The sequence below is a fragment of the Schistocerca nitens genome, chromosome 10 (genome assembly GCF_023898315.1).
Source record: "Schistocerca nitens isolate TAMUIC-IGC-003100 chromosome 10, iqSchNite1.1, whole genome shotgun sequence".
Lineage (NCBI taxonomy): Eukaryota > Metazoa > Arthropoda > Insecta > Orthoptera > Acrididae > Schistocerca > Schistocerca nitens.
The window spans coordinates 5660473-5731998 of NC_064623.1; the positions used below are offsets into that span (position 1 = coordinate 5660473).

Consider the following 71526-nt stretch of genomic DNA (forward strand, 5'->3'; position numbering starts at 1 on the left):
TCTCCTCCCTTCTCCTCCCTTCTCCTCCCTTCTCCTCCCTTCTCCTCCCTCCTCCTCCCTCCTCCTCCCTCCTCCTCCCTCCTCCTCCCTCCTCCTCCCTCCTCCTCCCTCCTCACTGCCTGCAAAAAAGCCGCGCTACCTTGCCTAGTGCGATCCTGCCAAAGCGACCTGAAAGCACTACCCGCTGTGCCCTTCTCCCTTCTCCTCCCTTCTCCTCCCTTCTCCTCCCTTCTCCTCCCTTCTCCTCCCTTCTCCTCCCTTCTCCTCCCTTCTCCTCCCTTCTCCTCCCTTCTCCTCCCTTCTCCTCCCTTCTCCTCCCTTCTCCTCCCTTCTCCTCCCTTCTCCTCCCTTCTCCTCCCTTCTCCTCCCTTCTCCTCCCTTCTCCTCCCTTCTCCTCCCTTCTCCTCCCTTCTCCTCCCTTCTCCTCCCTTCTCCTCCCTTCTCCTCCCTTCTCCTCCCTTCTCCTCCCTTCTCCTCCCTTCTCCTCCCTTCTCCTCCCTTCTCCTCCCTTCTCCTCCCTCCTCCTCCCTCCTCCTCCCTCCTCCTCCCTCCTCCTCCCTCCTCCTCCCTCCTCCTCCCTCCTCCTCCCTCCTCCTCCCTCCTCCTCCCTCCCTCCTTCTCCCTCCCTCCTCACTGCCTGCAAAAAAGCCGCGCTACCTTGCCTAGTGCGATCCTGCCAAAGCAACCTGAAAGCACTACCCGCTGTGCCCGTCACCATCCGCTCAGCCTGTGAACCTCTGTGCCCTCACACGGAAGTGTGCCACAAATCGCTTCTAGATTTAGTAACTGTATCCACTTAGATCTACCACAGTTTCAAAACTGAAATAACACAATAAGTAAAGAAAGCAAAAATACAAAAGTGGCAACAAAGGTTTTCGTCAGCTTGAAGGCAGAGAACCAATGAAACGAGTATGTGTTCACCCAGATGTACAAAATGAGGTGAGGTGTCTCTGGCACCCTGTAAGAAGTTGAGAGATTCACACCGGGTAGACAAGTATGGAGAGATTCTACAGACTGAACTGCAATACAGCTTAGCTTTAATGTATTATTGCTTGACATTCAGGTACATACTTTAAATGAAGCAGATATCCCTAAAATCTGTAATGAAGCTTTCTTACTCTCATGAATAACCGGTAAATTTGTGTGTTGTGTGTTGACAGAGGCAGCAGCAACAGCGATGGCTAGGACGGCTGGGATGGACGACATACTGCTCTCCAGCTTTTCCTTGAGGCCGGTCCCAGAGATGGCCCGGTACGCTGCAGCGTCCAGCCACTGGCACGGGATTGTGACGAGCTTCACACACGTGTGGAAGGGCAAGACGTACACCACCTACACGAGACCGAGCGAATCTGCAGAGATCCGTGCCATCCTGCGCATCCTGCCGCCACTGCAGCACCTCACCGTCGAGCTGGCTGACCAGTTTGGAATCTATTTTTTCTACCCACAAATGACGCTGGCACTGACTGACGCGCGAGGCTTAGAGGAGTTTCCGAAACTGACGTGTGACTTTTTGTTGGCGAGAGCAGACATCGTGAGTAACATCCTGTCCTCTGAGTCTGTAGACTTCGCGGCACTACGGAACCTGCAGATCCTCAGGGTGCCGCCAGTCAATGTAGCATACCCTCAAGTCTTCAGAGCTGAGCACGTGGTCAGGTCTGCTCTGCAGCAGTGCCCGAATCTCAGAGGGCTGTTCATCTGCGCAGACCTCCTGTCGGCGGACTACCTCGACACACTGGAGGGATTCGACCGGTTGCAGACTCTTGAAATTGTGTGCCCTGGACTGGATAAACTGGCGTTCTTGTGGCGTTGCTCAAATTCGCTGGAGGTGCTGCATCTCTGTAAGTTGTGTTTTTGTGTGTGTCTACTTTTTGTATTAGCACGTGCACGTACGTGCGTGTGCGTGTGAGACACAGTTTACATGGCTATAGGGGTAATCTAACCTACACTCCTCTACACAAAGCAAGACAACCTCATTGAGTATGTAGTCTAGAATCATCAGAACAGGAGTAATTTTAAATCCTATGAACGGTTAACAAAGAAGAGATGACAAACTGAAATGAAGTTAAAAGTATGCAGTAAGCAACTTCAGATTTAGCAACCTCCTCGCACCTATTCCACTGAATGGAGGCATCCAACTGAATACTCAGATGCACAGTGACACTAAGAAACCACCTGAGGTAACCAGAGACAGAAGCTGTGTTGATCCTAGTAGATGTAATTTCCTCTCATCAGCATGGCTTCCCATCAAACAATGGTTACTTCATCAGAGCAGTGCACAACCCTGAAAGTACAAGTCACAACTTCAGAATAAGCTTTTCTCCCATTTATTTTTTTTCGGTCACTTCATATATCTGGCAATTTAAACAAAACCAATCAGTTACAAGCTAATTAATATACATACAATAATTTTTGTAAAAATGCACATCTTTTTTCTAATTATGTCACATGCATTGAAAATATACGTCCTTAGTTACCGATATTGCATAAAAAATAAAGTTGTAATGCTTTTGAGTTTAAACAAATTTTACTAAAAATTTTTGAAATTTATTCCCAATTGTGGAACCTTTCTACCTTTAGGTGCGTAAGATAAGATTTTACCTGTTGCTGACACAAGAAGAATTGTTGTAGGTGGGGTCTCAGATTTCCCACTTGTCATGAGTGAGAACTCCTGGTTTGAGTCCTGTCTGGCACAAATTTAAATGTCACCAATAGATAATATCTCAACATTTAATGTCAGATTCCACAACCGTGAATCAATTTCACAAATTTAGTAAAGCTCCAAGATCGTAATGAATTTCGTCCTTCAGAAATTGTTAAAAATGTCTCTGTAAAACCCAAATTACTAAGTATTTACGAGGGGGTTTCCAATAAGTAATGCAACACATCTTTTTCTGTGCCAATTTGGGTGGAAAAAATGAGTTTGTGGGACATCAAGGAATATTCCCGTTTCATCCCCTAGAGTTTGGCTCTATACGAAGTCTTAGAAATGGTAACGGAGTTGCTATCCAAGGAGAGAGCTGTCACATTTTTTTGGGAACAGACCGTAGCTGTTTTTTCTGTACCCTCTAAAATGTTTTGTGGTCCTGACTGGATGAGGAGAGGGTGGTGAGATAGGTGAGTATTCAGTTCGCTCTACCTACAACAGAATACGCACAAATGGTTGATCCCCCTGCGGGTCCGTGGGTTAGAATAGGCCTGTGGTATTCCTGCCTGTCGTAAAGGGTGACTAGAAGGATCCTCATACGTTTCGGCCTTTATGTAATGGCCCTCAATGGGGTTTGACCTCCACATTTCCAAATTATTCCGTAGAGTGAGCCAATTAGGGAAGGTCGCCTCAAATGGTGTCGTGTGTCCATAGTGCTTTGAGATCTTTGGCCCCCTTTCTCGTCGTCGCAATGCATCCCTGCTCATTCTCCATCTCTTGGGCGAGGATACATTCCTGGATGCGATTTCCCCCATGCACTATGGAGTGTCGCTTTCGGCGCCGACGACGACCGTTGACTTCTTTGCGCCTGATATCCAGCACGGTAGCCAGCCCGGTGTGATGGTGCTCCCATGTACCCTGTTGGTTGTAGCCCCCCAACATCACAGGGATGGCTCTGCTGATGCCTGTGCCATTAACTCCCCACGTATGCCAAGGAGTAGATGCCCATCCCCCTGGGGCATTGGGACTCCCAGCAATGGCCATCCCGCCAGGTGGCCCATGCTGAGGGTGGGCGGCGCCCGTGGGGAAGGCCCTCGGTCGGAGTGAGTGGCATCAGGGTGGATGACCTACAATGAAGTGTGGTAGATCATATCTTGCTGGTGGCCAGCCACCAGCAGTCTCTAAGTGCTCAATTCAACACACATAAGTATATATACTAAGATGGTATCTGTTCTTTCGGACATGTCCAAAAGAACCGATACCATCAGTGACCATGCAGCTTGTTAGAATGAAATTACAATTAAATGAACACCCTTAGCTGCTTACAGGCGTTGACATACGTCAATGGGGACAGATGAAAATGTGCGCCCCGACCGGGACACTAACCTGGGATCTCCTGCTTACATGGCAGACGCTCTATCCATCTGAGCCACTGAGGACACAGAGGATAGTGCGACTGCAGGGATTTATCTTTGGCACGCCTCCCACGAAACCCACATTCTCAACGTACTGCCCCGCATTTCATTCGTAGTGCCCCCACCCATTATACTCATTACTCGCGGCGCGTTGCTGAATCCCGTAAGAGTTCGGACACTGTTTGTGCATTCGCTCAGGAGGAGATGGTAAAGTGGCCGGTGAGCCGTAACTATATATATACTAAGATGGTATCTGTTCTTTCGGACATGTTGACGTATGTCAACGCCTGTAAGCAGCTAAGGGTGTTCATTTCATTGTAATTACACAGAAGTATGACTGCAAATCAGTCCCCTCCCTGCCCACAACATGGGAAGAGCGAAAGACTAAGGATGGCAGTGGGACTTATTCGCCCTGATACCTGGTTTGTATGAGGGTTGATGGGGACTCTTTCATGACGATCAAGCCTCAGTTCTTTGTAGAGCATTTAGAGGACATTTGGAGGTGGAGCGCTTGTACAAAATGCGCTCTGGGTCAGTCTTGATCAAAACAGCATGCCCTATCACAGGCGCTCGTCACCTCTTACAAGCCAGGGGATGTTTCTACTTCCATCACGCTCCATAACAGCTTGAATATGGTCGAGGGTTTTATATTCCACAGGGATCTTCTTTCATAGTCTGATGATGAACTGGGTGCAAATCTAGAATGACGAGGTGTTAACTTTGTCAGACGCATCCATCGGGGTCTGAGGGATAATCAGGTTGCCACTGGTGTCTTCATCTTGCCCTTTGGGGATGACCCATTACCCGAAAAGGTAAAGGTGATGGTTTACTGCTGTACTGTAAAGCTATATATCCCTCCCCCATTCGGTGTTTTAAATGCTGAAAGTTTGGCCATTTGTCTTACTGGTGTACTTCCAGCCTCACATATCGAGATTGCGGACACCCATCACATCCCCATAGTCCATGTGCCCCACCTCCAATCTATGAGAGCATCATTGACTTTGCTCACCAGACTGCAGATTTTGAGAAAAAAAAGAGAATCATGGAATTTAAGACCCTGGACCGACTGACCTACACTAAGGCTAAGCATAAGTTTGAATGCCTCCATCCTGTTCATCTGACCACCTCTTATGCCGTTGCTACAACTGTTCTAGCCCCATCAGCTCCACCTACCCCAGTCACCTGAGAGCTGGAAGACTACACCTGCCCCCCCTCCCCCCTTGGCAGTGGGGGCAATTCCCACCTACTTCAGGAGCAACACCCCCCCCCCCTACCATCGGGGAAGTCCGTCCCCAGTTCTAACCTGGAGAAGCGTTCCCCTTCTTAGGCTCCTCTCGCTTGGAAGGGGTCCCTTGGGTCCCTCCCTTCCCAGGTTTCCACCTGTGGGAAAGGTGACGCATGCTAGTGGCTGAAGTGCCCAAAAGCACCTGGTCATACGGTTCACTATCCTCCTGTTATGGAGACTGACCCAGTGAAGCCCTCCCAGCCAGAGAAACCAAGGGAGCAGCGAGACAAGTCCAAGAAGAAGACCTCTGAGACTAAGGTACTTGCCATGGCACCCATCTCTTGGGCGAGGATACATTCCTGGATGCGGTTTCCCCCATGCACTATGGAGTGTCGCTTCCGGCGCCGACGACGACTGTGGACTTCTTTGCGCCCACCACTACCAACAAGCTCTGCATCTGAGGATGAGGTGGAGATTCTGGTGTCCGCTGAGGACCTAGATCTCTCCAGGCCCTCAAACACAATGGATGTGGATTGCACAGGTACTGAATTGATGGCATCAGGTTACCCAGCAGTGTAACATCCCTCCTCGGTCCCTTCACGCCTTTTTCGGCTGCAGACAGTGTCATTCTCCAGTGGAATTGGGGCAGTTTTTTCCACCACCTTGCTGAGCTCCGACGACTTCTCAGCCTTCAGCCTTTCTTCTTGGTTTCCAGCGAAGCAAATCCCCACCCTCTGTGGCTGTTTTATAATAAGAATTGGGCACCTTATGAGAGGGTATATGGGTCTGTGTCTACGTCCTTAACTCTCTTGACAGCAAGAGTGTCCCTCTTCAAAAACCTGTAGAAGCTGTCGCTGTTAGGATGTGGGCGCCTCAGGTTGTTACTGTCTGCAGTCTCTACCTTCCACCGGATGGTGATGTCCCACAGCATGTATTGCGTGAGCTGATAGCCCAACTGCCACCACCTTTTACATTACTGGGCGACTTTAATGCCCATGACCCTTTGTGGCGTGGATTGGTGGCAACAGGCTGAGGCACTGTTGTTGAGTAATTGTTTGCACAGCTCGACCTTCCCTCTTAAATAATGGTGTGTCCACCTATTTCAGTGTGTCACATGGCATGTACTCAGGCAACGACCTTTCAGTCTGCAGCCCCAGTCTTCTACCATCTGTCCAAAGGAGTGTGCATGACGACTTGTGTGATAGTGACCACTTTCCAATCTTTCTGTCATTGCCACAGCGTCCCTCTTCTGGGCGCCACCCCAGATGGGCTGTGACTAAGGCTGTCTGGGACTCATTCGCCTCCATTGCTAGTAGTGAGCCTCTTTCTCACAATACTACTGATGTGGTGGTTCACACGTTAACCACTGGGATTGTTTCTGCAGTGGAATGTGCAATTATCTGTTCTTCCGGGTCCCCTCGGCAGAGGACTGTGCCTTGATGGTCACTGGAGATGGCTGAGACGATTAGAGATGGCAGGTGGGCCCCCCAACATCATAAGGGGCACCCAACACTGGAACACTTCCTTACCTGTAAGCGGCTCCATGCCCAAGCCCGATGCCATATTCACCAATGGAAGCAGGTGTGCTGGGAATGGTATGTCTCCACCATTAGCATCAGTACATGCACCACCCTGAATCGTACAATACTACATTCAGTGAGAGGGAATTCCAAAGTGCCCAAGCTGCTTGCCCTGATATCACTCCCAGGTCGGATCGCATCCACTATCAGATACTCAAACACCTCTTGGTGGACTGGCAGCGACACTTCCTAGACCTTTTCGACTGTATCAGGTTTGAGGTTGAGTTCCTGTCTCAATGGCGGGAAAGCATTTTCATCCCACTGTTGAAGCCTGGCAAGAACCTACTGGAGGTGGACAGCTACTGCCCCATTAGCATCACAAACGTTATGTGCAAGTTGCTCGAATGTATGGTGAACTGGAGGTTGAGTTGGCTACACGAGTCTCGGGGTCTTCTGGTTCTGTCTCAGGGTGGGTTCCGTAAGGACCGCTCTGCCACGGATAATCTGGTCTGCCTGGAGTCTGCCACCCATACGGCATTTGCCCGCCATCAGCATCTAGTTGCTGTCTTTCTTGACATGCGGAAGGCATATGATACAACGTGGCCTCTTTTTAGTTGCTATCAACGAGCTAGCTGCAGCTGTGGAAATGTCTGTATCGGCTTCTTTGTATGCTGATGACTTTTGCCTGTACTATAGCTCCACTGGCATTGTGGTTGCTGAATGGCAGCTAGAGAGTGCTACCCGCAAGGCGCAGTCTTGGGCCGTATCACGCAGCTTCAGTCTTCGGCCGCCAAGACTTGCGTCATGCACATCTACTGGCGTCGCGCTGTTCACCCTGAACCTCGGCTTTATCTTGACAGGGAAGCTCTTTCTGTGATGGAGATGCATCGGTGTTTGGGATTGCTTTTTGATGCACACTTGACTTGGCTCCCTCATATTTGGCAGCTTAAACAAATGTGCTGGCGCCATCTTAACGCTGTTCATTGCTTGAGTCACACCAGCTAGGGTGCCGATCTGTCTGTGGCATATACACTGGAGCAGCAAAGAAAGTGGCATAGACATGAGTATTCAAATACAGAGAAACGTAAACAGGCAGAATATGGCGCTGCGGTCAGCATAGCCTATAAAAGACAAAAATTGTCCGTCGCAGTTGTTAGATCGGTTACTGCTGCTACAACAGCACATTATCAAGATCTAAACGAGTTTGAACATGGTGTTGTAGTCGGAGCGCGAGAGATGGGACACAGCATCTCAGAGGTAACGATGAAATGGGGGATTTTACCGTATGACCATTTCACGAGTGTACCGTGAATATCAGGAACCCGGTGTAACGTCAAATTTCTGATATCATTGCGGGAGGAAAAAATCCTGCAAGAACATGAGCAACGATGGTTGAAGACAATCGTTCAACGTGACAGAAGTGCAACCCTTCCACAAATTGATGCAGATTTCAATGTTGGGCCATCAACAAGTGTCAGCTTGTGAACCATCCAATGAAACATCGTCGATATGGGCTGAAGGCCCGTTCGTGTACTCTTGATGACTGCACGAAACAAAGCTTTATGCCTCCTCTGCGCATGTCAACACTGACACTGGACTGTTGACTGGAAACATTTCGCCTGGTTAGACAAGTCTCGTTTGAAATTGTATCAAGTGGATGGACATGTGTGGGTAGGGAGACAACCTCATGACTCCATGACTTCCACATGTCAGCAGGGGACTGTTCGAACTGGTGGAGACTCAGTAATGGTGTGGGGCATGTACAGTAAGAGTGATATGGGACCCCTGATACGTCTAGATACGACTCTGACAGGTGACACGTACGTAAGCATCGTGGCCGATCCCCTGCATGCGTTCGTGTCCGTTGTGCATTGTGACCAACTTGGTAAACAGGAAAATGCGTCGCCGCACAGTCCAGAATTGCTACACAGTGGCTCCAGAACCAGTCTTCTGAGTTCAAACACTTCTGCAGGCCACTAAACTCTCTTGATATGAATATATTGAGCATACCTGGGATGCCTTGCAGTGTGCTGTTCAGAAGAGAACTGAACCCGTTTGTACTCTCACGCATTTATGGACAGCCCTGCAGGATTCATGGTGTCAGTTCCCCCCACCATTGCTTCAGACATCAGTAGAATCCATGTTGGAGCACTTCTGTGTGCTCATGGGGGCACTACACGATATTAGGCAGGGGTTTCTTTGGGTCTTCTGTGTATTTGATGGCTTCGGTATTTAAATGATGGAGGTATTTGAATTGAGCGAAAAACTGAAAGGTGAAGAAATCACCATAAGATGATTCGTACCAGTGACAGTCAAAAGCAAGACATAAAATCGCCTTACCTTTTGTGAATTGAAATTCTTCAGGCAGCAGTTTTTTCAAGAATGTGAGAGTTGCAGTGAACTGGTTCAGCGGGTGGATGGGGAGGGGTTTTTAATTACAAATATTCGATTGCAGGGTGTTCTTGTCAGCAAAGAGTTTTTGAAGCAGATCATGTTCACATAAATTGAAAGTAGTTAGTGCAATATCTCTAAGATAGTGGTGAAATGAGTATTACCGAGTACTGTGAGGAGACGACAGCCGACTACCGGTCGCCTCTCGACCTGCAGGTTGCATTGGCGTGCCGCGACAGGAGTATACAGAGCTGCGGCGACTGACGAACCTGCGGAGGCTGCAGCTACACGAGTGCCAGGTGACGGAGGGCGAGCTGCGGCTGGCTCTGGAGGCCATGGGCTCGCTGGAGGTGCTCCTGCTGGACCGCTGCTGCCTGGTCCGCGACCTGTCCGTGCTGCGGCGCAGCGCCAGCCTGCGCCAGCTGTGCCTCACGCTGCCGCCCGTCCCGGGCGCCCCTCTGGTGCTGATGGACCCTCGCCTGCAGTGGCTGCAGGTCAACCTGCGCATGCGCGTGTTGCTGGACACCGACCCGCTATCGCTGCGCCTGCGCACAATCAGCGTGTACGCGGACGGGCTGCCGGATGCGCTGCCGCTGCTTCAGGCCCTGGGCGTCGACGCCGGCAGCCTGGGCCAGCTGGCCACCCTGCCGCGCTGCCCGCACCTCAGCCAGCTCTGCCTCAATCTGCTGGTCGGTACCGACGGGCCCCAACACTCGGTCGTGTGGGTCCATATAAAGTTGACGAGTTCTACGTAAAGATGACGGACAAAGTAAAGCATTGAAGCCTGACGCTCTCTACTTGGGATAAGAGCTGACTTGGAAGCTGTTAGCGGCTCTAACTACGACTGCAACAAGAAGAATAAAAGGTAGGTAAATGTCTGTAGCCCTGGTGGAAAATGGAAAAAACCCCACAGGAAACCATACCACTAGACAGTCCAAAACAGACATCGACCTTGAAGTCTAATGTTTTTGAGGTGCAATAATTACAATAAATTTATCAGCAATTCCATGGGACCAGTGATAATTTGCAGATCAGCTGCACCACTGTGGTCTGCCTCCTCTAGTGCCGCCCTTTGGGACCGGGGTTACAATAGGCCTGAGGTATTCCTGCCTGTCGTACAAGGCGACTAATAGTACACACGTTTCAGTCTTTGTGATTGTCCCCTGTAGCATTTGACCTCCACTCTTCAAAATTTTCCCGAAGAGTGAGCCAGTTTGGGAAGGGCGCCTTACAAGGCGCATCATGTCCATTGTGAATTGAGATCTTTAGCCCACTTTCTCGTCGTCGCATTGCAGTCCTGCCCATTCTCCATCTCTTGGGTGAGGACACCTTCCTGGGTACATTTTCCACCATGCACTATGCAGTGTCGATTTCTGCGCCGACGATGACCATGAACTTGTTTGCACCTGATATCCAGCACTGTAGCCAGTCCGTTGTGCTGGGTCTGCCATGTACCCTGTTGGTTGTAGCCCCTGACTACACAGGGATCGCTCTGCTGATGCCTGCTCCGCTAACTCCCCATGTATGTCAAAGGTTAGATGCCCATCCCCCTGGGGCATCAATACTCCCGGCAATGGCCATCCTGCCAGGTGGCAATTGCTGTGGCTGGGTGGCACCCATTGGGTGGGCCCCTGGTCAGAGTGGGTGGCATCAGGATGGATGACACGCGATGAAGTGTTGTCCATCTCTTGCTGGTGGTGAAACACCAGTAGTCTCTAAGCGATCACGAGCTCAGTTCAACTACAAAAGTACAACCCTGAGTCGTTCCCCTCTGGCCAGACCATGGGAGGAATGTCAGGCTAAGGATGGCAGTGGGATCTTATGCCCAGTCACGGGAGTTACTCGCTTGTGACAAGCTGGGGGATGTTCCTATAACCATCACGCACCATAAGAGCTTAAATATATTCCAGGGTAACATATTTCACAGATACCTTCTTTTGCAGTCCGATGATGAGCTGCACGCCAATTTAGTATCGATGTGTAAATTTCGTCCCGCATCTTCACCAAGGTCCGTGGGATAATAACGTTGCCACCAGTACCTTCATCTTGCCCCTTGAGGGTGATACATTGCCCGAGAAGGTCGAGGTGATGGTCTACCAATGTGGTGCTTTAATGCTGGAAGTTCGGCCATATGTCTTCCCACTGTACTTTCAGCATCACATGCTGAGATTGCGGACGCCTATCACACCCCAATACTCCATGTGCCCCACCTCCCATCTGTGTCAACTGCAGATAGCACCATTCGCCTTGCTCGCCTGACTGTAGGATTCTCCAGAAAGAAAGGAGAATCATGGAGTACAGGGCTCTGGACAGATTGACCGAAACTGAGTCTAAGAGAAAATTTGAATGCCTCCAATTTGTGCGTATGACATCGTCTTACGCTGCTGCTACAACAGTTGTGGCACCATCAGCTCCGCCAACCCAGGTAACCTCTCAGAGCTAGAAGCCTACACCTGCCCCCTTGGTGGTGGTGGGTATTCCGTGTTGCTCCTGCACCACCTACTTCAGGAGCAACGCCCCTCCAACCATTGGGGACGTCTGCCCCACTTCTAAGCCAGAGAAGCGTAAGTCGTCTTCTCCTTCTCTCGCTAGGAATGGTTCCCTTTGGTGACTCCCTTCCCAGGTTCCTTCTAGTGGGAAAGAAGACACCTGCCAGTGGCTGAAGAGCCCAAAAGCAGCTGGTTGTAGGGCTTCACGCTCATCCTCAGTCCCAGAGACTGAGGCAGTTAAGTCCTCCCAGCCAGGAAAACCCAAGGAGCAGCGAGAGAGAGCCAAAAGAAAACCCCTAAGACCAAGGAAATTGCGGTGGCACCCACACCACCGCTACCTACAAGCTCTGCAGCTGAGGATGGGGTGGAGATATTGGCATCTGCTGTTGACCTAGATCTCCCCAGATCTTCAGACACAATGGATACAGACTGCTCGGGCAATAAATCGGTGGCAGCAGGTGACTGTTAAGGTTTACACCTGCTATCTGCATTGCCCTCCAGGAAACCTGGTTCCCAGCAATGCGGACCCCTGCGCTCTGTGGCTATGGGGGATATTACAGGAACTTTTGCGACTATAATCGAGTGTCAGGTGGAGATTGCGTTTATGTCCTAAACTCGGTCTGTAGTGAACATGTGCCCCTTCAAAGCCTTCTTGAAGCTGTGGCTGTCAGAATAAGGACGACGTAGGAAATAACTATCTGCAATGTATATCTTCCTCCAGATGGTGCAGTACTCCTGAATGTATTAGCTGCACTGACTGATCAGCTCCCTAAACCTTTCCTATGTCTGGGAGATTTTAATGCCCACTAACCCTTGTGGTGTGACACTGTGGTTACTGGCTGAGGCAGAGATGTTAAATATTTACTGTCTCAGTTGGACCTCTGCCTCTTAAATACTGGGGCCACCACACATTTGAGTGTGGCTCTCGGTGATTACTCGGCCATTTATTTATCAATTTGCAGCCCAGGACTTCTCTGAACTATCCACTGGAGACCACATGACGATCTATGTGGTAGTGACTACTTCCCCATCTTCCTGTCACTACCTCAGCGTCAGGTTCACATACGCCTGCCCAGATTGGCTTTGAACAAGGCGTACTGGGAACTTTGGCCTCTGCTCTCATCGCTGAATCTCCTCCACACAGTAACAGCGATGAGATGGTTGAGCAGGTAACTAGCACAATTATTTCTGCGGCAGAAAACGCGATCCCTCGCTCTTTAGGGTGCCTGAGCCGTAAGGCAGTCCCTTGGTGGTCGCCGGAAGTCGCTGAAGCAATTAAGAAGTGTCAGCGATCTCTACAGAAGCTTAAGCAGCACCCTTCCCTGGAGCACCTCATAGCCTTTAAATGGCTCTGTGCCCATGTTTGCTACCTTATCAAACAAGGGAAGGAGTAGTGTTGGGAGAGATAAATCTCCACCACTGGGTGCCAAACGTCACCTTCCCAAGTCTGGGCAAAGATCAAACGTCTTTTCGGGTACCAGGCCCCAATAGCTGTCCCTGGTGTTACTATAAATGGCGAGTAAGGTATTGACACAAATGCGCTTTGCCGAGCGCTTTGCCGAGCGCTTTGCCGAGCGCTTTGCCGAGCGCTTTGCCGAGCGCTTTGCCGAGCGCTTTGCCGAGCGCTTTGCCGAGCGCTTTGCCGAGCGCTTTGCCGAGCGCTTTGCCGAGCGCTTTGCCGAGCGCTTTGCCGAGCGCTTTGCCGAGCGCTTTGCCGAGCGCTTTGCCGAGCGCTTTGCCCAGCGCTTTGCCCAGCGCTTTGCCCAGCGCTTTGCCCAGCGCTTTGCCCAGCGCTTTGCCCAGCGCTTTGCCCAGCGCTTTGCCCAGCGCTTTGCCCAGCGCTTTGCCCAGCGCTTTGCCCAGCGCTTTGCCCAGCGCTTTGCCCAGCGCTTTGCCCAGCGCTTTGCCCAGCGCTTTGCCCAGCGCTTTGCCCAGCGCTTTGCCCAGCGCTTTGCCCAGCGCTTTGCCCAGCGCTTTGCCCAGCGCTTTGCCCAGCGCTTTGCCCAGCGCTTTGCCCAGCGCTTTGCCCAGCGCTTTGCCCAGCGCTTTGCCCAGCGCTTTGCCCAGCGCTTTGCCCAGCGCTTTGCCCAGCGCTTTGCCCAGCGCTTTGCCCAGCGCTTTGCCCAGCGCTTTGCCCAGCGCTTTGCCCAGCGCTTTGCCCAGCGCTTTGCCCAGCGCTTTGCCCAGCGCTTTGCCCAGCGCTTTGCCCAGCGCTCTGCCCAGCGCTCTGCCCAGCGCTTTGCCCAGCGCTCTGCCCAGCGCTCTGCCCAGCGCTCTGCCCAGCGCTCTGCCCAGCGCTCTGCCCAGCGCTCTGCCCAGCGCTCTGCCCAGCGCTCTGCCCAGCGCTCTGCCCAGCGCTTTGCCCAGCGCTTTGCCCAGCGCTTTGCCCAGCGCTTTGCCCAGCGCTTTGCCCAGCGCTTTGCCCAGCGCTTTGCCCAGCGCTTTGCCCAGCGCTTTGCCCAGCGCTTTGCCCAGCGCTTTGCCCAGCGCTTTGCCCAGCGCTTTGCCCAGCGCTTTGCCCAGCGCTTTGCCCAGCGCTTTGCCCAGCGCTTTGCCCAGCGCTTTGCCCAGCGCTTTGCCCAGCGCTTTGCCCAGCGCTTTGCCCAGCGCTTTGCCCAGCACTCTGCATCGGAGATTTACCCCAGCCTTTCGCACACTCAAACGTCGGCTGGAAGAGAACGTCCTGTCGTTCACTACACGCTGCAGCGAATCCTATAACACCCTGTTCACAGAGTGGGATCTCCTCAGTGCCCTTGCATATTGCCCCGACACAGCTCCTGGACCTAATCGCATCCACAGCCAGATGATTAAACATTTCTCGTCTGACTACAAGCGACATCTTCTCGTCATCTTCAACCAGATCTGGTGCGATGGCGTCTGTCCATCGCAATGGCGGGAGAGCATAATCATTCCAGTGCTCAAAACCGGTAAAACCCGCTTGATGTGGATAGCTATAGGCCCATCAACCTCACCAACGTTCTTTGTAAGCTGCTGGAATGTATGTTACGTCGGCGGTTGGGTTGGGTCCTGGAGTCACGTGGCTTGCTGGCTCAATGTCCGGGCGGCTTCCGCCTGGGGCGCTCTACCACTGATAATCTTGTGTCCATTGAGTCTGCCATTTGAACAGCCTTTTCCAGATGGCAGCACCTGATTGCCGTCTTTTTGTACTTACTTAAACCATATGACACGACTTGATGTCATATCCTTGTCACATTGTATGAGTGGGGTCTCCGGGGACCACTCCTAATTTTTATCCAAAACTTCCTGTCGATTCGTACTTTCAGTGTCAAAGTTGGTGACTCCCGTAGTTCCATCCATACGCGGTAGAATGTAGTCCTGCATTACTCCGTATTGAATATCTCTCAATTTTTTCTGGCCATTAATGGTCTAGCAGCAGCTGTCAGGCCCTCCGTCTCACCTTCTCTGTTTGCAGACTACTTCTGCATTTCGTACTGCTGCTTCAGTACTGCTGTTGCTGAGCGGGGCCTCCAGGGAGTAATCTACAGGGCGCAGTCATGGGCTCTAGCCCACAGCTTCCAGTTTTCAGCTACAGAGTCGTGTGTCATGCACTTCTGTCGCTGTCGTACCGTTCATCTGGAACCCGCACTTTACCTATATTACGATCCACTCACTGTAGTGGAAACATATCAGTTCCTAGGACTGGTTTTCGATGCTCGATTGACTTGGCTCCCTCACCTTCGTCAGCTTAAGCAGAAGTGCTGGCAGCACCTCAACGCCCTCCATTGGCTGAGCAACACCAATTGGGGTGCAGATCGCTCTACGCTGCTGCAGCTCTACAGAACCCTTGTCGAATCCCGAATTGACTAAGGGAGTGTGGTTTATGGTCCGGCAGAGCGTTCAGCATTGCATTTACTCGACCCTGTGCACCGATGTGGGGTTCAGTGACCAGCGTACTGGTGGAGGCTGGTGTCCCTCCACTGCAGATCAGGCGTGAGGAACTGCTCGCCAGTTACGCAGCACATATTCATAGTTCCCCTGACATCCGATTACGTTCTTCTTTTCGTGCCCACAGCAGTCCATCTCCCGCATCGGCGGCCCAGATTGGGGCTAAAGATTGCGGTTTGCGTGCGGTCCCTTCTATCCGAACTGGAGTCCTTCCCTTCACCACCTCTACTTGTGGTCCGTTCACATACGCCTCCAAGGTGTATGCCTCTGCCGCAGCTTCGCCTGGACCTTTTTCATGGCCATAAGGACTCCTATAATCCCGCCACTCTCCGCTGTTACTGCCTCTCGATTCTTGTCGTGTTTCGGCGTTCTGAAGTGGTTTACACCGGCGGCTCAATGGCTGATGGTCGCTTAGGCTTCACGTATGTTCATGGAGGACATACTGAGCAGCACTCCTTGCTAGTTGGCTGCAGTGTCTTCACTACAGAGCTGGCTGCCATATCTCGTGCTCTTCAGTACGTCCGCTCATGCTGTGGTGAGTCATTTCTCCTGTGTACTGATTCATTGAGCAGCTATTGACCAGTGCTACACTCGCCACCCTCTGGTAGCGTCCATTCAGGAGTCCATCTATGCCGTAGAACAGTCACGCCATTCCGTGGTGTTTGTGTGGACCCCAGGACACGTCGGAAACCCCGGAAATGAACTTGTCAGGCTGGCCAAACAGGCGACGCCGAAGCTGACCCTTGTTCTCTTATACCGCAGGGTATTCTGGCTTTGGGAGACTGAATGCCATAACAGTACGCATAACACTCTGTGTGTCATTAAGGTGTCTTCCATGTAGGCCTTTCGCGGGAAATCAGTTGTCCTCTGCTGGCTCTGCATTGGCCATATGTGGCTAACACATGGTTACCTACTCCGTCTTGAACCACCTCAGTGTCGTTGTGGCTCCCAAATGACAGGCGTCCACCTCTTGCTGGACTGCCCACTTTCAGCCCCCTGCGGGTCCGGAGTAAGAATAGGCCCGAGGTATTCGTGCCTGTCGTAAGAGGCGACTAAAAGGAGTTTCAACCGTTTCGACCTTCCATGTGATGGTCCCTCTTGGGGTTCATTTTTCAAAATTATACAGAAGTACAAGCCTTTTGGGGAAGGACGCCTTACATGCTGTGCCACTGGTCCTCAGTGCACTAAGACCTTGGCACTCAGTATTGCACCGGCGTTCTAACCATACCCACTATTCCTCAAATTGGGCCTAAACGCCTGATGGGTTGTACAAGTTACACCCATAGTGCGTCCCCATCTGCACCTACGATCATGATGGACTTTCCATGGCACCCGAAATCCAGCACAGTAGCCAGCCCATTGTGGTGGGGTCGTCATGTACCCTCTAGGTTGTAGCCTCCTGACAACACAGGGATCGTACTGCCGATACCTGAGCTGCACCCTCCCCACGTCGGCCAAGGAGTAGATGCCCGTCTATTTGGGGCATCAGGACTCCCGGCAACGGTCATCCTGCCAGGTGGCCCTTGCTGAGGCTGGGTGGCGCCCGTGGGGAGAGCCGCTGGTCGGAGTGGGTGGTATCGGGGCGGACGTTTCGCAGATGAAACGTCAACATGCTCTGCGGGCGAGTCTTTTAAAAAGAAAGGTACTGTCTCTGGTTCTCCTGCCCTTTCCCCCTTGGCCTCTCCCTGGGAGGAAGGACAGGCCCGCCAGCTTGGGGCGAAGTACTTCCCCCGCTATTTAGTCTGTTCTCGGACGGATGGGGGGACGTTCGCCACCTCCAAGCCCATGTTCTTTGTTCAGCACATCGAGGACATCTTCGGGGAAATCGAGGCTCTTAGTAAAATGCGTTCGGGGTCCGTTCTTATAAAGACCACCTCCGCTACGCAGTCGGCGGCGCTCCAGGCGTGCGACCGACTAGGGGACATCCCAGTGTCCATTGTCCCGCATCTGGCACTGAATAGGACGCAGGGGGTTATTTTTCATCGGGACCTCCTGCTGCAATCTGATGAGGAGCTCAGGTCCAACCTGGAGCGCCGAGGCGTGCATTTCGTCCGGCGAGTCCAGCGCGGCCCCAAAGACCGTCGCACCGACACCGGGGCCTTTATCCTCGCCTTCGAGGGGGACGTTCTCCCAGAGAAGGTAAAGGTGATGTGCTACCGGTGCGACGTGCGACCTTACGTCCCGCCTCCTATGCGCTGTTTTCAGTGTTTGCGCTTTGGGCACATGTCGTCACGGTGTGAGGCTGAGCCCCTTTGTGGCGATTGTGGACGTCCTCTTCGTGAGGAACATATATGCACCCCACCACCTCGGTGCGTTAATTGTCCTGGCATCCACTCGCCTAGATCCTGAGACTGCCCTGCATATCAGAAGGAGAAGAAGATTCAAGAACTCAAAACTTTGGATCGTCTCTCTTATTCTGAGGCCAGGACGAAGTATGACCGCCTCCATCCCGTGACTTTGACCACTTCGTTTGCCTCAGTCGTGTCCACTCCTTCAACAGTATCCTCACCCCTATCCTGTTCCCCCTCCACCTCCTCCCCCCATCCGGGGTCTATGCCTCCGCCTCCCAAATCCCTCCCTTCCAACTCCTCTTACCCCGCGGCCCCGCCCTCTCTGCCCCAGGGGCCACCCTTCCTCCTCACCCCCGCCGCCTGAGAAGCGATCCTCTTCTCAGGCGTCCATCGGGGAAACGTTCCGGACCCCAGCTTCCGAGGTCCGGCGTTCCAAAATGGACCCCGCGCGTGAGGACCTTCTTCGGGTCCAGCCCACCATCCCTGTGCCTCCTCGGACTTCCAAGAAGTAGTCTCTATCCCCCTCTCCACCCCGGCGCGTTTCGCCTGACGCTCCATCCGTGAGCCGCTGCTCCCTGCCGTCCTCAGTTTCGCCGGGACGCTCTGCTGCCAGGCGCTCAGCTGGCCTCTCGTCGGCAAATAATGCTGCCCCTGCTACACAACCAGGGACAGCGGCCGCAGCTGGCGACGACTCGATGGAACAGGATCCGCCTCCCGCAAGTTGTAGCGTTGTTCCCTCGAAACCTGGCCCTCCGTGGCCGTCGAGATAACCAGCTCTTCCCACCCCCCCCCCCCCATCTCGTTTCCCCTCTTTTTTGACTAGCGATGGCCTTGTTACATTGGAACATAAGAGGTATTCGATCTAATCGGGAGGAAACTGCTCCTCCGCCTGCACTGTCCGCTCGTCCTTGGTCTCCAGGAAACCAGGGTTGCGCCCAACTGACCGTATTGCCTTTACCCACTATACCTCGGAACGGTATGACCTCACCCCTGTGGACGGTATCCCAGCTCATGGTGGGGTCATGTTGCTCGTTCGGGACGATGTCTATTACCATCCCATTCCATTGACAATCCCACTCCAAGCAATAGCTGTCCGTATTACTCTTTCTGCTTTTACTTTTTCAGTTACCTCACGGCTGTTATCGTCAATGCTGCCGAACGTTCCAATCCTCATACTACCTCTTCTTCACGTCGCGTTTCCGTCCCCTGGTGGAATGAGGCTTGTAGAGACGCTATCCGTGCTCGACGACGTACTTTACGCACCTTTCGCCGCCATCCTACGTTGGCGAATTGTATTGGATACAAACGACTCCGAGCGCAATGCTGTAGAGTCATCAAAGACAGCAAAAAAGTTTGTTGGGCCTCTTTCACCAGCTTCTTTAACAGTTTTACTCCCTCTTCTGTCGTATGGGGGGGTCTGCGCCGGCTGTCGGGCATTAAGGCCCACTCCTCGGTACCTGGCCTGACCTCAGGTAATGATGTCCTTGTTTATCCTGTGGCTGTCTCCAACGCCTTCGGCCGGTTTTTCGCGGAGGTTTCAAGCTCCGCCCATTACCACCCTGCCTTCCTTCCCAGGAAAGAGGCAGAAGAGGCTCGGCGATCTTCCTTCCACTCGCTGAATCTGGAAACTTATAATGCCCCCTTTACTATGCGGGAACTCGAACGTGCGCTTGCACTGTCCCGGTCCTCTGCTCCGGGGCCAGATGCCATTCACGTTCAGATGCTGGCACACCTTTCTCCGGCGGGCAAAAGCTTCCTTCTTCGTACCTACAATCGCATCTGGATCGAAGGTCAGGTCCCCATGCATTGGCGTGCCCGCATCTCGAGGTCGTGCGGTAGCGTTCTCGCTTCCCACGCCCGGGTTCCCGGGTTCGATTCCCGGCGGGGTCAGGGATTTTCTCTGCCTCGTGGTGGCTGGGTGTTGTGTGCTGTTCTTAGGTTAGTTAGGTTTAAGTAGTTCTAAGTTATAGGGGACTTATGACCACAGCAGTTGAGTCCCATAGTGCTCAGAGCCATGCATTGGCGTGACGCCGTCGTTGTTCCTATACCCAAACCCGGGAAGGATAGACACCTTCCTTCTAGTTACCACCCCATTTCTCTTACAAGCTGTGTCTGTAAGGTGATGGAGCGCATGGTTAATGCTCGGTTAGTCTGGATTCTTGAATCTCGACGGCTACTTATCAATGTCCAATGCGGCTTTCGTCGCCGCCGCTCCGCTGTTGACCACCTTGTGACCTTGTCGACATCCATCATGAACAACTTTTTGCGAAGGCGCCAAACGGTAGCCGTGTTCTTAGATTTGGAGAAGGCTTATGATACCTGTTGGAGAGGAGGTATCCTCCGCACTATGCACAGGTGGGGCCTACGCGGTCGCCTGCCCCTTTTGTTGATTCCTTTTTAACGGATCGAAAGTTTAGGGTACGTGTGGGTTCCGTATTGTCCGACGTCTTCCTCCAGGAGAACGGAGTGCCTCAGGGCTCCGTCTTGAGCGTAGCCCTTTTTGCCATCGCGATCAATCCAATTATGGATTGCGTTCCACCTAATGTCTCAGGCTCTCTCGTTGTCGATGACTTCGCGATCTACTGCAGTGCCCAGAGAACATGCCTCCTGGAGCGCTGCCTTCAGCGTTGTCTAGACAGCCTATACTCATGGTGCGTGGCAAATGGCTTCCGGTTCTCTGAAGAGAAGATGGTTTGTATCAACTTTTGGCGATATAAAGCGTTCCTTCCGCCATCCTTACATCTCGGTCCCGTTGTTCTCCCATTCGTGGAAACAACTAAGTTTCTAGGGCTCACATTGGACAGGAAACTTTGTTGGTCTCTGCATGTCTCTTATTTGGCGGCCCGTTGTACTCGTTCCCTTAATGTCCTCAGAGTTCTTAGTGGTTCATCTTGGGGAGCGGATTGCACTGTCCTGATTCGCTTGTATCGGTCCATACTCCGATCGAAGCTGGATTATGGGAGCATCGTCTACTCGTCTGCTCGGCCATCCCCCTTACGTCGGCTCAACTCCATCCACCATCGGGGGTTACGTCTTGCGACCGGAGCCTTCTACACTAGTCCTGTCGAGAGTCTTTATGCTGAAGCTGCCGAATTACCATTGATCTACCGGCGCGACGTAGTGCTGTGTCGGTATGCCTGCCGGCTGTTGTCTATGCCCGACCACCCTTCTTATCAGTCCCTCTTCGCCGATTCTCTCGACCGTCAGTATGGGTTGTATGTGTCTGCTCTGCTGCCCCTGGAGTCCGCTTCCGTCGCCTGCTTCGACAATTGGATTTTGCCCTCCCTACCACCTTAAGAGAGGGTGAGAGCCTGACACCACCTTGGCTCCAAGCTCCGGTTCATATTTATCTCGACCTCAGCTCAGTCCCGAAGGAGGGTACTCCGGCTGCAATGTTTGTCGAACTTCGTGCTCGACTTGCCGGTCACACCTTTATTTACACCGATGGCTCCAAAACTGACGATGGTGTCGGCTGTGCCTTTGTCGTCGGGGCCGCCACCTTTAAATACCGGCTCCTCGACCAATGTTCGAGCTTTACGGCCGAGCTTTTTGCTCTCCATCAGGCCGTTCAGTATGCCCGCCGCCACCGCCATTCATCGTATGTACTCTGCTCTGACTCACTCAGTGCTCTTCAGAGCCTTGGAGCTCCCTATCCGGTCCATCCCTTGATTCAACGGATACAGCAGTCCCTCCATTCTTTCGCTGATAATGGTTCTCCTGTCAGCTTTCTGTGGGTTCCCGGACATGTAGGAGTGCCTGGGAATGAGGCTGCAGATGCTGCAGCCAAGGCTGCAGTCGTCCTGCCTCGGCCAGCATCCCATTGTGTCCCGTCATCTGACGTTCGTGGAGATGTTTGTAAGAGGCTTGTGTCGTAGTGGTGGGATGCTTGGTCATCCAAGCTCCGGGCAGTAAAACCGCTCCCAACTGCTTGGACATCCTCCTCCCGACCATCTCGGCGAGAAGAGGTCCTTCTGACCAGGTTGCGGATTGGGCATTGCCGGTTTAGCCACCGCTACCTGCTCTCCGGTGACCCAGCCCCGCAGTGCCCTTGTGGTCAAGCATTAACAGTGCGCCATGTTTTATTGTCGTGTCCCCGCTTTAGTCAATCTCGTGTTGTCCTGTCCCTGCCATCTACTTTACCGGATATTTTATCTGATGACACTCGAGCAGCTGCTTGTGTTCTGCGTTTTATAACTTGGACTGGCTTGTCCAAAGACGTCTAACTTTTTTACGTCTTTTATCTGCATCTTTGTCAGGACTTTCGGGTGTCCCCCCCCCCTCCCCTTGAGTTTTACGAGATTCCATGTGCTCTAACAACTGTGACTGGGCGCTAATGACCTCAGTAGTTGAGCGCCCTTAAACCCCACAAAAAAAAGTAACTACTGCCTACTTTCAGCCGCTCTGCGGCATACTTTTAACATTACCAGCAGGCACCGTGCCTTTGGTGCTGGGCGACAACTCCTCCACAGCAGCTTTAGATCTACGGTTTATCCATGAGAGTGGTTTTATACTTCTATGTAGGTTTTAGGGCTTGTCCTTTGTGCCTGTGTGTCCTCCACCCTTGTGCTTTTAAGGTGGAGGTTTTAAAGTACTGCAGAATGGCTGGCTTTCCCTTTTTATTCTCGTGGTTGGCCATCCACTGTAATCTTTCATGTTTTACTCTTCTGTTTCTGGTGTCTCTGTTGTTTCCTTGGCTTTTGTTCCTTTAAGTGTTCGTTGCCTTCCCTTCCCATCTTGTGGCTTTTCCTTCCTTTCCGTTTTGTGTTATATGTTTCGTCCATTAATTCTCACACTTATGGCATAGTTTTATTAGGAACAACGGACCGATGATCTCATAGTTTGGTACCTTTGCCCACCTCTAAACCTCTTAAACAAACCAACCAACCAACCTCCTGTAGTGGCGTGCTCTGGTAGTGTGGCCGTGTGTGTGTCTGTCTGTGTGTCTGTCTGTGTGTCTGTCTGTGTGTCTGTCTGTGTGTCTGTCTGTGTGTCTGTCTGTGTGTCTGTCTGTGTGTCTGTCTGTGTGTGTGTGTGTCTGTGTGTGTGTGTGTCTGTCTGTGTGTGTGTGTGTCTGTGTGTGTGTGTGTGTGTCTGTGTGTGTGTGTGTGTGTGTGTGTCTGTGTGTGTGTCTGTGTGTGTGTCTGTGTGTGTGTCTGTGTGTGTGTCTGTGTGTGTGTCTGTGTGTGTGTGTCTGTGTGTGTGTGTCTGTGTGTGTGTGTCTGTGTGTGTGTCTGTGTGTGTGTGTCTGTGTGTGTGTGTCTGTGTGTGTGTCTGTGTGTGTGTCTGTGTGTGTGTCTGTGTGTGTGTCTGTGTGTGTGTCTGTGTGTGTGTCTGTGTGTGTGTCTGTGTGTGTGTGTCTGTGTGTGTGTCTGTGTGTGTGTGTCTGTGTGTGTGTCTGTGTGTGTGTCTGTGTGTGTGTGTCTGTGTGTGTGTGTCTGTGTGTGTGTGTCTGTGTGTGTGTCTGTGTGTGTGTCTGTGTGTGTGTCTGTGTGTGTGTCTGTGTGTGTGTCTGTGTGTGTGTGTGTCTGTGTGTGTGTGTGTCTGTGTGTGTGTGTGTCTGTGTGTGTGTGTGTCTGTGTGTGTGTGTGTCTGTGTGTGTGTGTGTCTGTGTGTGTGTGTGTCTGTGTGTGTGTGTGTGTCTGTGTGTGTGTGTGTGTGTGTCTGTGTGTGTGTGTGTGTGTGTCTGTGTGTGTGTGTGTCTGTGTGTGTGTGTGTGTGTCTGTGTGTGTGTGTGTGTGTCTGTGTGTGTGTGTGTGTGTCTGTGTGTGTGTGTGTGTGTGTCTGTGTGTGTGTGTGTGTGTGTCTGTGTGTGTGTGTGTGTGTCTGTGTGTGTGTCTGTGTGTGTGTCTGTGTGTGTGTCTGTGTGTGTGTCTGTGTGTGTGTGTGTGTGTGTGTGTGTCTGTGTGTGTGTGTGTGTGTCTGTGTGTGTGTGTGTGTCTGTGTGTGTGTGTGTGTGTGTGTGTGTGTGTGTGTCTGTGTGTGTGTGTGTGTCTGTGTGTGTGTGTCTGTGTGTGTGTGTCTGTGTGTGTGTGTACGCAAGAATTGCAAATGTGTAGCTCCAAACAAAACATTTTCTGTGTGGGTTTTTGACTATCCCTCATTGACATTGCACTGGAAAAGTGACCCAATAGTCAGTTCCAGAAGGAAGTGTTCACTGTAATTTGAAATGTAACGACATCGCTGGTAATGGTCTCGAATCTGTAATCGGTGCTCTTTCCCACATGTATCGATAAAGTGTCAGTGCTGAATGTTTTATTTTGTTAGTTGCAGTTTTGCATATTTCCAAGTGTTTACAGCCAATTTAAACACTGAAAAATATGCAGTATTTATCAAAAATGGCTTCTGAGGTCCATTAGGAAGCTATTTGGTTCCAGCGAGGCATACTGGGTGTCCCAAGAGGATTACGATCCGGAAAATCGCAGCCGTCTCTGTACAGCGTGGAAACGAGACAATGGGGTGTCCGCGATGGACTGGTCTGCAACGTCTGCGGATGCGAATCCGATCAAAAATTTTGGGTGGTAAGAAAGCTTAAAGGAAAGGCAATATATACTTCAAAGCAGCTGTCGTACAAAATCAGGACCATATGGAGAAGAGCATGCCAGAAAGGTGCGAGGCTATAATCCATAATTGCGGTGATTGGATTAACTATTATTGCAATTAGTAATAACATGTATTTTCAGCTAAACACACATTTATAATAGTCTCTTTTATTTCATACAGATAAGACGTGTACTTTCCTGTGGAACTGATGGCACAGATTTGACACGAATACAGATCTAGTTCGTGTGCTTAGATGATGACGACGATGATTGGATAGTGGGGCGCTCAACTACGCGGTTGTCAGCGCCTGTAAGAGTTCCCAACCTTTGCTCAGTCCAGTATCTCCACTTTCATGAATGATGATGAAATGATGGCAACACACACCCAGTCATCTCGAGGAAGGTGAAAATGCCTGACTCCGCCGGGAGTTGCGTTGCGTTGAGGCCAGACCAATTGCAGTAGATCACGACTGAAGGAACATACACAGGGTTCTTCTCAGGCTCTGCAACCAACGTCTGTAGGTGACACGTTACATCGCTGGGAACGGCTTCTGCTAAAGACAAAATGCCCAGTGACCCCCGGCAGACACGCTGTCCTTTCGTATCGGTTACGCCACTAAGAGGCGGCAGGACACAGGTGCTTTGAGGCATTTCTGTGCAGTGAGTGCTGACTGTCGTTCAGCCGTCTACTGTGTGAAAGGTGCTGAGCAAAGCAGAACTGAATAAGCGGGTTGGATCCTGAAAAGCCTTCTGTTCGCTTCGAGACACTGGGTTTCGTTGTTGAAAATTACTGGGTAGCTAGGATGCAGCCCACGTTACGTAGACCATGTTAGTTAGGTAAAATTTCGTCGTTGCAGGAGCGGCGAATACAAAGGAAGGTCTAAAGACACTAGGAAGTGTAAAGGAACATACCACCTCCAAAACAAAGTTGTCGCCCATGGCGTGGTTTATGATACCTACACGTTTGTTACGAAAACTTACATATGTATTTATTTATATATAAGTGTAGCTAATCGATTGTTTCGTGATATTTACATACGATATTTGCGTGCGAAATTTTCAGAAATGAAATAGCTGTAAGCGTGTCGGCCCATTATCTTTAAAAAAAGGGGATGACAGTCATTTAAGATTGTTACGACAGACAGTGTTGGTGGTGGGGCGAAGTTATTTAGGCTAATGAGAGAAAATATGAAACTGATGGTCACCCTGTTATTGCAAAACAGCTGTTAACAAATTAGTCTACTACATGCGCACGCAAAATCCGCAATCCACTGCCTGGTGGGTGGCGGAGGTTACTTTGTGCCATTAGTAGCCGTCTCCCTACCTGTTCTACTCGCAAATAGAGCGAATGAAAAATGACTGCCTATACACCACTGTACGAGCCATAATTTCTCGTGTCTCATCTTTTTTGCAGTCCTCAAGCGAGATGTACTTTGGGGGGAGCAGAATCGTTGCGCTCTCAGCTTCACATGCCGGTTCTCTAAATTTACTCAGGAGTGTTCCGCAGAAAGAACGTCGCCTTCAGTCAAGTGAGTCGCATTTGAGTTCACGAAGCATTTCCGTAACGCTCGTTATTGATCGAACCTAACAGTAAGAAATCTAGCAGACTACGTCTGACTTTATGTGATGTATTCCTTTAATCCGACCAGGTGGGACACACACTACCGAACAGTGTCCAAGAATTGGTTGCACAAGTGTTCTTCCCCCTGCGGGTTCGGGGGTAAGAATAGGCCCGCGGTATTCCTGCCTGTCGTAAGAGGCGACTAAAGGGAGTTTCAACTGTTTCGGCCTTTCATGTGTTCGTCCCCATTAGGGTTTGACCTCCATTCTTCCAAATTACACAGAAGTAAGAGCCTTTTGGGGAAGGACACCTTATGTGGTGCACCATAAGTCCTCTGTGCCCTACGACCTTGGCGGTCTTCATCGTCTTGGCGTCGTAACTGCTCCCACCATCCATCATTTTGGGCATACACACCTGGTGGGTTGCGTAAATTACACGCACGATAATTATGGCACCCGACATCCAGCACGGTAGCCAGCCCGTTGTGGTGGGGTCGTCATGTACCCTCTAGGTTGTGGCCCCCCTGACAACACAGGGATCGTATTGCCGATGCCTGAGCTGCCACCTCCCCACGTAAGCCTTTGGTGTGGCTGGGTGGCACCCGTGGGGAGAGCCCCTGGTCGGAGTGGGTGGCATCGGGGCGGATGATCCGCACTGAAGCGGATGAAGTCTCAATCCGTTGGTCGAATAACCACCAACGTCTCAAAGCGTGGTAAAGTAGACTTTAACGCTGTGGCATATAACCCCAAATCGTCCCCTTCCCTAGCCACGCCCTGGGAGGGACGTAGGGCTGCGGACAAACATGAGCCGTATTCACCGCGATACCTTGTGTGCAGCAGAACTGATGGGGATTCATTTTTGGGGACTAAGCCTCTCTTCGAAGTGGCGTCTCTTTCCAAAATGCGGAGTGGTGCCACTCTGATACAAGCAGCTTTATCTGCACAGTCAAGGGCATTACTCGCCTGTGAGAAGCTCGGTGACATACCCGTTAACATCAGTCCCCATAAGTCCCTAAATTTGGTTCAGGGGATTATCTTTCATAAAGATCTTCTGCTACAGTCTGATGAGCTAGGGGAGAACCTGGCACGACGAGGTGTACACGTTGTTCGTCGTGTCTTTAGGGGACCCAAGGATAGTAGGATCGCTACCGGTGCTTTCATCCTGGCCTTTGAGGGCGACTGCTTGCCTGAGAAGGTCAAGGTCATGATCTACCGGTGCGATGTCAAGCCCTATGTCCCGCCCCCTATGCGATGCTTCCAGTGCTGGATGTTCGGACACATGTCCTCCAGTTGCACTGCCAGCCCCACGTGTCGACATTGTCGATGACCTTCGCATCCCAATGCTCCATGTGCTCCGCCTCCCACCTGCGTTAACTGTGGGGAGCATAATTCTCCCTGCTCGCCAGACTGTGCAGTCTACCAACGAGAGCGGAAGATACAAGAAATTAAGACCCTGGACCGTTTTCCTTACCAAGAGGCAAGGAAGAAACTAGAACGGCTCAACCCCACACCTATGTTGAGGAGTTATGCTGCTGTAACACTGCCGCCACCAGTTCCTGCAAAGACTCCTTTCTCAGTTGGCCCACAGAACAGTCAAGTTACTCCTGCCCCACCACTGGTAGGGGCCACTCTATCTTCCACTACTCCCAAAACACCCAGTTTGGGAGCAGTGCGCCCCGAACAACCGGGGACGTCAGTCCCTACCTCTCAGCCAGACAGGCGACAGCCCTCTCCGGCTGCTCAGCCGGAGACGCAACAGCCTCCTCCGGCCTCACTTGTTCGGAAGGGGTCCCTTGGGGAGTCCTTCCAAGGACTTCCCCAGTGTCTCACAAGACACTAGCCAGTGGCTGAAGAAGCCACCAGCTGCTGGTCGAAAGGCTTCACGCTCTTCCTCTGTTCCTGATAATGCGTCAGGAAAGCCCTCCCAGCATGCAAACCCTCCTCCCAAAGACAAGAGAGAGAAGAGGAAGCTCTCTATGAAGAATAAGGACCCAGTGGTTCCAGCACCAATGCTTCCTGTCAGCTCAGCGTCTGAGAATGAGGTCGAGCTCTTTGTGTCCCCTGATGACCTGGATCTCGCCGTCTGCTCAGAAAGAATGGACGTTGCGACGTCCGTCACTGTCGGTGGCAGCATGTGACCCGCGAAGTAATTTGACTTTTCAGCGCCTTCATGCCCCTCCAGGACAAGCTTTGTACAGTCCTCCAGTGGAATTGTGGCGTTTACTTTTGCCATCTACCTGAGCTACATCATGCTTCTAAGCATGACACCTGCTTTATGCGTTACCCTCCAGGAAACCTGGTTCCCGGCAATGCGGACCCCTGTCCTTCGTGGATACAGGGGTTATTACTGCAACTGTAGCACTTTCAATAGTGTGTCAAGTGGAGCCTGCGTGTATGTCCTTACCTCTGTATATACTGCTCCTGTGCCCCTTAAAACATCATTGGAAGCTGTAGCTGTCCGCGTAAGGACTACCCAGGACATAACCATCTGCAGTGTCTATCTCCCTCCAGGAGGTACGGTCCCCCTGACCGAATTAGCTGCACTTGTCACCCAACTTCACACGCCTTTTCTTCTCCTGGGGATTTTAACGCCCACAATCCCCTGTGCAGTGGAACGAAGATTACTGGCCGAGGCAGAGATGTCGAGAATCTCATCTCCGAACTCGACCTCTGCCTCTTAAACACTGGCGCCGCCACACACTTCACTGTGGCGCATGGCACGTTCTCGGCCATAGATCTGTCGTTGTGCAGCCCAGGGCTTGTACCATAGGTCCACTGGAGAGTCCATGACGACTTGTGTGGTAGTGACCATTTTCCCATCTTCCTTTCACTACCCCAGCGTTGCTCCCATGAACGCTTGCCCAGATGGGCATTTCGCAAGGCAAACTGGGAAATGTTCTCCTCTGCTGCCACTGTTGAATCTCTCCCCCACGGTACCATCGATGTGACGGTTGAGACACTGACTGCAGCGATTGTTTCCGCTGTGGAACGTACCATTCCTTGTTCGTTAGGGTGCCCCCGGCGAAGGTCAGTGCCTTGGTGGTCTCCAGAGGTCGCTGAAGCCATTAAAGAACGTCGGCGGGCTCTTCAGTGACATAAGCGGCACCCGCCTTTATTCAAACGTCTCCGTGGTCAGGTCCGGCGGCTCATCAAAAGGCGGAAACAGGAGTACTGGGAGAGGTACATTTCCACCATTGGTTCCTGTACTTCACCCTCCCAGGTATGGATGAAGATTCGGCGCATCTTTGGATTGCAGCACTCTACAGGTGTCCCAGGGCTTCCCATCAACGGGCGCTATCCACCGATGCAATCCCCGAGCATTTCGCTCATCACTTTATTCGGGCCTCTGCGTCGGGGAATTAGCCGCCTGCGTTTTGCGCGCTAAAACGCCGGGAGGAAGGCAAACGGCTTTCTTTTGCTTCTCGCCACCCTGAGGCGTATAACGCCCCATTTAGATCGTGGGAGCTCCAAAACGTCCTGCCACAGTGCCCCAATATGACCTCTGGCCCAGATGGCATCCACAATCAGATGCTCAAACACCTGTCCCCGGACTGTCAGCGATGTGTTCTTGCCATCATCAACCGCATATGGGGCGATGATGTCTTTCTGTCGCAGTGGCGAGAAAGTACCATCATTCCGGCGCTGAAGCGTGGTAAGGACCCGCTTAATATGGATAGCTATCGGCCCATCAGCTCAACAAACACTCTGTGCAAGCTACTGGAACGTATGGTGAGTCGACGGCTGTGTTGGCTGCTCTCTCGGGGTCTCGGGGTCTTCTGGCTCCGTGCCAGAACGGCTTCCGTCAGGGCCAATCCACCGACGATACTTTGGTCTTTCTTGAGTCTGCAATTCGCACTGCTTTTTCCAGGCGCCAACACCTCGTCTCCGTCTTCTTCGACCTCTCCAGAGCTTATGACATGACGTGGTGGCACCATATTCTCGCCATGTTGCACGGGTGGGGTCTCCGGGGCTCTCTACCCATTTCTATTCAGAACTTTTTATCTGTTAGGACATTCGCGTGTTACTTGGCACATCCCATAGTTCACTTCATGTCCAGGAGAACGGCGTTCCAGTGCTCTGTATTGAGCGTGCCACTTTTCCTTGTGGTCATCAATGGCCTTGCAGCAGCAGTAGGGTCGTCTGTCTCACCCACGTTATATGCAGACGATTTCACATCTTTTTCAGCTCCTCCACCATTAGTGTTGCAGAACGTAGGTTGCAGGGAGCTATGCACAAGGCGCAGGCGTGGGCCCTAGCCCATGGGTTTCACGTTTCTCCTGCGAAGACTTGTGTTCTGCAATTTTGTCGGCGTGGAACTGTCCATCCCCACCCTGAGCTTTATCTTCAGGATGCCATGCTCAGGGTTGTTGACACTTACCGTTTTCTGGGATTGCTGTTCAATGCCCGGCTTACTTGGCTTCCACATATTTGTCAGCTCAAGCGTCAGTGCTGGCAGCATCTGAATGCCCTCCGCTGCCTCAGCAACACAACTTGGGGTGCAGATCGTGATACGCTGCTGCGGCTCTACAAAGCCCTCGTGCTGTCCAAACTGGATTATGGGAGTGTGGCGTATGGCTCAGCGTCGCCCTCAGCGTTGCAGCTGCTGGAGCCCGTTCACCACTGTGGGGTTCGACGGGCGACAGCAGCATTCCGCACCGGCCCTGCTGAGGCTGCAGTTCCTCCACTTCGCGTCCGGCGTCAACTCCTCTTAGCCAACTATGCTGCCCACGTCCGTTGTTCGCCCCGTCACCCTAACTACCGTCTCCTTTTCGCTGATGCGGCAGTCCATATCCCACACCGGCGGCCGCGATCAGGCCATACAATTGGGATCCGTGTTCGGTCACTCCTTAGTGAACTCGAGTCTTTGCATCTTCCCTCTGCTTTTCAGGTCCACCCACATACACCGCCTTGGTGTATTCGTCGGCCGCAGCTTCGGCTGGACCTCTCACGATGGCGAAAAGATTAAGTTCCTCCTGCAGTCTTGCACCGCCAATTTCTTGCTCCCCTCGACGCATCCCGTGACACGGAGGTTATCTATACAGATGGCTCGATGGTTGATGGCCGTGTAGGGTACGCTTATGCTCATGCGGACTATGTAGACCAGCGCTCCTTGCCGGAAGGCTGCAGTGTTTACACTGCAGAGCTAACAGCCATTTTTCGTGCCCTTGAGCATATTCGTACCAGCACTGGAGAGTCCTTCGTCATTTGCAGTGACTCTCTCAGTAGTCTACAGGCTCTTGACCAGTGCTACCCACGCCATCCCATTGTTGTTGCCATCCAGGAGTCCGTTCATGCTCTTCAACAGCGTGGACGTTCGGTGATGTTCATATGGACCCCGGGACACGTTGGGATAGCGGGAAACGAACTCGCCGACAAGTTAGCCAAAGAGGCTACCCGCAAACTGCCGTTGGAAATCGGCCTCCCGGCAACTGATCTCCGATCGGTATTGCGCCGTCAGGTCTTTGGGATGTGGGCAGAGGAATGGCGCACTCTGTCTGCACTCAACAGGCTGCGGCGAGTAAAGGAGACCACGACTGTGTGGAGTTACTCCATGCGGGCCTCTCGCAGGGATTGTGTTGTTCTCTGTAGGCTCCGCATTGGTCACTCTTCGCTGACGTATGGCCATCTGCTGCGTCGATAGGACCCCCCTCATTGACGCTGGGGTGCAAACATGACGGTGGCCCATATGTTGTTGGAATGTCCTATTTTAACCGCCCTCAGGCGAACTTTTAATCTCCAGGGTGATTTATCATCTCTTTTAGGTGACAATGTCTCTCTGGCAGATCGGGTTTTAAGTTTTATTCGCGCAAGCGGCTTTTATAGATCCATATAATTTTATTGCATCACCCTCTTTTGTGCTGTACCTTTTACTTAGTTTTGTGTTGTCATTCGGCCCCACCCTAATCTTTTACGCTGGAGGTTTTAACGTGTTGCAGAGTGGCTGGCTCATCCTTTTATTTTCGTGATCAGACAACCACGATTCTCTGCTGTACAGTTAATTCTTTCTGCCTTTCTTCTGTTTTTGTTGCTGGGCTCTGTTTTCCATGTTTCTTTATTATTGACCTCGGGGCTTTTCTTCCCCTGGAATTTTTCTTTTGTGCTTCGAATGACTAATGGATGGTTTCACTGTGCTCTGTATGTTTATGAAACAAGGGACAGATGACCTATGCAGTTTGGTCCCTTTAATCTTTAAACCAACCAACCACAACTGTTCTAGACGCCATCCCCGCCACAGATTAACCACACTTTTCTGAAACTCTCCAAATGAACTGAATTAAAGCATTCGCCTTCCCTCCCAATCTCTACATGCTCGTTTCATTTCGTACCGCTTTGCAACGTTACGCTCAGATATTTGATCGACGGGCTGGTCTCAAACAGGACGCTACCAATGCAATATATGAACGTTATGATATTCCATTTGATATTCATCTGCATTTACAGCCAGATATCATTCATCAAACAAACTTCGACGTCCTCTATCCTCCTACCGTCATTGAACGATGACGCCTCCCTCAACACCACGGCGTCATCAGCAGACAGCCGCTTCCCCTGTCGGTCAGATCATTTGTGTGTGTGTGTGTGTGTGTGTGTGTGTGTGTGTGTGTGTGTGTGTGTGTGTGTGTGTGTGTGTGTGTGTGTGTGTGTAGAATAACAGCGGTCCTGTCACACTCCAGGGGCATTCCTGAAACCTTGTCTGGAGAACACCCGCCATCGAGATCAACGCAATAGGGTGTTACATAAGAACCTTTTGAGTATGCTCGTGCCTTCATTAAGTCTGCAGTGGCCCACTGTGCCAAACGCTTTTCGGAATTCTAGGAATATGGAACCTGCGTGTTGCTCTTCATCTTTGGTACACAGGATATCACGAGACTCGAGGAAAAGGTCATTCTAGCAGCACCAGTGATTTTACTGCTTCACCATCTCAGCTGTGTTCAGGTGAGAGATGAATTACCTGGGTATCGAATGTACAGAAATACGGTAGACAAAATACAAGTGGTAGTTTTAAGAACATTGAAATTGTGGGGAAGACAGCCACAAAAGTAAGGAATTGGATGTTAGGCGAAACGTGTTCTGGATTCGGCTGGAGATCGTCTGAGGATTAAACAGGCTGGCTAGACATGCAGTGGATTAGCTGGAGCTGGTTTGGCTGTCTGGCGAGAACTGTCGAGGAAAAGGAAATATCTATTAGTTCCTCGGCAACAATTTTTTTTTCTGGAATTTAACTGTACTAGCAGTCTGAACAAATAAATCTACAAAAGTGAGATTGTGTAAAAACGACAAATATCAAATTATCGGCATCTAAAAGCAATTATGCCTCCTGAACTCCATACACGAATGAAACTGGGAGGAGTCCTAACAAGAGCTACAACAAAGAAACGAAGGTGTTACGGAAGTACCCTCTGACATCGTTTACGGTTGGGGTGAAAAATGCGAATGGAATCTTAGGAGTCGCCAAAAATGTGTGGAAGGACGTTATAAAGTTTATGCTCCTGTCTCTACTCAAAGATTGGGTGGGAAGGCCCACGTTAATAAGTTGAATTCTGCCAGGCGTCGACAAACTGTACGCAAATGCACTCTCCAAAAGTGTGCTGGGAAAAGTTACGAACATGACGTGAAAATAGTTGTAATGACTTTGCTCCAGTGGAAACCTGTGGGGACTTTAACCAGATAAAATCCCCCTTGCGGGTCCGGGGATTAGAATAGGCCTGAGGTATTCCTGCCTGTCGTAAGAGGCGACTAAAAGGAGTCCCTCCCCCTCAAGGGGGCAGTTAGCGCCTGCGTCCGGAGACGGACGGTTCCACGACCTCTATTTGCGGTCATTTTGCTTTTTCACTTCTCGTTTCTTCCTTCCTTTGGTCCATTCCTTTCTTTGCTCTTCTCCACCTCACTGTCCTCCTTACACTTTCCCCTGCAAAATCTCCTTGCCCTCTCATTGCCTTCTTCTCATTGCCTTCTTCTCATTGCCTTCTTCTCATTGCCTTCTTCTCATTGCCTTCTTCTCATTGCCTTCTTCTCATTGCCTTCTTCTCATTGCCTTCTTCTCATTGCCTTCTTCTCATTGCCTTCTTCTCATTGCCTTCTTCTACTTGCCTTCTTCTACTTGCCTTCTTCTACTTGCCTTCTTCTCATTGCCTTCTTCTCATTGCCTTCTTCTCATTGCCTTCTTCTCATTGCCTTCTTCTCATTGCCTTCTTCTCATTGCCTTCTTCTCATTGCCTTCTTCTCATTGCCTTCTTCTCATTGCCTTCTTCTCATTGCCTTCTTCTCATTGCCTTCTTCTCATTGCCTTCTTCTCATTGCCTTCTTCTCATTGCCTTCTTCTCATTGCCTTCTTCTCATTGCCTTCTTCTCATTGCCTTCTTCTCATTGCCTTCTTCTCATTGCCTTCTTCTCATTGCCTTCTTCTCATTGCCTTCTTCTCATTGCCTTCTTCTCATTGCCTTCTTCTCATTGCCTTCTTCTCATTGCCTTCTTCTCATTGCCTTCTTCTCATTGCCTTCTTCTCATTGCCTTCTTCTCATTGCCTTCTTCTCATTGCCTTCTTCTCATTGCCTTCTTCTCATTGCCTTCTTCTCATTGCCTTCTTCTCATTGCCTTCTTCTCATTGCCTTCTTCTCATTGCCTTCTTCTCATTGCCTTCTTCTCATTGCCTTCTTCTCATTGCCTTCTTCTCATTGCCTTCTTCTCATTGCCTTCTTCTCATTGCCTTCTTCTCATTGCCTTCTTCTCATTGCCTTCTTCTCATTGCCTTCTTCTCATTGCCTTCTTCTCATTGCCTTCTTCTCATTGCCTTCTTCTCATTGCCTTCTTCTCATTGCCTTCTTCTCATTGCCTTCTTCTCATTGCCTTCTTCTCATTGCCTTCTTCTCATTGCCTTCTTCTCATTGCCTTCTTCTCATTGCCTTCTTCTCATTGCCTTCTTCTCATTGCCTTCTTCTCATTGCCTTCTTCTCATTGCCTTCTTCTCATTGCCTTCTTCTCATTGCCTTCTTCTCATTGCCTTCTTCTCATTGCCTTCTTCTCATTGCCTTCTTCTCCTTGCCTTCTTCTCCTTGCCTTCTTCTCCTTGCCTTCTTCTCCTTGCCTTCTTCTCCTTGCCTTCTTCTCCTTGCCTTCTTCTCCTTGCCTTCTTCTCCTTGCCTTCTTCTCCTTGCCTTCTTCTCCTTGCCTTCTTCTCCTTGCCTTCTTCTCCTTGCCTTCTTCTCCTTGCCTTCTTCTCCTTGCCTTCTTCTCCTTGCCTTCTTCTCCTTGCCTTCTTCTCCTTGCCTTCTTCTCCTTGCCTTCTTCTCCTTGCCTTCTTCTCCTTGCCTTCTTCTCCTTGCCTTCTTCTCCTTGCCTTCTTCTCCTTGCCTTCTTCTCCTTGCCTTCTTCTCCTTGCCTTCTTCTCCTTGCCTTCTTCTCCTTGCCTTCTTCTCCTTGCCTTCTTCTCCTTGCCTTCTTCTCCTTGCCTTCTTCTCCTTGCCTTCTTCTCCTTGCCTTCTTCTCCTTGCCTTCTTCTCCTTGCCTTCTTCTCCTTGCCTTCTTCTCCTTGCCTTCTTCTCCTTGCCTTCTTCTCCTTGCCTTCTTCTCCTTGCCTTCTTCTCCTTGCCTTCTTCTCCTTGCCTTCTTCTCCTTGCCTTCTTCTCCTTGCCTTCTTCTCCTTGCCTTCTTCTCCTTGCCTTCTTCTCCTTGCCTTCTTCTCCTTGCCTTCTTCTCCTTGCCTTCTTCTCCTTGCCTTCTTCTCCTTGCCTTCTTCTCCTTGCCTTCTTCTCCTTGCCTTCTTCTCCTTGCCTTCTTCTCCTTGCCTTCTTCTCCTTGCCTTCTTCTCCTTGCCTTCTTCTCCTTGCCTTCTTCTCCTTGCCTTCTTCTCCTTGCCTTCTTCTCCTTGCCTTCTTCTCCTTGCCTTCTTCTCCTTGCCTTCTTCTCCTTGCCTTCTTCTCCTTGCCTTCTTCTCCTTGCCTTCTTCTCCTTGCCTTCTTCTCCTTGCCTTCTTCTCCTTGCCTTCTTCTCATTGCCTTCTTCTCATTGCCTTCTTCTCACTGCCTTCTTCTCACTGCCTTCTTCTCACTGCCTTCTTCTCACTGCCTTCTTCTCACTGCCTTCTTCTCACTGCCTTCTTCTCACTGCCTTCTTCTCACTGCCTTCTTCTCATTGCCTTCTTCTCATTGCCTTCTTCTCATTGCCTTCTTCTCATTGCCTTCTTCTCATTGCCTTCTTCTCATTGCCTTCTTCTCATTGCCTTCTTCTCATTGCCTTCTTCTCATTGCCTTCTTCTCATTGCCTTCTTCTCATTGCCTTCTTCTCATTGCCTTCTTCTCATTGCCTTCTTCTCATTGCCTTCTTCTCATTGCCTTCTTCTCATTGCCTTCTTCTCATTGCCTTCTTCTCATTGCCTTCTTCTCATTGCCTTCTTCTCATTGCCTTCTTCTCATTGCCTTCTTCTCATTGCCTTCTTCTCATTGCCTTCTTCTCATTGCCTTCTTCTCATTGCCTTCTTCTCATTGCCTTCTTCTCATTGCCTTCTTCTCATTGCCTTCTTCTCATTGCCTTCTTCTCATTGCCTTCTTCTCATTGCCTTCTTCTCATTGCCTTCTTCTCATTGCCTTCTTCTCATTGCCTTCTTCTCATTGCCTTCTTCTCATTGCCTTCTTCTCATTGCCTTCTTCTCATTGCCTTCTTTTCATTGCCTTCTTTTCATTGCCTTCTTCTCATTGCCTTCTTCTCATTGCCTTCTTCTCATTGCCTTCTTCTCATTGCCTTCTTCTCATTGCCTTCTTCTCATTGCCTTCTTCTCATTGCCTTCTTCTCATTGCCTTCTTCTCATTGCCTTCTTCTCATTGCCTTCTTCTCATTGCCTTCTTCTCATTGCCTTCTTCTCATTGCCTTCTTCTCATTGCCTTCTTCTCATTGCCTTCTTCTCATTGCCTTCTTCTCATTGCCTTCTTCTCATTGCCTTCTTCTCATTGCCTTCTTCTCATTGCCTTCTTCTCATTGCCTTCTTCTCATTGCCTTCTTCTCATTGCCTTCTTCTCATTGCCTTCTTCTCATTGCCTTCTTCTCATTGCCTTCTTCTCATTGCCTTCTTCTCATTGCCTTCTTCTCATTGCCTTCTTCTCATTGCCTTCTTCTCATTGCCTTCTTCTCATTGCCTTCTTCTCATTGCCTTCTTCTCATTGCCTTCTTCTCATTGCCTTCTTCTCATTGCCTTCTTCTCATTGCCTTCTTCTCATTGCCTTCTTCTCATTGCCTTCTTCTCATTGCCTTCTTCTCATTGCCTTCTTCTCATTGCCTTCTTCTCCTTGCCTTCTTCTCCTTGCCTTCTTCTCATTGCCTACTTCTCATTGCCTACTTCTCATTGCCTACTTCTCATTGCCTACTTCTCATTGCCTACTTCTCATTGCCTACTTCTCATTGCCTTCTCTGGTCTCCGCCTCGGCGTTTGAGACAGTCTGTCCTCTCTCCCCCTCTCTCCCCCTCTCTCCCCCTCTCTCCCCCTCTCTCCCCCTCTCTCCCCCTCTCTCCCCCTCTCTCCCCCTCTCTCCCCCTCTCTCCCCCTCTCTCCCCCTCTCTCCCCCTCTCTCCCCCTCTCTCCCCCTCTCTCCCCCTCTCTCCCCCTCTCTCCCCCTCTCTCCCCCATCTCTCCCCCATCTCTCCCCCTCTCTCCCCCTCTCTCCCCCTCTCTCCCCCTCTCTCCCCCTCTCTCCCCCTCTCTCCCCCTCTCTCCCCCTCTCTCCCCCTCTCTCCCCCTCTCTCCCCCTCTCTCCCCCTCTCTCCCCCTCTCTCCCCCTCTCTCCCCCTCTCTCCCCCTCTCTCCCCCTCTCTCCCCCTCTCTCCCCCTCTCTCCCCCTCTCTGCCCCTCTCTCCCCCTCTCTGCCCCTCTCTGCCCCTCTCTGCCCCTCTCTGCCCCTCTCTGCCCCTCTCTGCCCCTCTCTGCCCCTCTCTGCCCCTCTCTGCCCCTCTCTGCCCCTCTCTGCCCCTCTCTGCCCCTCTCTGCCCCTCTCTGCCCCTCTCTGCCCCTCTCTGCCCCTCTCTGCCCCTCTCTGCCCCTCTCTGCCCCTCTCTGCCCCTCTCTGCCCCTCTCTGCCCCTCTCTGCCCCTCTCTGCCCCTCTCTGCCCCTCTCTGCCCCTCTCTGCCCCTCTCTGCCCCTCTCTGCCCCTCTCTGCCCCTCTCTGCCCCTCTCTGCCCCTCTCTGCCCCTCTCTGCCCCTCTCTGCCCCTCTCTGCCCCTCTCTGCCCCTCTCTGCCCCTCTCTGCCCCTCTCTGCCCCTCTCTGCCCCTCTCTGCCCCTCTCTGCCCCTCTCTGCCCCTCTCTGCCCCTCTCTGCCCCTCTCTGCCCCTCTCTGCCCCTCTCTGCCCCTCTCTGCCCCTCTCTGCCCCTCTCTGCCCCTCTCTGCCCCTCTCTGCCCCTCTCTGCCCCTCTCTGCCCCTCTCTGCCCCTCTCTGCCCCTCTCTGCCCCTCTCTGCCCCTCTCTGCCCCTCTCTGCCCCTCTCTGCCCCTCTCTGCCCCTCTCTGCCCCTCTCTGCCCCTCTCTGCCCCTCTCTGCCCCTCTCTGCCCCTCTCTGCCCCTCTCTGCCCCTCTCTGCCCCTCTCTGCCCCTCTCTGCCCCTCTCTGCCCCTCTCTGCCCCTCTCTGCCCCTCTCTGCCCCTCTCTGCCCCTCTCTGCCCCTCTCTGCCCCTCTCTGCCCCTCTCTGCCCCTCTCTGCCCCTCTCTGCCCCTCTCTGCCCCTCTCTGCCCCTCTCTGCCCCTCTCTGCCCCTCTCTGCCCCTCTCTGCCCCTCTCTGCCCCTCTCTGCCCCTCTCTGCCCCTCTCTGCCCCTCTCTGCCCCTCTCTGCCCCTCTCTGCCCCTCTCTGCCCCTCTCTGCCCCTCTCTGCCCCTCTCTGCCCCTCTCTGCCCCTCTCTGCCCCTCTCTGCCCCTCTCTGCCCCTCTCTGCCCCTCTCTGCCCCTCTCTGCCCCTCTCTGCCCCTCTCTGCCCCTCTCTGCCCCTCTCTGCCCCTCTCTGCCCCTCTCTGCCCCTCTCTGCCCCTCTCTGCCCCTCTCTGCCCCTCTCTGCCCCTCTCTGCCCCTCTCTGCCCCTCTCTGCCCCTCTCTGCCCCTCTCTGCCCCTCTCTGCCCCTCTCTGCCCCTCTCTGCCCCTCTCTGCCCCTCTCTGCCCCTCTCTCCCCCTCTCTCCCCCTCTCTCCCCCTCTCTCCCCCTCTCTCCCCCTCTCTCCCCCTCTCTCCCCCTCTCTCCCCCTCTCTCCCCCTCTCTGCCCCTCTCTGCCCCTCTCTGCCCCTCTCTGCCCCTCTCTGCCCCTCTCTGCCCCTCTCTGCCCCTCTCTGCCCCTCTCTGCCCCTCTCTGCCCCTCTCTGCCCCTCTCTGCCCCTCTCTGCCCCTCTCTGCCCCTCTCTGCCCCTCTCTGCCCCTCTCTGCCCCTCTCTGCCCCTCTCTGCCCCTCTCTGCCCCTCTCTGCCCCTCTCTGCCCCTCTCTGCCCCTCTCTGCCCCTCTCTGCCCCCCCTCCCCCCTGATAGCCTACTGATAGCGGCGGCAGTGCTCGCTCGAAGCCAGGCCCTCAGCGGCCTTCGAGGTGACCCCTTCTTTCATCTTCCTTTTTCTTTTCTTACTATGGCACTTATTCACTGGAATATTCGCAGCATTCGTTCCAACCGAGAGGAAGTTGCTGCTCCGCTTGCACCGTCCGCTCGTCGTCGCCCTTCAGGAAACGAAGCTACGCCCTTGCGATCAAATTGCCTTGGCACACTACACCTCTGTGCGTTTTGACCTACCCCCTGTGGTAGGTATCTCGGCTCATGGAGGGGTTATGTTGCTGGTCGATGATGATATTTACTACGATCCCATCACGTTGCACACCGGCCTGCAGGCAGTTGCCATCCGCATTACTCTCCCCACTTTTACATTTTCCATTTGTACCGTTTACACTCCATCGTCGTCTGCCGTTACCAGGGCAGACATTATGCAACTTATTGCTCAGCTACCTGCACCATTTTTGTTAACTGGAGACTTCAATGCCCACCATCCCCTTTGGGGCTCTCCAGCATCCTGCCCGAGGGGCTCCCTGTTAGCAGACTTTTCAACCAGCTCAATCTTGTCTGCCTCAATACTGGCGCCCCTACTTTTCTTTCGGACATCTCACACCTATTCACATTTAGACCTCTCTATATGTACTCCCCAACTTGCACGCCGGTTCGAGTGGTATGCACTTTCTGATACATATTCGAGCGACCACTTCCCGTGTGTTATCCATCTCCTGCAGCATACCCCCTCTCCGTGCTCATCTAGTTGGAACATCTCCAAAGCAGACTGGGGGCTCTTCTCTTCCAGGGCGACCTTTCAGGATCAAACATTCACAAGCTGCGATAGTCAGGTCGCACACCTCACGTTCTCACTGCTGCTGAATATTCCATCCCTCACCCTACTTCTTCTCCAAGTCGCGTACCGGTCCCATGGTGGACCGCAGCATGTAGAGACGCTTTACGTGCTCGTCGACGTGCTTTACGCACCTTTAAACGCCACCCTACAGTGGCGAATTGTATCAATTATAAGCGATTACGTGCACAGTGTCGTCATATTATTAAAGAAAGCAAGAAAGAAAGCTGGGCTGCTTTCACAAGCACCTTCAACAGTTTTACTCCTTCTTCTGTTGTCTGGGGTAGCCTGCGCCGGCTATCTGGCACTAAGGTCCACTCACCAGTTTCTGGCTTGACGGTCGCGAATGACGTCCTTGTGGCCCCTGAGGCTGTCTCCAATGCCTTCGGCCGCTTTTTCGCAGAGGTTTCGAGCTCCGCTCATTACCACCCTGCCTTCCTCCCCCGCAAACAGGCAGAGGAGGCTAGGCCACCTAACTTCCGCTCCTCGAATCGTGAATGTTATAATGCCCCATTCACCATGCGGGAACTCGAAAACGCACTTGGCCGATCACGGTCCTCCGCTCCAGGGCCTGATTCTATTCATATTCAGATGCTGAAGAACCTTTCTCCTGCGGGTAAAGATTTTCTTCTTCGTACTTATAATCGCATCTGGATTGAGGGACATGTTCCCGCATGCTGGCGCGAGTCTATTGTTGTCCCGATTCCTAAGCCGGTGAAGGACAAGCACTTGCCTTCCAGTTATCGACCCATCTCGCTTACCAGCTGTGTCTGTAAAGTGATGGAGCGAATGGTTAACTCTCGATTGGTTTGGCTGCTCGAGTCTCGACGCCTCCTTACCAATGTACAATGTGGATTTCGTAGGCGCCGCTCTGCTGTTGACCATCTGGTTACCTTGTCGACCTTCGTTATGAATAACTTCTTGCGGAAGCGCCCGACCGCGGCTGTGTTCTTTGATTTGGAGAAGGCTTATGACACCTGTTGGAGGGCGGGCATTCTCCGCACCATGCATACATGGGGCCTTCGCGGTCGCCTCCCTCTTTTTATTCGTTCCTTTTTAATGGATCGACAGTTCAGGGTACGTGTGGGTTCTGTCCTGTCAGACACCTTTCGCCAGGAGAATGGGGTGCCACAGGGCTCAGTTTTGACCGTCGCTCTCTTCGCCATAGCGATCAATCCAATAATGGATTGCCTCCCAGCTGATGTATCAGGCTCCCTTTTCGTGGACGATTTTACCATCTATTGCAGCGCGCAGCGTACGTGTCTCCTGGAGCGCTGTCTTCAGCGTTCTCTTGACCGTCTTTACTCCTGGAGTGTCGCCAATGGCTTCCGTTTTTCTGCCGAGAAGACGGTCTGTATTAACTTCTGGCGCTACAAAGAGTTTCTCCCACCGTCCTTAAGACTCGGTCCCGTTGCTCTCCCATTCGTGGAGACAACAAAATTTTTAGGTCTTACATTTGACAGGAAACTTAGTTGGTCTCCACATGTCATATTTGGCTGCCCGTTGTACCCGTTCTCTAAATGTCCTCCGTGTTCTCAGTGGTATGTCGTGGGGAGCGGATCGAACCGTCCTACTTCGCCTATATCGGTCGATCGTCCGCTCCAAGCTGGATTATGGGAGCTTCGTATACTTCTCTGCACGGCAATCCATCTTAAGCCGCCTCAACTCCATACAACATCGGGGTTTACGACTTGCGATCGGAGCGTTTTATACTAGTCCCGTCGAGAGTCTTCATGCTGACGCTGGTGAGTTGCCACTCACCTACCGGCGCGATATACTGCCTTGTCGGTATGCCTGTCGGCTACTGGCAATGCCCGACCACCCGTCTTATCGTTCCTTTTTTGATGACTCTCTCGACAGTCAATACGGGTTGTATGTCTCTGCCCTGCTACCCCCTGGAGTTCGCTTTCGTCGCCTCCTTCAACACCTTAATTTTTCACTCCCTGCAACCTTTCGAGTGGGCGAGAGCCACACGCCACCTTGGCTCCAGGCTCAGGTTCGCGTCCACCTTGACCTCTGCTCGCTCCCGAAGGAGGTTACCCCCCGTTCGGTCTACCACTCCCGTTTTGTCGAACTTCGTTCGAAGTTCATTAATATGACCTTCATTTATACAGATGGCTCTAAGACCAATGACGGGGTCGGGTGTTCTTTTATTGTCGGGGCACAAAGTTTCCAATATCGGCTCCATGGCCATTGTTCGGTCTTCACAGCTGAGCTCTTTGCCCTCTACCAGACTGTCCTTTACATCTGCCGCCACCGACATTCTGCATATGTCATCTGCTCCGATTCCCTGAGCGCTATCCAGAGCCTCGGTGATCCGTACCCGGTTCACCCTTTCGTGCACCGGATCCAACGCTCTCTTCAGCAGCTGGTGGACGTCGGTTCTCCGGTTAGCTTTATGTGGGTTCCTGGCCATGTCGGTATCCCCGGGAACGAAGCTGCAGATGCCGCGGCCAAGGCTGCGGTCCTCCAGCCTCGGACAGCTTCTTGTTGTGTCCCTTCGTCAGATTGTAGCAGGGTAATTTGTCGGCGCATTTTATCGTTGTGGCATGCCGATTGGGCTGCACTTAGAGACAACAAGCTTCGGGGCTTAAAACCTCTTCCCGTGGCTTGGACGTCCTCCTCACGCCCTTCTCGGCGGGAGGAGGTAGTTTTGGCCCGGTTACGAATTGGACACTGCCGGTTCAGCCATCGCCGGCGCCGTTCTGCCCATGTGGGCAATTGCTGACGGTCCGCCACATTTTAACATCCTGTCCGGATTTTAACACCCTGCGTCTTGATCTAGGCCTGCCCTGTAGTGTAGAAGCCATTTTAGCGGATGACCCACGAGCAGCTGCTCGCGTTCATTTTATCAATTTGACAACCCTCTCAAAGGACATTTGATTATGCTGTTTTTTAATCCTATGCCTGTCAGTCTGTCTTTTATCGTGTTTTCCGTTTCGTTGCTGTTTAAACTTGTGACTCGCGGTGCATTCCTAACATAGTCTGGGCGCTAATGACCGTTGAAGTTGTGCGCCCTAAACCCCCCCCCCCCAAAAAAAAAAAAAAAAAAAAAAAAAAAAAAAACAGATAAAATCGTAGACGAATAAGTAATTGAATGGCGACTTGGGGCAGTTTTAATATCCTTGGCGTGTCTGACATTGGGGTCGAGGGGAAAAAACAATCTCACAAGAAACTGACTTAGAATCGCGGAATGACTAGAGGGAGTCGTAAGTTTAACGGAAATTAAAAAATCGTTCAAATGGATCTGAGCATTATGGGACTTGTCTTCTGAGGTCATCAGTCCCCCAGAACTTAGAACTACTTAAACCTCACTAACCTAAGGACATCACCCACATCCATTCCCTAGGCAGGATTCGAACCTGCGACCGTAGCGGTCCACGGTTCCAGACTGAAGCGCCTAGAACCGCTCGGCCACTCCGGCCGGCCTTAACAGAAGTGACGTCCTTAGTGCGTCAGGTCAGGAGGCTGTGCGGCAGCTCTCGGCATCGGAGTCGGGTGCTGGAGGTTCCGGATCCAGTCTTCATCTCGATCTCGCAACTCGGCTCTCACATCTCCATCTGATTTTCAATCGAATGTGAGGCGACAGGAAACGCCCACATAGCCACGTTTTCTCTCGCAGTAATTGACTGGCTCGGCTCCGAATCTTCAAAGTGCCGACCAATGAAACTGCTCCTTACAAAAAACACATCTCCTTCCCTTGACTGGTTAACCAATAGCTTTTGTTCTACCATACTCTTGACTTCTCTCTCTCTCTTTCTCTCTTTCTCTCTCTTTCTCTTTCTCTTTCTTTCTCTCTCTCTCTCTCTTTCTTTCTCTTTCTCTTTCTCTTTCTCTCTCTCTCTCTCTCTCTCTCTCTCTCTCTCTCTCTCTCTCTCTCTCTCTCTCTCTCTTTTTCTCTCTCTGTCTCTCTCTTTCTCTCTCTCTCTCTCCTCTCTCTCTTTGAAAAATTACATGCTCCGTCTCATGACCACTCAGTGTCTCTTTCTAACTTAGAATTTGTCCCGTTGGCCAATAGCGACAGGTTTCACATCAAATAAACGTTCTTCTCCAGAGTCGGAGAGTTAAGCATTCTCGCGCCATTTCGTAGGCCGAGGACCGAGTGTCCCCTATGCGCCACCGAGGTGTTCCCTTAGCTTCCTGTAGTTTCCTCGGGAAACAGCCTGCTTTCGAGATCTCTCGTACGAAGGTGTATTCGATTTAAAGCGGGCGAGTTCTCACTCCGTTTCCTGGTTAGAGAAAGTTTTCGCCAGGTGTTTGTCTACGGGAGATGACACTTGTGTTCCCGCACAGTGGCTCGACTTCGTGGAGCAGCTCTGCGAGTCAGCAGCCTCTGACCGCCCCAGGCTTCGTTGTATTGTGTCGTTTTTGCGTATTTTCAGATAAATTATTTGTTACAGATGTCTTAAAACTCTGAAGGTTTTTAAATTCTGTTCTGCTGAATTCAGTAACCAATCTCTTCCCAGGCCAATCTCTAGAATAATGTCGTGTAAATAATTTCCGTTACTTAGTTTTGAAAATGATGAGTGCCAGCTTGTTGGTAAACGTGTATTTTGTTTTATTGCATTTTGCAGCGCATTACCACTACCTGTTCAACAAACGGAACAGTTCACAGCTGTTGCATACATACATCTATACAAAACAGAATTTTTCAGTCACATCCGGTAAAATTTAGTTCTGCTGTGCGCAGTAATAATATAGACGCCAGATCTTAGCTGTAATGACATTTCGCTCATCATACTAAAGTAGAGCCACGTAAGAATCCAGAAAGCCCATGTTTTGATTTTACCATCTACGATTGAGGATACTCTTGCCTCATCGAAGTGTCTGGTTTCGCTTCCCCTGGCGGAACTGGGAGATAGAAGAGAGCTTATTGTTGCGTTCTGTCCCAGCAGATCAGGCGAACCTGCAGACAGTTGGTGACAGCGGCCGGGAGGTGGAGGTGCAGGTGCACGCCTTGCTGACTTGTCGACCAAGTTCCACGCACATGCGACGGAGTACGTTTTGCACTGTGCGCTCTACACCTCTTCTCTCTGGACAAGTGCCATCCTCGCCAAACTATTTGAGCATTCCTGGTTAACTACGTCTTACACTACCCATTACCAGAGAACGCGTCCACGAAAAATTATGGCCAAGGGAACAGAGCCACACAGACGTGCTCTAACAGGCCGTTGTACGTGACAAAGCGCCTACGTCGGTCCCAGGTTCCTAAACTTCAGGACGGTATTAGATAGTCCCACACCATCGTTTCGCGTACAAAATACGAGCTTTATGACTATCTGACCAGATATGTGACTCGATCTTCCTTACTGACAGAACTCAACACGACATCCTTAATACAAAATAAACTAGTATCGGATATCATCCCAGTGGAGTGTTGTAGGGCCACAACTGTATTCAGCTTACGTCAACGTCCTGGTGGATAACGTTGGAGGTTCCGTGACTTTGACTACGGACGATGCTCTTATCTATAGGGAGGCGAAAACGTCAGAAGGCCGTAGGGAAACTCAGGACGACCTGCAGAGGATCCAAGGTGGTTGTGTGGACTACCATTTGACCCTACACGTAAACAAGTGGAACGCGTTACATAGAAACCTGCAGAGGATGCAAGGTGGTTGTGTGGACTACCATTTGACGCTACACGTAAACAAGTGGAACGTGTTACATATAAAGAGGTGAAGAGCTGCACTGCAGTTCGTTTTCACTAATGACCACCAAATACGATAAACGGTAATATAGAAAAACCGCGTACCGTACAGTACCACTGTTATCGACCCTCGTATCATATAGGTTTTCATTTGTTTTGGTTAGTGTAGCTCAGTGTCGTTTAGACCGTTAGTGACACAGCACTTCGAATTCCTGCTGCCAATAAGCCAAGTACACCGTTCGTTCGTTACATATTTTTACGAGCTTCTAACGGGAATGACTGCAGTAATGGATAGTAACTGTGACTGCTGTGCACAGATGCGAGCTGATGTGGCGACCCTTCACTCACAGCTCCAGGGTGCGTTGGCTTCCGTCACACAGCTTGAGGCTGCTGCCAAGGGGCGTCACTGTGGGGGATCAGATGCGGGGATACGAGTCACGTCGAGCACGTCCCACGTGTCCTCCGATAAGTCCACTACTGTGCCCACCCCGGAGTTTGACCACTCACCTGTGGTCGACTGGGAGATCATTCCAAAGTCTGGTAGCCAGCGAAAAACTTTCCGATGGGCCATTCGTAAGTCCTCCCCGGTTCGTTTGATGAACAGCTATCGGGCATTAACTATGACTGACGATGTCTCTGAGCCGGATGCAGTCGTCCACCGTGTTCCAGAGGAAGCTTCTCGGCCCGCGAGGTCTGGCCATTCACAGAGGGTGGGTTTGCTGGTAGCTGGAAGCTGCAGCATCAGCCCCTTAATGTGGCCCTTTAGGACCATGGTTTCCAAGGAGTGGAAGGAAGCCAGTGTGCATACTGGGGGGAGTCATTCCGGATGTGGAAAGGGTGCTTCTGGATGCCATGAAGAGTACAGCGTGCAGCCAAAGGTGGGTGGTGGATCATGTGGGTACCAATGACGTGGGTTGCATTCGATTGGAGGAGATTCTCTGGTTTCGGGCGTCTAGCGGAAATGGTAAAGACTGCCAGTCTTGCTCGCGAGATTAAGGTGGAGCTCACCATCTGCAACATCGTCGGTAGAACCGACTGTGGCCCTTTGGTGCAGAGCCGAGTGGAGGGTGTGAATCAGAGGCTCAGGCGGTTCTGTGACCGTGTAGGCTGCAGATGCCTCTACTTGTACCGTCGGGTGGTGTGTTTCCGCGTTCCGCTTAATACGTCAGGAGTCCATTACACACAGGAGGTGGCTACACGGGTAGTGGGGGCTGCGTGGAAGGGACTGGCCGGATTTTTAGGTTGCAGGGTCTCAGGAAACCACAGAAAGGGCGGCCATCTAAAAGGGGACAGGTAAAACACAGTAAGTTAGTTGTAGAAACGATCGGTGGTGTAGTTATAAATTGTCGTGACTGGGAAGAACCACAGCTCCAAGCTCTAATAGAAAGCACTGAAGATCAAATAATTACAGGTACAGAAAGCCGAAATGTTTGCAAAAGATGTAACGGTGTTCAGAAAGGATAGATTAAATACAGTTGGTGGTGGAGTATTTATTGCTGTCAGAAGTAGTTTGCCTTGTACTGAAATTGAAGTAGACAACCCCTGCGAAATGGGTCGCCAACTCAGGTCGCATATGTACACAGCAATCAGTTCCTATCCATTACTGCAGTCGCTCCTGTTTGAAGCTCGTCAAAATATGTAACAAACTAATGATGTACTCGGCTTATTAGCAGCAGGAATTCGAAAGGCTCTCTCAATAACGGTCTAAGCGACACTAACCAAAACAAAGCCTATATGGGTAGAGGTTCACAATTGAACTAAACTACACTACTGGCCATTAAAATTGCTACACCACGAAGAATACGTGCTACAGACGCGAAATTTAACCGACAGGAAGATGATGCTGTGATATGCAAATGATTAGCTTTTCAGAGCATTCACACAAGGTTGGTGCCGGTGGCGAAACCTACAACGTGCTGACTTGCGAAAAGTTTCCAACCGATTTCTCATACACAAGCAAAAGTTGACCGGCGTTTCCTGGTGAAACATCGTTGATGCCTCGTGTAAGGAGGAGAAATACGTACCATCACGTTTCCAACTTTTATAAAGGTCGGATTGTAGCCTATCGCGATTGCGTTTTATCGTATCGCGACATTGCTGCTCTCGTTAGTCGAGATCCAATGACTGTTAGCAGAATACAGAATCGGTGGGTTCAGGAGGGTAACACGGAACGCCGTGTTGGATCCCAACGACCTCGTATCACTAGCAGTCTAGATGACAGGCATCTTATCCGCATGGCTGTAACGGATCGTGCAGCCACGTCTCGATCCCTGAGTCAATAGATGGGGCGTTTGCAAGACGACAACCATCTGCACGAACAGTTCGACGACGTTTGCAGCAGCATGGACTATCAGCTCGGAGGCCATGGTCGCGTTTACCCTTGACGCTGCATCACAGACAGGAGCGCCTGCGATGGTGTACTCAACGACGAACCTGGGTGCACGAATGGCAAAACGTCATTTTTTCGGATGAATCCAGGTTCTGTTTACAGCATCATGATGGTCGCATCCTTGTTTGGCGATATCGCGGTGAACGCACATTGGAAGCGTGTGTTCGTCATTGCCGTACTAGCGTATCACCCGGCGTGATGGTATGGGGTGCCATTGGTTACACGTCTCGGTCACCTCTTGTTCGCACTGACGGCACTTTGAACAGTGGACGTTAAATTTCAAATGTGTTACGACCCGTGGCTCTACCCTTCATTCGATCCATGCGAAACCCTACATTTCAGCAGGATAATGCACGACCGCATATTGCAGGTCGTGTACGGGCCTTTCTGCATACAGAAAATGTTCGACTGCTGCCCTGGGCAGCACATTCTCCAGATCTCACACCAATTGAAAACGTCTGGTCAATAGGTGGCCGAGCAACTGGCTCGTCACAATACGCCAGTCACTACTCTTAATGAACTGTGTTATCGTGTTGAAGCTGCCAGGGCAGCTGTACCTGTACACGCCATCCAAGCTCTGTTTGGCTCAATGCCCAGGCGTATCAAGGCCGTTATTACGGCCAGAGGTGGTTGTTCTGATTTTTCAGGATCTATGCACCCAAATTGCGTGAAAATGTAATAACATGTCAGTTCTAGTACAATATATTTGTCCAATGAATACCCGTTTATCATCTGCATTTCATCTTGGTGTAGGAATTTTAATGGCCAGTAGCGTATTAATTGGATCGTTTTACCAACCCCATCCCCCCTCCCCCCCCCCCCTCCCCGACTCAGAAGATATAGTTACTGAACAGTTTAAAGAAAACTCGAGTCCCATTTCAAATAGGTACCCCACTCACACAGTTATAGTCGATGGTGACTTCAGTCTACCCTCGATATGCTGGAAAAATTATACGTTTGAAGCCGGCGGCAGGCATAACACGTCATCCGAAATTGTAATGAAAGATTTCTCAGAAAATTATTTTGAACAATTATTTTATGAGCCCACGCGAAGTGTAAATGGTTGCGAAAGCATACTTGACCTCTTAGCAACAAATCATCCTGGACAAATTGTGAGAATCGTGACGAATACACGGATTAGCGACCACAAGGCAGTTGTTACTAGGGTGAATGCTGTAACACCTGCAACCGTCAAAACGAAACGCAAAGTATATCTGTTTAAATAATCTGCTAAAAATGCTCTTAACGTCGTTTTAAGACAGTCTTCATTCCTTCCGATCTGATCACGTAAGTATAGAAGACGTGGATTGGTTTCGAAGAGAGAGTATCGACAGTAATTGAGAGCTATATACCACATAAATTAACAAGTGATGGTACTGATCCCCCATGGTACACAAAACGGGTCCCATCGCTGTTGCAGAAGCAGCGAAAAAATCATGACAAATTTAAAAGAACGCAAAATCCTCAAGACTGGCAAAATTTTATAGAAGTTCGAAATACAGCGCGTACTTCAATGCGAAATGCTTTAATAATTTCCAAAACGAAACTCTGCCTCAAAATGTGGTAGAAAACCCAAAGAGATTCTGGTCATATATAAAGCACACGAGTGGCAAGACGCAGTCAGTACCTCCACTGCGCGATAACAACGGTGAAGTCACTGACGACAGTGCCACGAAAGCAGAGTCATTAACAAGATTTTCCGAAACTCCTTCACCAAAGAAGACGAAGTAAATATTCCTGAATTCCAATCAACAACTACTGCCAAGGTGAGAAACACAGAAGTAGATATCCTCGGTGTCGCAAAGCAGCTTAAACCACTTAATAAAGGCAAGGCTTCCGGTCCAGATTGTATACCAGTCAGGTTGCTTTGAGTATGTTGACACAATAGCTTCATATTAGCAATTATATACAACCGCTCGCTCAAGTCACACCTATACCAAAAAAGGGTAGTAGGAATAGTCCGTCCCCCCAGGGGCTCAGCGTTCATTTGCTGAGTACGGGCTTGGCGACCCCGGGGTCCTGAGCTGGGGACTGGTCAGCGCCGCCAATCTCCTGTCACCGTAACCCCCAGACATGCTTCAGCGACCACCGCATGGCGCGGCGGTGGAATGTTGTGTGCTGCGGGGAATGGTAATCTTGGCTTGACCGCCTGGATTGCGAGGAAGGTAAACCTCTATAAAAACCCCTGAATCTTACGGTGTGCTGCACGCCTATAAGATGCATGGCTGTTGAGGTGGAACAGTCGTTAGCGGGCAACCTCTGGGGAACCTGCCGCACCCCAGTTGTATAAGGCTTACCTAGGCACGCGGGGCTCTGTCTAGGTGGACTCCTAGTTCGCTAGCTGCTCGTGGGACCGAGATGGAACCCTCGAACTTTTCTTCTTCTCCTCCTCCCAGCAGAAAGGGTGGGCCGCTGGTGGGTTCTAACACAAAATCTAACAAGAGGGCTCGTGTAGCCAGCCCTCCTGATTCAGGTAGTAGTAACAGAACGCATGCTGCTTCACAGAAAGTGTTTTTCATAATTAAATGAAAAGATGGGAGTTTTGGAAAATTTTCGCCATTTTATATACAGAAGGGCTTAGAAGGTATTGCTGGCACATTAAAATCTGTAAAGCGCTTGCGAAATGGCACCTTGTTGGTTGAAACATCTAGCTTCCAGCAAGTTCAGAACCTTCAGAAGGCACAATTTCTTGGGGAGTTTGCGATAGAGACTGAATGTAACACCACCTAGAACTACAGCAAGGGTGTTGTGACTTGCAGAGATCTCGTTGACATTCCCCAAGATGAACTGAAGGCTGAATGGTCCCGGGAAGGAATTGTCGACGTGCAACACATTATGAAACGGGTGGATGGTGCTCTCATAAAGACTGACTCATTTATCCTTACATTAAACAGCACCAAATTGCCAGAGCATGTGAAGGCAGGTTTCCTACGTCTCAGTGTACGACCTTATTACCGCAACCCCACGCGGTGTTTTAAATGCCAACACTTTGGACACACTACTCTCGGCTGTAGAGGGGAAGCCACTTGCGGGAATTGTGGTAAAGCGGCCCATGAGGGAGTTGGTTGCTCCTCTCCTCCCAAGTGTGTCAACTGCTCTGTAATCACCCTGTGTGGAGTAGGGAATGCAGAGTTTTCCTTGAGGAACGGAAGATCCAGGAACTAAAAACTACAAATCGCATCCCGTATGGTGAGGCGAAGAAAATTTAAAAGTCCATGCAGCCGCCTACGTTCTCTGCCTCCTTTTCTTCCGTTCTGAAACAGCCAGTCTTGAAAACCGATGCCGCTACGCAAACGGAGGTTTCTACTGTCAGCACTAGCACCTGCGCTTGTCAATGTACGTGTGCTGCTGCCGTTCCTGTGAAGCCTGCTGCTCCTCCCCCCCGGCCTTCTGACCAGGCCGTGGTAGCTGACATCATGGAACTACTTCCTGCCCCTTCCCGGGTCCAGTCTTGTGCACTGCCCAGCGCTGCTACACCCCCTACTGCTTCTGAGGTTTCGGCTCCAATGCCACTTCAGGCCAGAACATCGAAGCCAAAGACAAAGGTGAAGACTCGCCCACTAAAGGAGACTGCAGTTATACAGCCTCCTGATGTGGATGTCATTCTCTGACGTCTCTCTCGACTCCTCTTCTGAGGCGGAGGAGGTTGAAGTCAGACTGGGGCAATCATCTCGCCCCAAAACTGAGCCTCCACCTGTTGTGAGCTCTCCTCCCCGACAGAAAGTGAGAATGAAGGTACTCCCACCCTGATAGATGGCTCCCATTATACAGTGGAACATGAATGGATTCCGGGCACATGTGGAGGAACTGAACCTCCTAGCACGGCAACGCCCCCTGTGCTTGTGTTTACAGGAAAGGCATTTGAAACCATCTGATGATCCTGTACTCAGGGGCTATACGTTATATCGCCGAGATGACCTGACTGGAGAAAAGGTCAAAGGCGGAGTCGCCGTGTTTGTCAATAATGACCACCACTCCTCTGCCCTCCCCCTGGATACTGACCTGCAAGCAGTTCCAGTTGAAGTTCATTCACGTCGGAGGCTTACCGTTTACTCTCTTTATTTACCCCCTCTGGATGCAATGAGTTAAGACGCTCTCACAGATCTTATCGACCAACTCCCCCGCCCATTTCTCCTCCTGGGAGACTTCAATGCCCATCATGTCCTGTGGGGCTCCACTTCTCTTTGCACTCGAGGTCGAATTTTGGAGAGACTCCTAACATCTCAAGTGTTGTGCATCCTCAACACAGGTGCTCCGACTCATTTCTCTACTGCTACAGGGTCATTCTCAGCCATTGACCTATTTTCTGCTCTCCAACCCTCACCAACTCTGTTCACTGGGAGGTCATTGACGACCTTCATTCCAGCGATCACTTCCCTATCCACATTCATCTCCTGGATGGTGTATTGCTGGAGCAGCGGCCACCATCGTGGATGATTGGCAGGGCTAACTGGCCACTCGGTTGACAGTCTTTGACCGCCACAATAACGTACAGGAATGGGTGGATCACATCACGCTTGTGGTCCATCATGCTGCTGACCTGTCCATACCACAGTCTTCTGGCCCTCTTAAGCGGGGCCTTGTGCCTTGGTGGACAGAAGAGTGCCGTTCAGCCATCCGGGTCAGGCGTGCGGCTCTTCGCCGATTTAAATGCCGCCCAACAGCGGTCAATCTTACCGCCTTTCGAATCGCGAGAGCCAGGGCACGCAAGAAAAGGTCATGGCAGGGGTTCCTGGACTCCATCAACCGTTCCACTTGTTCCATAAAAGTATGGGAAGCCATCCGGAGGATTTCCGGTAAACGCAGCTGTTTACCAATAGCTGCAGTCCTGAACCAGGGATGCCTCCAAACGACACCTAGAGCCATTGCTCAGACGCTGGCAGAGCATTTTGCTCAAAGTACCGCCACTGCAAACCAGGATGCAGCGTTTCGTCGCTACCGTGCGACTGTCGAAAGAGCGAACTTGGACTTTCGGTCGAACAGTTCTGAGGCCTACAACTCCCCTTTCTCCATGTGGGAACTTGAATTGGCACTTACTGAGACGTCTGACACTGCACCAGGTTACGACCGCATCCGGTACTCCATGCTTCGATATCTGCCAGCGGCGTCAAAGGAAATCCTCCTCGAATGTTTTAATCTCATATGGCAGACAGGAGTGTTCCCCACTTCGTGGAGGGAGGCAATCCTCATCCCTCTCCTCAAACTAGGAAAGGAGCGCACATGTCCCAGTAGTTATCGTAGTATCGCCTTGACAAGCTGTGTCGGACAGACCGTGGAACGGATGGTTAACCGGCGTCTGGTCTGGCTGCTAGAGACCAGACAGCTCCTTAGTCGCTTTCAGTGTGGATTCCGAAAATTTCGGTCCACGGTCGACAACCTGACCCTCCTAGAGGCGGCTATTCAGCAGGCTTTCCTCCATCACTGTATCGGTATGTTCTCTGATATCAGTAAGGCATATGATACTACTTGGAGACACTGTATTCTTGCAAAACTGCATCAATGGGGCTTTCGTGGCCGCCTCCCCATTTTCATTCGGTCTTTCCTGTCTCAGCGGTTTTTTCGGACCCGCGTTGGTAACACACTGTCTGATCGCTTTGAGCAAGAGAACGGTGTCCCCCAGGGCAGTGTTTTAAGCGTTACCCTCTTTGCCATAGCCATCAACAGTATAACGTCTACAGTGAGGAGTCCAGTACAGTGCTCCTTGTTTGTGGACGACTTTGCCGTTTTCTGTTCCTCCTCCAGTGTTGCAACCGTGAGCCGTCAGTTGCAGCTGTGTGGCGGTTAGAGGAGTGGGCAGCAAAGACGGGTTTTCGGTTTTCTGCCGATAAGTGTGTTTGTGTTCATTTTAATCGTTCTCGTCATCTTTTTACTTTGCGTGCCTTGCATATGGGGTATACTGTCCTACATTTTAGAGACACAGTGCGGTTTCTGGGCCTAATTTTTGACTCCAGGTTGTCATGGCTGCCACACCTACGTGACTTGAAAGCCAGAACCCTGACGGCACTGAACATCCTCAAGTGCCTCAGCCACAGGTCTTGAGGAGCGGACAGGGCGCGTCTCCTTCAGTTTTATGGATCTTTTGTGCGTTCACGGCTGGACTGTGGGTGCACAGTATATGGGTCAGCGAGGCCGTCTTATTTGCGGATCCTTGACGCTGTTCACCATGCTGGGATTCGACTGGCTTATCGGACCAGTCCCGTACCCAGCCTCTGTGCTGAGGCTGGCGAACCGCCACTTACCATCCGGCGGCAGCTCCTGCTGGTGCGCCAGGCATGTAAGTTTCTTGCAGCTCCCAGCTCGCCTGCTCACCATCTTGTTGCCCATCCACCTCTGGACCGCCTTTTTCCCGCCGTCCCCGGGCTACGATGCCGTCGGGATCCGTGTGTAACGTGTGCTAGAGTCCCTCGGTGTGGAGTCTGTACAACCCCAAATCCTGGGTTTTAACCGCCTGCCACCCTGGTTACTGAAGAGGCCCGGAGTGATTTTAGATTTATTGCAGTACAAGAGAGATTGCAGTCCTGCCACCGTTTTTAATGCAGCATTTTCTGCCATTTTATCTGAGCACCACGACTATGTAGCTGTTTTTACGGATGGGTCGAAACAAGGGGATTCTGTTGGTTGCTCAGTTTTTCCATATCGTGTCCTCAAGGTCCGACTGTCCCACTTTTACTGTCTTTGATGCAGAATTGTGTGCGATCTTGCGGGCACTGGAGCTCATGAGACATTCTTCCTCTCCTAAATTTCTTGTCTGTTCCTATTCACTCAGTGCCTTCACTCATTGCAACGTTTGTATCCGGCAGATAAAATTGTCCAGACCATCCAGGATGCCCTCCTCAGACTACAGCGACTGGGGAAGGTTGTAGCTTTCTGCTGGGTTCAGGGGCATGTCGGCATTGCTGGAAATGAAAGGGCAGATCTCGCAGCCAAGGAGGCGTGTCTCGCCCACAAGTATCTCAGTGTGCTATCCCCTTGCACGCACTCACCTTGCTGTTGAGCTCACGGGTCATGCGTCGGTGGGAGGATGAGTGGCTGGAAGTGACTGACAATAAGCTCCGTACAGTCAAGCCCACAACGCGTGTGTGGTGTACTTCCTTTCAGCCCCATCGACGGGACGAGGTTCTCCTCACGCGCCTTCGGATAGGCCACAGCCCTATGACGCATGGCTTCCTGCTCCGGCGAGAGGACCCTCCAATGTGTGGTGCTTGCGGCGTCCAGGTCACTGTGCGCCACGTTTTATTGGATTGCGTTTTATTTTATGACCAGCGGGTCGCGGCTGACTTGCCAGCGGACCTGCCATCTCTTTTAGGCAACACTCGGACGAATGTGGTTAAAGTTTTAAAGTTCTGTGCCCTGTCAAATGTTTTTACAACGACTTTAGGGAGAGGATTTTAATTTGCTCACTGTGGGACAAGCTCGCCCGTATTTAATGTAAGTGGCCAGCCAATAATTTCCTGTGACATTCTTGTTGCTATGTTTCCCCTTTCCTTAGGTTTTACTTTCTTATGTAGCATTTTCCTTCTTTTCCTGCTTTCTTTGAGTGTGTGCTTCAGTTCTATTAGGTCTGTCCATATTCGTTCCTTTTAATGTGTGTCAGGGCGCTGATGACCTCGATGTTGAGCGCCCATAAGCCCCAACACACCACCATCACCAGGAATAGTCCGCTGAATTACAGGCCCATATCACTAACGTCGACTTGCAGTGGGGTTTTGGAACACATACTGTATTCGAAGATTATGAAGTACCTCGAAGAAAAAGATTTATTGACACATGGTCAGCACGGATTCAGAAAATATCATTCTTGCGAAACACAACTGCCTCTTCATAGTCATGAAGTAATGAGTGCTATCGCTAGGGAATGTCAAATTGATTCCATATTTTTAGGTTTCCAGAAGGCTTTCTACACCGTCCCTCACAAGCGTCTTCTAACCAAACTGCGTGCGTATGAAATATTGCCTCAGTTGTGCGACTGGATTCGTGATTTCCATTCAGAAAGGGCATAGTTCGTAGTAATAGACAGAAAGTCATCGAGTAAGACAGAAGTAATATCCCCCTTTCCCCAAGGAAGTGTTATAGGCCCTCTATTGTTCCTGACCTATATTAACGATATAGGAAACCATGTTAGTAGCAGTCTTTGATTGTTTGCAGATTCTGCTGTTATTTACCGTCTTGTAAAGTCATCAGATGACCAAAGCGAATTGCAAAATGATTTAGATAAGCTATCTGTATGGTGCGAAAAGTCGCAATTGACCCCGAATAAAGAAAAGTGTGAAGTTATTCACATGAGTGCTAAAATAAATCCACTAAATTTCTATTACGCGATAAGGCACACAAATCTGAAGGCTGTAAATTCACCTAGGGATAGAAATACGAATAACCTAAGATGGAATGATCAAATACATAATGTTGTGGGTAGAGCAAACCAAAGACTGCGATTCATTGGCAGAAGACTTGTAAGGTGCTACTAAAGAGACTGCTTACGCCACGCTTGTCCGTCCTATCCTGGAGTATTGCTGTGCGGTGTGGGATCTGCATCAGGTGGGACTGACGGATGAGATCGTAAAAGTTCAAAGAACTGCGGCTCGTTTTGTACTGTGGCGAAATAGGGGGGAGAGCGCCACAGACATTCGTGAACTGGAGTGGCAATCATTAAAACAAAGGAGTTTTTCATTGCGACGGGGTCTTCTCATGAAATTTCAATTAGTTTTCTCCTCCGATTGCGAAAACATTCCGTTGGTACACACTTACTTAGGGAGAAATGATCATCAGGATAAAGTAAGAGAAACCAGGGCCCGCACAGAAAAATTTAAGTGCTCCTTTTTTCCCGCGTGCCGTTCAAGAGTGGAACGATAGAGAGACAGCTTGAAGGTGGTTCACTGAACCCTGTGCCAGGCATTTTGCGAATAGCAGAGTAATCACGTAGATGCAGATACAGAACATTACATTGAACAATTCGATGCAGAAATCCTTGCCATTCAAGACAGATTCGAGTCGTTTCGGAATGGATAAATCAGATACTTCCTAAATTACGGGGGAATATTATACCATTCTTCTTGGGAAATGGTGACAATCTCAGGTAACAATGGTTAATGGTGTACACACAATTGACCAACTATAAATAGGACGTGTATATTAGTACGTTCTGCAGAAATAAACATTTGAACGATGTCGACCCGCTGTTTCGAGGTCAATACCGACATAGCGGTGCAGCACCAGCTACTGGTGAAATACGACTTCATCTCTCGTTGTCACTATAAAGTGATGGTAAAGGACCAGTGCGACCCGACCCGAGCAGACACGCACGGTGCCTGGCACACGTATTTGCGAACCGTATCGTCAAACCAGTAAGATTGAAAGAGGCCTCATTATTAGCATGAGAGAATGTGCTGCATCCGTACGCGAAATTGCTGCTCGTATGGGACGAAGTGTTTCGGCAGTGCAACGGGTGTATGTGGAAGGCCGCAGAGCACGACAAGATGAGTCAGATGACGTCACCGAGACGACCCGTCGAGGAGATGGACACCCCATCCGAATGGCACCGCAGTGCAGATGTGCGCCCCCTCGGCTCTGGCGTAACATTGGAACAGTGTAACACACGTTACATTGCCAGAGGTTGACAGTCGGTCGCCGTTTATTACGCCACGATTTACATGCACTTCGTCCACTTCTCCGCCTACCTACATGCTGGACGGCAATTGTGTATGGAGCGACGTCACTGGGGACAAGAATGGCATCACACAGTGTTTTAGGACGACTCCAGGTTCTGTGTGTTTGAAAACGATGGCCGCATTTTGGTTCGCGACAGACAGGGGAGTGGCATCGCAGTGGCTGCATTCGCACAATATGTACAGCGTCAACTCAAGATCTTATGCAGTGGGGTGCTACTGGGTACAGCCACAAAGCACAGCTGGTTTCGTGTCCAGGAACAGTGGCCAGTGTGGCCCGCGTAAATGACATCCCGTGGCCAAACCATTCCTGCACAACATCCTAGGCGTTATTTTCCAAGAAGATAGTGCACGACCAGATGTTGGTTCACAAACACGTGCCTACTTGGTGTCACAGGATGTGACTGGCACGCCAGTTGACCAGACTCGTCACACAATCGAAAATGTGTGGGGTATGGTGAAGCGACGCGTGCAGCGCTGAGACGCAACGCCAGACACCACAGATGAAGTTCAGGACCAGTGGCGGACCCTGTGCGTACTAGGCGAAGGACACATCCTGAACCGAGCTGACTCGAGTGCGAATAATTCCTGCAGAACGTACTAATATACATGCCCTGTCCATAGGAACGTCCTATCTAGTCGTTCAAGGTGTTCTGTTTTTTCTGAACACGAGTGTGTATAACAATCATGCACCTTTCTCTGGAAAGTATAGCACAAAGGCTAAATAACACGCGGTCTGCATCTCAGCCTTTGGATGGTGTATGCCAGACGTAAACTAAAGATCGTAGCCAGCGTGAAAAATCTGCAGGCTGTAATGGCCGAGCGGTTCTAGACGCTTCAGTCTGGTACCGCGCGACCGCTACGGTGGCAGGTTCGAATCCAGTCTCGGGCATGGATGTGTGTGATGTCCTTCGGATAGTTAGGTTTAAGTAGTTCTAAGTTTTAGGGGACTGATGACCTCAGAAGTCCCATAGTGCTCAGAGCCATTGGAACCATTTTTAGTGTGAAAAATCTCTCATCTCATCAAATGACTTCCCTGCTTTCCTCCACTGACCGGGATTTATGGGTTCGGCACCAGTTCTCCTGTTCGGGCATCTGCATCACCGATAAGTGGCTTTGGAATTAGAGCTCACACGTCTTTTGCCGGCTTATGGAGCACCCTCGGTGTTCTGGTGCTGACAGGGCTTGCGAGTGCAACATCCAGTTCTCCAGTTACTTTTGGAGCTAGAATGTTACTTATAATCCGTCTTGACTGCAAAAATGTTTATTGACATGACCGGTTTCGGTTGCTCTAGAAGCATCTTCAGATCTGCAGTTTCGGGGCAACCGAAATTGCAGATTTGAAGATGGTTCTAGAGCAACCGAAACCGGTGAAGTGAATAAACATTTTTTCAATCAAGACGGACTATAATTAACATTGAATAACCGGTGATTCCGGCATCCCTTTGGACATTATGTCTGTATCTGCAAACTTTTAAGGCTGTCGTTCTCTGTTGTTGGTCATATTCCCCTTCAGTGGTCGTCTGTCACAAACGGTCCACTGTAACTTAGTGGAGAGCGCACCGGCGTGTCATGGCGGGCGGCCGGGTTCGATTCCCGGCTGTGTCGGAGATTTTCTTTGCTCAGGGACTGGGTGTTGGTGTCGTCACCATCATCCTCACTTCATCCTCATCGACGCGCAAGTCACCGAAGTTGCGTCACCTCAAAAGACTTGCACCAGGCGGAGAGGCCTGCCCGCCAGGAGGCCCTTGCCACACGACATTTCGTTTCAACACACAAGTTCGTCTGCGTTGTGACTTTTCGGATGATTTTTCCCGTATCTCCAAATACCGTGCAAAGCTTCGATGTGATGCCTCTTGAAACATCTAGTACTTCGGCTATTGCGTCTACCACACGACCACCAACAGTTTGCCCAACCTGGAGTATATTTACTTCCAACACAATGCACTCACAAGTGCACAGAACGCTGTTGTGCCCATTATTGAACAAGTTCATCATCCCGCTTCACGTAAACTGAGACTTGTATTCCAGTGAATTAGACAGGTGCTGCCCCTGGTCAGACAGCACAGCGCGTCCTGCAGGCTCGGCTGGCGTCGGCGGTTGTGTTCCACGATGCATCTCTAGGGGATGCTTCCAACTCCTGTATGAGTGACGATTCGGAGCGGTTTCAAGTGGAACGACCAACAAAACAAACTAAACTGCAGGAAAATCAGTCGCCAGACTGAGATTCAAAGGGAGATTCTGGGGAGATGTAATTCATCCACACAAAAACCGCCTTGAAAACACCTTATTGCCTGATTGCGGAGTATTATTGATCAGTCCGGAGCATTACCAGATAACTTTAATAAGAGAGACTAGATCCAAGGAAGAGCAGCGCGTTTCGTGACGGGGCCGTTGCCTCGGTGGGGGGAGGTGGTCGACAAACTCCCGTGGCAGACGCTGCGCGAGAGGCGGTGTGAATAACGGGAGGGTTTACTGTCGGCGCTTAGCGTGCATCTTCCAAGGGAGTCTGACAACGCATTCCTCCTCCTCCTCCTCACTGACGCTTCGCGAAGGAACCGTGAGGACGACGTCGTAGGAATCTGAGTTAACAAGACACAACACCCGACAGACGTGCTTCTGAAGCTGCTTTCGTATGTGGAACAGGGGGAGGGGGCAGGAGAACTCTCCACCACACGCTGTAAGGTGGCTGCAGAGTACAATGCGGATACAGACGGATGTGTACCCCATTTTGGTTCTCAATTTTGTAACATCGTATCCCTACTTGTTATTTCAATGTAGCATCAGGATCAAGCAGCCTTGCGTAAGATTGGTTACTATAACCTGTCGGGAATTATTGCGTACCGTCTTTTATCTTGCTTAATTTACTGGAATACAAGGTTCAGTTTACATAAAGCGGGGTGATAAACTTGTTCCCTAATGGATCATTCCCATTACTAATCAGACACCTTACACGGTTTTTGTCCGTCGATCTACCGCACAGTTTCTTCCCAAATGAGTCTTCTCCTGCTACCCTCTCACAGGCCCTTAACTCACAATTTTTTCTGAGGTATTGCCAGACAATTAACAGCAAATGGCTCGCTCAGACTACAGATATTTTCTCGTCTAGTATATTTTCACATTACTCAAATGCAGTGACTATCATGTAGGGGATGAACACTCCTCTTTTATGTTTTTGTGTTATGAGTTTTACTAATTATAATTTCCTTTTCAGGAATCAAAGCCAACAAAATGTCTGATTTTTCCTACAAGATGCACGACAAGAAAATGCTTTTCTCGTTCAAAGGAGGATCGTTTTGACATCCGTAAATCTCCACGTTCTGCAAGACTTCGGGGTCTAAGGGCGTTTAAGCGCATTAATCCACAACGATCCACGACAGTGTACACGAGACCTGACAAATGTGGTGAACTGGGATCGTTCCACCATCGTGCAACTTTTGCACGGAACGGGGAAGGTTCCAAAATCGGGTGTGCGGCTACTGAATGCTCTAAGACAAAATCAAAGTAATCAGTGGATGACCATATGTGAATCTCTGCTGGCTTGCGATGAATGCGCTCGTGATCAACACCTACCATTCCTATCTTGCATGGTTACTGGTGGTGAGAAACGGTGTCTTTATGCAAGGATAAGGAAAAGAAAGGAACGGCTGAGCCCAAAAGAAGCAGCAACTGCCTGCATGAAGAGCAGCTGGCGTCCACAGAGGATAATGTGACGCATGTGGCGGGACAGCGCCGGTGTGCTGCGGTGGGAGATGCTGCCTCCAGGTGTGACGTCACTCCACGATAGCGGCTGCACGCATTCTGCTGCTCTCACGAGTAACACCGCACCGCACACAGGTCATTCCGCATCCATGTTATTCACTTGACCTTGCACCCTCAGATTTTCACCTTTTCCCGTCTCTCTCAATTATCAAGGAACTTCCTTTCCGGTTGAAAATGCACTCCAGCCATGGCCCGAAGAGTTTTTCGCCTCGGAAAATCGAAACGTTATCCCATCGTTGGAAGACTTGTAAATAGTGAAGGAGATTGTATTATTGATAACTAAAATCTCCATTATGTGTATTTGTTGTTTTTGTTAAACTTAAACGAATACGTTACGAACTTACGCAATAAACAACATACAATCGGATAGTCAAATTTGTAAACCATTTTCTGAAACAAATAAAATTGATTATGTAAAGAGTTCATAAAATGTTTTTATGTATCAGTTACTAATTGCCAACGCCTGTGATGTGACGATACGGTTTGTTTCTGAGTGTGCCACTAAGGTAAAGTTCCGAATGTTTTGCCCATGTTGTGGGAATAGCATTCGGAGTATAAACTTGCTGGCCCACTCAGGAAAAACATTACCGTCACATCCCACGCACTGCCAGACCATCATGATGAAATAAGAGCAATCAGGGCTCGCAAGAAAACGTTTACGTGTTAACCTTTCCCACGTGCTATTTTAGAGTGGAGCAGTCAAGAAATACTAGGATAGTGTTTCTATGAACCGCCTGCCAAGTACTGAACTGTGATCTGTGGAGCTGTCATGTAGACGAAGATGGCGGTGTTTCATGCCGAGTGCGAAACGAAACTTGCCTGTAGCTTGTAACCAAACTTCATGTTAACTTTCCAGCTTCAACTTAAGGTGAAAGTCGGGTTACGTCGTCGTCGTAGCACCCACATTAGGAACAGCATTAGGCCTATAAGACTTGTGATACTGAAACTTCGCGCTATTGAACATAGAATAGCATTAGTTCATCGCTTAACTGCTATGAGTTTGAGCAAACGAGGAAAATACACTCATTTCTGTTGTGTGTGCGACGTGTGTTGTGTTGGTGAAACCTGCATCGTGACTTTGCATTTTTGCTCACAAATTAATGAGTAGTGCAGGTGACATCGCGCCGTCTGTAGTTCCTACATTCCAGAGTTTATAAGAGGGTCGTACCCCGAAGTGATCATTGATCTTTCATCATTATTATTATTATTATTATTATTATTATTATTATTAAGTACGCTTGCATAAAGTGTAGTGATTGTTTGCAGACAATTATAGCAGTGAAGTGGAAGTAGTAACGTCTAATAAACAGACCTTATTTGAAAAATCATCACTGTTACAGAAAAAGTCATTGATTAACGTTGTTACTAATTTTAAACTTCTTGAGTGATGTAGGTAATTCAAATTTTTAGATAACATTGTAAGAAACTTTCGGAAAAACATAGGCTACATAGTTTGAATACTTAAGATATACAAATTCTGTGTATTTTAGCAAGCGTACCATTCTACTGCAACTCTTTAACAGAAAAGACTCCACACAAATGCCGCCCGTTTCCACTTGACCTAGAACAGATATTTGCCACTGTCGCCTAGCACAAGACTACAGCTTAGACATGACTAGTACTGAAGCACAGCCACGCGTCAGAGGGCGTTTAACTTTATAAAATTTTGTCACACCAGTTCTCACTAACAACACAAGCTCTGCCAGATCTGGGCTGCTGTCTCAGTCGCTGCGCTCTGACGTAACGATCTTCGAGAGGGCGTGTCCTCTAGGCGGCTCTCTCCTGGCTGCGTCTGCAGCGACGGTCTTCAGCTTGCGTCGCCGTCAAGTACCAGCTGTACGCTGGAACCTCACTCCAGTAATATGTAAAGGGGAAATGTTATCAAGGCTCTCGAAAATTTCTTGATACATGTCCTTAAAATTTTTACTAGGTGCTATATATTCGGACAGACAGAAGCTGTAAATATTTTAATACATAAAACATGTAAAGGACAAACATTCTTGGCAGACAATAAGGTCTACACCGATTTACTTCGGATTTTTAGATGACAGTCTAGTAAACATTGAGATCGCATACACTATCTTTTTCAAATAACTATGTACAGGTTTTCTGTTAAAATCGACGGCGTGAAAGAAAGTACTCTGAGGTGGAAGCGTATGATCTCATCTTCTTCCTTACGATTGGTTTTAATGGAAAATAATGTTGCATTTATGGTATATCGGCTTATGACTAGAATACTACTAGAGAATCGTCCAACACAGACAGACAGACAGACAGACAGACAGACAGACAGAGAGAGAGAGAGAGAGAGAGAGAGAGAGAGAGAGCAAGAGCAGTTGCAGGTCTACTAATTTTGTGACCGGCAGGTACCGGACTGCTTTTGCCTATCACGGAGGCGGCAGCAGTGGTGGTGGGCATGAGAGTGTGACGCATCCGACCTATTTTGTTGTTTGGCCGTGAAAAACACACCGAGTGAGGTGGCGCAGTGGTTAGCACGCTGGACTCGCTTTCGGGAGGATGATGGTTCAAACCCACGTCCGGCCATCAAGATTTAGGTTTTCTGTGATTTCTCTAAATCTTCTGCAGGAAAATGCTGGGATGGTTCCTATGAAAGGGCTCCGCCGATTTCCTTCACCATCTTCGACACAATTCGAGCTCGTGCTCCGTCTCTAATGACCTCAATGTCGACGGGAAGTTAACCCAATCTTCTTTCCTTCCTTCCTTAAAAGGAAATAAGTTACCATTATGCAGAGTTTTAGTTTGTTATTCGTGAAGTTGCAAACAAAATATCTCAAACGTAAATGAAGTGTAAAGTTCACTTTCCTCCAAAATCTTCATTGTACGTCCCTTAGCTATTTTGTGCAGAATTTTTAAGGCATTTTCAATTTTTTCTGTTAATGTTCTTCGCTTTTTGCATGAAAGTAAGTTGTGAATTGGTTGAATTCGCAGTGTCTTTTTTTTTAATCTAATTCCGAAATTCCTGCCTGTTATCCGATATAAAGTTTATTTCAGTCGTCACAAGAAAGTTTTCAGACGGCTGCGACGGAAAATGTGGAGACACTGCTTTTTGCTGACAGTATTTTGCCCCTTCAAGTTATTAATTTTGTTTTTGATTTCACGAACAACTTGTTGATCTTTCCATATATTTGGCGTATGTATGGTGTTGTAACATAGATAGGTTTATTTGTAATTTTCTCTGTTCAATGTTACTCCTCTACATATGCCATCCGTTTCTGGTATTTTATGTTATTCGTACGTATTCTGGGGCTGAAGAGATTTCGTTGCTCTATGTATTGTAGCACATCTATTTCATTTTGTATCCCATTGTTAACAAAGGTAAATTTAAAATTTCATTAATCATTGATTTGAAATATGCGTATTTATGCGAATTTGGGTGACAATTTTTATTTATGATAATGTGGGTCATAGTAGCTTTTCTATATATTTGTAATAGGTGGTGACTATTGTAACTTATTTTCAGGTCTAAAAAGTTTCTAGATTACTTTTTTCATAGATGTCATAAAAAGAAGCCTCCTACATAACAGAAATGTTATTGAAACTTGCGAATTAATAAATCTATTGCAACGTACATCATCTCAAAACTGTTCTGAACTTGAGTAAAATTTACACGGTCAGATCGAGTAGCTATGGTAAATTGTATCACATGCACCATAGCAGTCGTGTTTCTGATTAGTTTGGTAGACAAACTCAATTCAAACTGTCCATTTCTAATTATCGATTACACAGATATCTCGATACACTACTACCAGTACACGGAGGTGACAGACATAAAAAACAGCCATCGGCAAGCAAACAAATTGCACCCTAACACAAAATTTACTGTAGGAATGGACAAAAACAAATCAATAAACCACAAATAAGCAACAAGTGCCACTACCAATTCGAAATACATATAAAAGCTACTACGACTGCCATCATAAATAAAATTCTTATAACACGGATTTTTGCAAAACTATGAATATTTCAATTCAACGATTAATAGATTTTTAAATTTATCTCTCGATAATACTGCGATTGAACACGAGATGAAAACGCTACAATAGATAGCCAACGAAATGATTTCAACTCCAAAATAGTCTTAAAATTGTAGGAACATTAGCATGAAGTGTTGCATCTACGAATTGTTATAAATTGGTGTAGCCTGGAAACGCGTTTACGCAGAATACGCGTTTTGGTGTTACTGAAGAGATTGTGGAGCAATATTAGGACCCAAAGTGAGACAAATACATTCAGCGGAATATAAGTGAGAAATGTTCCAGGGGAGCAGCTCCTTGACACCTGTACCGTGGGACAGAGAGAAGCTGACGGCGGCTCCACTGTGCCCTGGGGAACATTCACGAGGGCGCCCTGCGTCCAGTGGAGCCCGGTCAAGGCACCGCGACGGCCAGTGGTTTCAAACCACCCACACCTCTTCATGACGGTCGTGCTTCCCGACGACAGTGGCAAGTTCAGCAGGATAACGCCCCGTGTGACATGGCCGAGTGTGTGGTCGAGTGTTTCGAGGAACAGTGGAGAGTTCCAGCTGACGTGATGCCCCGCCATGTGCCAGATCCGAACCCGACTGAACACATCTGGGATGTAATTGAACGTGGCATCAGAGGTCATCGCCTCTTCCCTGGAATTAATGCGAATGTAGAGACTTGAGTGTGCAGATGTGGTGGCAGCTGTCTGCAGGGACCTGCCGAGCTCTTACTGCTTCCATGCCACCACACGCCTATGGTGTAGAATTGAATGTTAACCGTGCCAAAGGTGGCCATCATGTTTGAAACAGGCAGGCGGATCAGGAAATTTGGTAACAGGTTAATTACAAACCTGTCAATTAGTTCATCAGTTTCTTGGAAAGAAAGCATGTAGGCGACCACTTACTACTTAATACATGCTGCGCGGGATTAGCCGAGCGGTCGGGCGCTGCAGTCTTGGACTGTGCGGCTGGTCCCGGCGGAGGTTCGAGTCCTCCCTCGGGCACGGGTCTGTGTGTTTGTCCTTAGGATAATTTAGGTTAAGTAGTGTGTAAGCTTAGGGACTGATATCCTTAGCAGTTAAGTACCATACGATTTCACACACATTTGAACATTTTTGAATTTAACACATGACTACGCTATTGTCACATTTAAATGAAATTAGCTCGTGTTACAAAACTGAAAATTTGACATCGTCTTTTGTTTTCATAATGTGTTCACCTGACTTCCATAACAAAAAGCTTCCCACGTGTCGAAAATTAGATAACCGGGTCAAGAAAAGAAATTCCGTAAACTGTCCATGTAGTACATTAATAATTTGTAGCTGTAAACAAAAGGTAAACCTAGTGCAACTCTTCAAGAAGTCAGTGACACCAGTCTCATGTGTGGACACTGAATAATTTGAGACGCTGAGCGAGTCGAACGAAATGTGAGAGCAACCATTCGTTCCGTGTGGGACGACGTAAGTGCTCGAGCCGAAGTGCCAACGCTAGAATAATAAATTTTGATCTTTAACGGAGGCCAGGCGCTATTAAACGTACTTAGCAATATTCTATTCTCCTTGCTTCATTAAAAGAGACAATGTGAATACATCTTTATTTCTGGTATCAACAATCCAGGTTATGTACTAAAACATATTTAGATGAAAAACTGACAGATCCCTGCCTGTGACGATGTTTCTAGACTAGCCTATTTAATATTCACAGACCATGCTATTCGCAATTAGTTATACATTTTACACTGGTATAGAATTTAATGATCTGTCGGAACTGAAATGTCTTCCTCGTATTGATGAACTTATTCTGATTTTTACGGAGGACATTGATTTGCGAGGAATAGTTAATAAATTGTATAGAATATGTTACAACTGTAATTTCAAAACTGTGGAGTATAAAGCTAAAACCAAGGCCTAATTGTAGATTAAAAAAACACCCAATACGGAATAAAATTAACAATAACTTAATAGAACAAGTCATACATAATTCATTTATCTAGTCTATGAGATAATGTGCGAATATGGAAGGCACACAATGTAAAGTCAATAAGTTTAGTCGCTTCTGCGGAAAAAAATCAGGAGATACCTTAAAAATAAAAAAGAATTATACATGCTCATAATTAAACTTTTCAGTTACTGTTGTTCTAAAAGCACTCTTGTATGGACGTGCACTGTGGATAGTATACAAGAAGAAAAAATAAATCTCCATAGGACGGATGCGGCATTACCAACAAATGCAACGAGGAGACGGACAAAACTAGAAAACGGAGCGTATGCAGTATAAGAGAAAAATTAGACGAACATGTGAGTGGACTGAATGTCTGCAGGGAATGGGTCCTGAAAAATTCCGAGTAAGATTCAGAAGACCAAGGAGATGATGGGAACAGTAAAGGACCGTAAACAGCCTAAAGCAGGATGTGAAGAAAAGAGAAAACACGAGACGAAGCATTTCTCTTAATATATGTTTTCCTGTTAGCCGATCTCGCTTCCTGTAATCTGTGATAAGCAGGAGGAAGTGGATGTGGAAATTTGTGGTAAGAGCCTGTGGGACCAACCTGTTACGGTCGTTGGTCTCTAAGCTTACACACTACTTAATCTAACTTAAACTAACTTACGCTAAGGGCAACACATACACCTTTGCCCGAGGGAGAACTCGAACTTCCGACAGGGGCAGGCGCGCGAACCGTGGCATGGCGGGCGAGACCGCAGGGCTGAAGTGGATGTTGGCTGGATTGTTGTACGGTAATTGGGGGGGGGGAGGGGGGGGGATGTACATGGCTCAATAGCGCCGAGCCACGTCAGCCACACCGTGAAGGAAGCAGAGAGACTGGCGTGTAAATGATCCACGAAGGCTCAGCACTGCCATCCCATATTTTCAGGTCACTGGTGTAGCCCTCTGAAACATTATTCGAAAAATCTCCTCTGCAGACGTTAGTATTTCACGTTCAACTACACATATAATGATATCAATCAGATTAAATAGTTTTGTAAACGAAACAGAAACATGTATTTCTGAACGATATAGCACATTGGACGAATTTTTAAGGTCTGTTACGTTTCATAATCAGATGGTCTCCAGTTATAGGAGGACCACTTTCCGACTTGGATACCTTACATTTCAGAATTAATGTATATAAGATAACGCTTTCGATAATTTTCATATCCCAAACGTCCGTACCTGCACAACCAGACCATCGAGATCGTTGGAACCATGTCGTGTTACTAAGTATATGTACCGCCACGACTACAACACAAGCTATCGCTACATTTCCTTATCTTTAGAGCGAGATACACTGACGTAATGTCGGCAGAAATGCTCGACATTCAGTGTTGTTGGTGTAACATGAAGATGCAGATTAATAGGAAGTTAATGCAAACACGTGACATCGAGGCAGTCATTTTTCGTTTTATTGTTGACGGATATTACGGTGACACAGATTGTGAATTCGTAACAATAACATTCGCAGTGCAAATGAAAAGACATTTTTAGGAATTGGATCACTAAGAATTGAAGGAGGCGTTTTGCAACACTCCCCTTGCGTTAGCAAGACCGGTCACATAACCTATCGGTGACAGAACGTCTGAACCCGGCGAGGTTGACGGTGCAGAGACGCACGACCGTAGTGTCTGACTGAAGATACCCGAGTTACACAGACTTGCGTCTTGCAGATGACGATGTCCCCTCTGCACAGTAGAAGCGCTCAGGACCTGGATGAATTGTTGTAACGGTGTAGAACGACTTGAGATGTAACAAGAGTTAGTGGTTGAATAAGAGTGCGCATGTTTCTCCGTAGGGATGCTTTTTTTAACTTTAGTAATTCCTCTTGCGGTGGTTTACAAAAAACGTTTACACAATCACTTATCCATCTGCCACGAATGTTAATTACAATGATCTTTCACTGACGTATTGCGCTAAAGTCATTTAGCAAACTCTAAACAGAGCCACAGTTTAACTGACAGGCGTATTCCACCGTGATCAGTGGCATCTCAGTCCACAGCACATCCACAGGAAATTCCTCACTGCAGTGTGCTCGTACTTTCAGTGACAGCTTTCAGGTGTGCTCAACATAACTGAAGTCGACCACAGAGTCGTCGTGATTTATGCAACTGACAGTCAGAAAGTAAAAATTTTTTTGAAGTGTACTAAATGTCGTCCATCATGAAGGTAGGATACGGTTGGGAGGTTGAATACTGAAGTTGGGTTTTCTCGTTGGTGTACTAGATTCGTAGGTGTTCCAGGAAATGGTGTCGAAAAAATAAATAGGTAACCTTTCTCCTCCACAGTTATTTCATCTTTCTCGCCCGAGATTTGTGGACACTGGGGTGTCAGTGGTCCAAACTTCCCTTCTGCAGCATACTTGTTTAAGTCGATACTCTGATACTGTTAGACGTGAAATATTTTCAGACATTTTTAGAATTATTTACCGCATGACTTCCATTGTAAATATAAAGACGATGTCACTTTTGCTCGTTTTAAAATCAAAGAAAAAATTATTGGAAATAAAATAACAAAGGATAATACAGAACGAAAATGTTGAGAAGCACAATACATTCATTCACTACTTCATGGACTTGCTTTGGGGAAAGACTGAGTATTGTAGGGGAGGGGGCGTTAGGCATATTTATAAACAACACAGACGTAGGTGGGATGGGGTGCGATGGGATGGGATGTCGAGATAAGGGTAGGTAGACGTTATGTACTAGGAGTCAAAAATCGAATGGGGAAAGGAACTGGGAAAGAAGGTATGAAGAAAAGAGTCATGTTGGTTGTGAAGTCTGAAGAACGGAGCAGATTCAGTTACGTCAGTGACAGGCAGGTGAGGGCCAATCACTGCTCTCCCTTAATGTTTCCCTCGACGAGCTGGTGGTGACGGTAGGCCTCCGATGTGACTATAAAGTTCAGTGCCCCCATGTGTTGTCACTGATCCACTGGTAACGTTGGCAGATGTCGGAAGAGCCATCGTAAGTGGTCACCTGTAGGTTTGTCCATAGTACAGTAATAACCGTAGCTGGTCTGAGATGGGCTGGTGGCAGTGGTCGGCGCCCTGCATGTTGTCGGTCTCCCATTAGTAGTGGCAGGTCTCACGTGTTGTCCTCGAGATGTTGGTAATTTGTTGGTGGGCTGAGACGGGCCCGTCGTACCCCGTGCCCCGAATACTGTCCAGGGTCCACCGGTCGAAGCAGCGGTACACCTCCGGCGACACGAGCTGCGTGGCGCGGCCCACGGCGCCCTCCCTGACGAACGCAGCCCGACGCCCGGCCTCAGCCTCCGGACGACGGCGCCGTAGCTGGTGGCCCGGTCGTCCCTCGTGCTGCCGAAGCCCAGGTGCTGCTCCAGCTGCCGCACCTGCTGTTCCGTCACACTCCTGCCCATGCAGGCGGCCACCTTGCGGATCATGGCGCCCAAGTCCTGCAATGAAACCACCAGCTGCATCGTACAGGAGGAATACCACTGAACGTCAGTTCAATCCTGTAAATTCCGAGAGCAGACAAGTGTGGAAACTACGTCAGTAGCAGCTTGACAGCACATGGATCCGAGCTGCTGATTAGAACAAGATACATAGAAATGGATAATACATTTTATGTTAGATGATTGTAGCAGCGACACCGTTTAGGATAGGGAAGTTAGATTTGGTGCAATATTTCGAAGCACACCAGTTACAGCCAGGTGTGGGCTGGAATGCAGTAAGGTACACTGAGCAGCAGTTGCGAAGTGGAATGGAGGCCACAGGGCCGTCCAACCGTTGAAAAGAGTTAACGCA

General features: G+C 49.8%; 1 protein-coding gene across 1 annotated transcript; it reads right to left on the bottom strand.

Annotated features, from left to right (window-relative positions):
* Positions 1 to 9989: 9989 nt before the first annotated feature.
* Positions 9990 to 35972, bottom strand: LOC126209792 (NKAP family protein CG6066-like). The gene is made up of 3 exons (XM_049938930.1): positions 35024 to 35972; positions 13244 to 14293; positions 9990 to 10039 (listed from the first exon to the last, which is right to left on the bottom strand). Exons 1-3 carry the CDS (start codon positions 35970 to 35972, stop codon positions 9990 to 9992), a joined length of 2049 nt encoding a protein of 682 aa, XP_049794887.1.
* Positions 35973 to 71526: the final 35554 nt, after the last annotated feature.

What these genes read in the sequence shown, in the direction of transcription:
- LOC126209792 (XM_049938930.1), bottom strand. Translation starts at nt 35,972, where the DNA reads ATGAGAAGAAGGCAAGGAGAAGAAGGCAAGGAGAAGAAGGCAAGGAGA. An exon ending in AAGAAGGCAAGGAGAAGAAG is followed by an intron (nt 14,294 to 35,023) that starts GCAAGGAGAAGA and finishes TGCTGGGCAAAG; the next exon opens with CGCTGGGCAAAGCGCTGGGC. An exon ending in AGCGCTCGGCAAAGCGCTCG is followed by an intron (nt 10,040 to 13,243) that starts GCAAAGCGCTCG and finishes TTCTTGTTGCAG; the next exon opens with TCGTAGTTAGAGCCGCTAAC.